Genomic DNA, 53,423 nt, shown 5'->3' with positions numbered 1-53,423 from the left:
GGACTAGGGTCAATAATAACCTTAAGGTCTTTGACAGCCGTACACGCTGAAACAGAAACACCATCCAGAGATGCTACGTAATCGGAAAGTTTGCTTCTAGCTGTATGTGGTCCTAGTAAAAGTACTTCCGTCTTATCTGAGTTGAGCAGAAGAAAGTTATCAAGCATCCACAGTCTAATGTCCTTTACACACTTCTCAACATTGTTAAGCTGATCTCTCTCATCTGGCTGTGTATCATCAGCATAGCAATGGAAGCGAATCCCATGTTTATGAATAATTTCACCAAGAGGCAGCATATATAAAGAGAAAAGCAGAGGGCCTAAGACAGATCCTTGGGGAACACCAAACCTTACCTCAGAGAGTGTGGAGAACTCACCATTTACATCAACAAACTGATAGCGATCAGTCAAATAAGACCTGAGCCAAGAGAGAGCTGTTCCCTTTATTCCAACAACGTTCCCAAGTCTAGCAAGTAGTATAGTGTGATCAATGGTGTCAAAAGCTGCACTAAGGTCGAGCAAAACAAGTAAGGAGACAAAACCCTGATCAGAGGCCAATAACAGGTAATTTACCACCTTAACTAGCGCCATCTCTGTGCTATGATGAGGCCGAAATCCTGACTGATACATTTCAAAAATGTTATTCATAAGTAGGTGTGAGCATAACTGCTGTGCTACAACCTTTTCTAAAATTTTGGATATAAAGGGGAGATTTGATATTGTTCTGTAGTTGGACAGCTAACATGGGTCAAGGTCAGGTTTCTTAATTAGGGGGTGGATAATCTGGTGCAAGCCAGATGAGGATGGGTTCCCTCTTGAGTCTGGTTCCTCTCAAGGTTTCTTCCTTATGCCATCTCGTGGAGTTTTTCCTTGCCACAGTTGCTCATCAGGGACAAACATACTTACAAAGAACATATTTACGTTTAATCACCACATTATCTGTGTAAAGCTGCTTTAAGACAAGGTTCATTGTTAAAAGCACTATACAAATAAAAATTAATTGAATTGAATTGAATACCTGCCAGTTTGAAGGATTTTGGTACATAACCAGTGCTAATGAAAGAGTTTATTATTTTTAAAACAGGTTCAATTACCTCTGGAGTTATCTGTTTAAAGAAACTTGTAGGCAAGGGATCGAGAATGCAGGTTGATGATTTTGATGAGGAAATTAATGAAATTAAGTCATTCTCATGAATAGGAGTGAAGCTTTGTAGTTGATTGTCTGCTATAATTACACTGCTGTCTACAGGGTAACTTGTAAAATAATTTGGATTTATATTAATAGTCTGGATTTCTTGCCTGATGTTCTCAATTTTATTATTAAAAAAGTTCATGAAATCATTACTACCTAATGATGGTGTGCATGTTAGTGCAGTGCTTTTATTTCCTGTTAATTTTGCTACCGTGCTAAATCAAAATCTAGGATTATGCTTGTTATTTTTCTATGAGGGTGGAGAAATATGCCGATCTAGCAGCATTAAGAGATTTTCTATAATTTAGGAGGTTCTCCTTCCATGCTATTTGAAATACTGTTAATTTTGTTTGACGCCATTTACGTTCTAATTTTCAAATGGTCTGTTTTAAGGTGTGCGTATGATCATTATACCACTGTGCTAATTTTTTATTCCTGATCATTTTGGTCTTAAGGGGAGCTACATCATCTAGAGTATAACGTAACGTTGATTCTAGGTATTCAGTGGCCCAGTCGAGCTCTGTGGGGTCAGACGGAGATCGATAGATCGTATATATCGTAATTTCTGGAAGATTATTGATAAAACGCGCTGCTGTAGCTGACGTGAAAGTACGCTTAACACAGTAACGTGGTGAGGCAGTAATGCAATGACTGAGGCAGATTTTAAAAGAGATGAGATAATGGTCTGAAATTGCTTCAGACTGTGGAATTATGACTAAGTTTTTTATTTTTAATCCAAATGTTAACAACAAATCGAGAGTGTGTCCACCACTATGAGTGGGTCCTATAACATGCTGATTAATTCCAACTGAATCTAGAATGGACACAACTGCTGCTCTTCAGGAGTCTTCCTGATTATCAAAATTAATATTGAAGTCACCAATAATTAATGCTTTGTCTAAAGAAGTAGCTATATTTTTGATGAAATCTGCAAATTTTATGAGAAAATCAGAGTAGGGCCCTGGGGGTCTATAAATAATAATTAGTGGAATTGACTGACTGGACCTGCTTTCGGACACTGAATATTTTATGCTGGTGTTAAGAACTTCAAATGTTTTACATTTGTGTTTAGTCTTTTGTGTGATGCTTAGAATATTCATATAAATAGCTGCGACTCCACCTCCTCTGCCATTCAGACGGGGTTGGTGTATGTAACTATACCCAGGAGGACTTGCTTCATTTAATGCTACATATTCATTCGGTTTAATCCCCGTTTCTGTCAAACATATTATATTAAACTCCTGGTCGGTAATAATTTTGTTTATAGTCAGCGCTTTTGACATGAGAGATCTAATATTCAGCAATCCTATCTTTAGATCAGAGGTGCTGGCTGTGTGTTCAGTCCTATTTAATTTAATGTTAATCAGGTTACTAACACAGACTTTCTGAGAATTCCTATATTTTGGTTTCGCTCAGGGGACAGACACAGTCTCAATTTGGTGGATCCTGAGTGACGACTTTGTGCAGCTAGCAGACGGTCAGTTTAACCTGTCTGTCTGCTGCCTGGCCTTGGCTCTGGACAGTCACTTGTTAACTAGTGCTGTTCTGAGACTATGACCTATACTACAAGAAATGAGAGCAGCACCTTCCCGAGTGGGATGGATACCGTCCCGCCCTAACAGGCCAGCCTTGCCCTCAAAAATGCTCCAATTATTAATGAAGCCCACATTGTTTTTGGAGCACCACTCGGACATCCAGCAGTTTAGCGACCATAACCCGCTGTAGGCTACATCGCCACGTCGCATTGGGATGGGGCCAGAGCATGTTACTGCATCAGACATTGCCTTTGCTAATTTACACACCTCTATAATATTACTCTTAGTAACCTCTGACTGTCGAAGGCATATATCATTAGCTCATGTGTGAAAAACTATCTTAGAGAACCTGTGCTTTCCTAAGAATCTAAGCTGACCTGCTATGTCCGGCGCCCTGGCTCCCGGTATACACATAACCTGTGCTGCTGGTGCCCCTAAAGGTCTAGCTAATTTCACGTGCCTCAGAATGGAGTCTCCTAAAACCAGAGCTCTTTCAGGTTTCTCAGCGGGTGCTTCACTGAGGTGAGCAAACCTGTTGGACACATGAAGCGAAAAGGAATGGTGCTCCTGTGGGCAAGCCTTAGCGTTAGCTTTGGCTTTGCGAGTATGCCGCCGAGCCGTCACCCATTCGCCCCGCTGCGAGGGCTCTAATGCCGGAGTCGGGGAATATTAACTTCACCTAGGGCATCCAGACTTTCCCCTGCAGAACCTGGACTGCTTTCGCACTCACTACTTCTCTCTAGACTCTGGATGCGCTCCTCTAATGCTAAGATCTTCTCCGTCAAAGAGCAAACTAGCTTACACTTCTCACAGATAAAATTATCGCTAACAACGGAGAAAGACCGTCTAAACATGTCACACTTTACACACTGAATGAACTGGATGTTTGCCATAGCAGTAAAATTACGTACCTTAATGTGATTACTGTAGTGTGTGTTTGTAGTTCTGGTGGGAATGTCCTCCGCTCACTGCTTTCAAACCATCAAACAGGGAAAAAACGCTCTTCAAAGCAAAAATAGACGAGACGGAGGCAACGGAAAGTAAAGGATGCAGGAAATCAAAACGATATGAGTAGACCGTAAGCATTTTCTAAAAATAGCTGTTTCCTACCTTGTTAAATCATTGTTGATAATTATTGTGAGAAATCATTTCCATTATCAGTGTCTTCACATAGATCAGGGGTGTCAAACTCAAATCCGGCCTGACGTACATTTATATACGTACATTGGCTCTCTCTTGGCTCAGGTCTTATTTGACTGATCGCTATCAGTTTGTTGATGTTAATGGTGAGTTCTCCACACTCTCTGAGGTAAAGTTTGGTGTTCCTCAAGGATCTGTCTTAGGCCCTCTGCTTTTCTCTTTATATATGCTGCCTCTTGGAGAAATTATTCATAAACATGGTATTAGATTCCATTGCTATGCTGATGATACACAGCTATATATTTCAGCAAAGCCAGATGAGAGAGATCAGCTTAACAATGTTAAAAAATGTGTAAAGGACATTAGACAGTGGATGCTCGATAACTTTCTTCTGCTAAACTCAGATAAGACGGAAGTACTTTTACTAGGACCACATGCAGCTAGAAGCAAACTTTCCGATTACCTAACATCTCTGGATGGTGTTTCTGTTTCCGCGTGTACGGCTGTCAAAGACCTTGGTGTGATTATTGACTCGAGTCTTTCCTTTGAGGCTCACGTGAATAATATTACCAGGATCGCCTTCTTTCACCTTAGAAATATTGCTAAAATTAGAAATATGATGTCGTTACAGGATGCAGAAAAACTAGTTCATGCTTTTGTTACTTCTAGATTAGGCTACTGTAACGCTTTACTGTCTGGGTGTGCGAGTAGGTGCATAAATAAGCTTCAGTTAGTTCAGAATGCAGCAGCAAGAGTCCTCACTAGATCTAGGAAATATGACCACATCACCCCTGTATTAATCAGTCTACACTGGCTCCCAATCAAATCTCGCATTGATTATAAAATTTTACTACTGACATATAAAGCACTTAATGGTCTCGCACCACCGTATCTGAGTGAACTTCTGTACCAGTATGATCCTCCACGCCTACTTAGATCAAAAGGTGCAGGCTATCTGTTGGTTCCTCCAATAATGAAGATTACAGCAGGGGGCAGATCTTTCTCTTATAAAGCCCCGCAGTTATGGAACAGCCTTCCTATCAGTGTTCGGGACTCAGTCACAGTCTCAGTGTTCAAGTCGAGGTTGAAAACATATTTATTCAGTCAAGCCTTTAATCAGTAGATTTTTTTCTCAGGTAAAGGCTCAGATCTGGAGGGAACATTGATATAGAGTGTTTGGTGAACTGGGATATTTGTACGCTGTCGTCCCCTCACATTCACGTGTTCACTCAGGTTTGTTGATGGTGGTGTGGTGGGCCGTCTCTTATCCCAGAGATCCCTCATGTCTGTGTTGCCTTCTGGTTCTCCCTTTTAGTTATGCTGCTATAGCGAGTCTTGCCGGAGTCCAAACTGCACAGTGACTTTAACTCTCATGCAACAATAGGTACACTTAATAATCCATATCCTTCTCTTCCTGTCACCCTCTTCTCTCTCTCTCTCTCTCTCTCTCTCTCTCTCTCTCTCTCTCTCTCTCTCTCTCGGTCGAGTTAAACATGCTCCTGAGGCTCCAGTGACCACTGTTCCTGCCCCTCTCCCCCCCGTGGATCTTCCCACTTCATCCAGGCCTGCCTGGATTGGATGTCAACAGTCTCCTACACTGATGTCAACAGTCTCCTACACTGACTCAGAAATACACTTCGCTTTTGATCATCATCACTGCACCCCGCAACATTGTATACCCGCCACAAATGGACATTCGGTGTAACCCAGATGAGGATGGGTTCCCTCTTGAGTCTGGTTCCTCTCAAGGTTTCTTCCTTATGCCATCTCGGGGAGTTTTTCCTTGCCACAGTCGCCAGTCGCCACCGGCTTGCTCATCAGGGACAAACTTACTCATAAAGAACATATTCATTTTTAATCACCGCATTATCTGTGTAAAGCTGCTTTGAGACAATGTTCATTGTTAAAAGCGCTATACAAATAAAAATGAATTGAAATTGAATTGAATTGAAATATCAGGCCTGCGAGATGATTTTATATAGATCTATTATTATTGTTATTAATGTCCCGGCGATATGAAGCACTGATAACACAAACTACAGATCCCATAATGCAGCGCTTTAGCTGCCTTACTGAACGCTAGACTACCTGGGAACATTCCAGCGTCAATCAAGTGCAGCTTCTGTTCTGATCTAAGACGGAACTATGAGACAAAACATCAGGATAAGATGAAAAACCTGAATGCAGAGCAAAAGATACAGAAAGTAGAAGAGTTAGAGAAGAATCTGACATTTCAGCAGACGTTTTTTAACCAGAGCAAAATCACAAAGTGAAAGCAGAGGATAAATCAGAGGCACATCAGCCGGTAATTTATTGAGGGAGAGTTTTTGAAGAGCTGCATGATGAAGCTGTGAGACGTCTGGTGTTTCACAGGAGATATTTTCATGGAGAGCAAAATATTTTAAGTTATTTAAAGCTTAAGATAATTTTTTATAAAATGGCATAAGAGCAAAGAAATCTGTTTTGATTTGTTGTTATTTTAACGTTTACTTAAAAGCACAATTTTTATTTAGTTGTTCAGGGTTTTTTCGCAGCATGTTCATATTTCTAACTTGTATAATTTTGACAGGATATATTTTTATAGAGAGCTATTTATTTCAAGTTTAAGTTTATTTACTCTGAAGTAATATTACTTTCTATTTTTATTCATATTTATGTTCAAAAAACATTGTTTTAGTGTGTTCAATAAATGTTTATCCTGTTCGGCCTGCGACCTAAAGTGTGCTTTGAGTTTTGGCCCCCTGTGCAATTGAGTTTGACACCCTGACATAGATGAATATCATTAATTATTAATAATAATATATAATTAAAGGTAAATTGAGCATATTTGTTATTTCAGAAGTGTGTATCAATCTGGTATCCCTTCACATTAGTCGGTACCCAAGAAGTAGCTGTCTGTGTCATAAAGGTTGGTGACCCCTGTTATCACTTATACATACATATACATATATATATATATATATATATATATATATATATATATATATATATATATATATATATATATATATATATATATATATACATACAGTGTTGGGCAGTAACGCGTTACCGGTAACACGTTACTTTTGACAGTAATGAATACTGTAACACGTTACTTTTAAAAATAAAGAAACTTTGTTACCGTTACCGTATGGTGCGTTACCCGTTACTTTTTTAAATGAATTAATTTTGGCTGAAGTGAAGACGCATTGTAGGATTGGTGGATAAACCACTGTAAACACGAAGAAGACGCATTGTAGGATTGGTGGATGAACCACTGTAAACAGGAAGAAGACGCATTGTAGGATTGGTGGATGAACCACTGTAAACACGAAGAAGACGCACTGTGGGCGTGTCTCCGTTTATTCAGGTCTGTGCTGCAGTAATGGCGAGTCGAGAGCAAGACGAGTTTCTCAAAGTGGAAATATGCTCATTATTTCACTTTAGTTGAGTATAAAGACAAAAACTTTTTAGTCAAATGTAAGCTGTGTCTTCCTGGTTCGAAGCTCGTATCTACTGCGATAAACAGCAACTCCAATCTGCCGAAGCTCCTCCAGGACCTCCATGCCTGAGGAGCTAGTAGCTAGAAGCTAACCCGGAATTCTGTTCTACATTGTGGATAGTTTTCATACTTCAGCTGTGAAAGGAACATTTTTTAAGAGCTCAACACAACAGCAGAAGCCACTTTAGTTTTTGATTGTGAATATATTATTCAGCTTGTTTTGTTATTTATTTCAGAAATCCTTGTAATATATTCAGCTTGTGCTGGTCTGACTTCAATAAAATAGTGTTAAAAAATTACTTTGTTTTTAAGTCAGTTTTGTGTTTGTATAGACCATAACGCATAAAAGGGCAATAATGGGAACATTAAAGAAGGTTCTTTAAAAAAGTAACTAAAAAGTTACTTTTAACAGTAACGCATTACTTTTTGGTGTAAGTAATCAACAAAGTAACGGAGTTACTTTTTGAATGAAGTAACGAGTAACTGTAACTAGTTACTATTTTTTAGTAATGAACACAACACTGTATATATATATATATATATATATATATATATATATATATATATATATGTGATATACAGCTATTAACCTATTTCATATATATATGCTGTGTTGCACGCTATGCTTTCACGCACAGACCAACAATATTTTTTTTAGCCTGCATAATATTATAATTTATAGTATGTAGTGCAGGACATGTATGAGGACAGTGTGACAGCAGTGAAGTGTGCAGTAGGAATGGCAGACTGCTTCAAGGTGGAGGTTGGACTGCATCAAGGATTGGTTTTGAGCCCTTTCCTGTTTGCAGTGGTGATGGACAGGTTGACGGATAAGGTCAGACAGGACTCTACCTGGACTATGATGTATGCGGATGATATTGTGATTTGTGGTAAAAGTAGAGAGCAGGTTGAGAAGAACCTGGAGAGGTGGAGGTATGCGCTGGAGAGAAGGGGAATAAAAGTCAGTAGGAGTAAGACCAAGTACAAGTGTGTAAATGAGAGGAAGGGCAGTGGAGTGGTGCAGTTGCAGGGAGAAGAGGTGGAGAAGGTGGATAAGTTTACCTGGGGACAACAGAGCAAAGTAATGAAGAGTGTTAGAGAAGTGAAGAAAAGAGTGCAGGCAAGGTGGAGTGGGTGGAGAAAAGTGGCAGGAGTGATTTGAGATAGAAGAGTGTCTGCAAGAGTGAAAGGGAAAGTTTATAGGACTTGGTGAGACCTGCTATGTTGTATGGACAGTGGCATTGAGTAAAAGACAGGAGGTAAAGCTGCAGGTAGCAGAGCTGAAGATGTTAAGGTTTTTGTTGGGAGTGACGAGGATAGACAGGATTGGAAATGAGTTTATTGCACTCTAAGGAGTTGTTTGGTTCTTGGTTCTGAGAGTTTGGTCAATTGTGCACAAATGACATTTGCATTTAATTGTGCAATAATTGCATTTAAGGTGATTTTTATACATGAAAGAGTGCTCTGGCAGACAGTAGCTTGAAAGCTAAAACTAATCAAAGGGGGAAATGTTGGGTCATGGTATGGTTCACCCATTGCCGGTTGGTGGTATCTATTTAGCATGCAGTTCAGTGACTCTAATTAGGCGGAATAACGGTCCAACAAACAATTGTGAGCTGCTAAGGACATATGTGACAGGTGTAGAATTTTACATAAACAAATGGCTGCACACAGCCTTGCAAGGGGATACATCCAACTAATGAGAGATGGTTTGATTACAGTGAACATTTGTCTGCATAAACAAACGCAATTTGCTTTTTAATTCTTGCAGCATTTGTTGTTTTTCTTGAAGCCTCACTTTGGCATACTTAGCTCCGTGTTTGGTGTCAAAATGCAGAAGTAGATTGTACTCTTTGACAACAGCCACTGCCTTATAACACAAAAGACATACTGTTTTTTTCTTCTGGAAGCACAAACATATATTCGCCTTCCCATCTTTTTTGAAACAGCCTTCTGCCTGCATCATTTTTTCTCTTCCTGGATATTTTGGGATCATTGGGATCAGTGTTTCTTAATTCGAAAAATGGCACTGATGTGGAAACACTGCAGTCTAGTGGTGGGATGCTGTCATTTCATGGGTATCGGCATGCATTAAGGGAAATGTAGTTTATGGTCAATGCACCCTTATTTATTATAAGATAATCAGACCTTTTCAGCTCTCGCAGGCTACATAAAATGACGTGGCAGGCCACATTTAGCCCGGGCCTTGAGGTTGACACATATGCTTTACAAGAAAAATAAATAAGTCACAAGTAAGATAGGGCAGTACAAAGTTTGGGTTTTTCTTCATTTTCAGTTTTTAATCTCTTCATGAAATGCTTACTTTTTTCTAATTAAGCATTGCTTTAACTTTAAAACAATTATTATTAGTAATTCCTAAATATTAAAATAGGACTTATCTAGCAAAATCTGCAAATTGGTTGCAGTTGGTACAGGTTTTTAACTTAATTAACTAAAGATGCTTAATTTAAAAAATGCTTAATACAAAACAAAAATTATATAGACGTATACTGGTCATGTGGAAAATAAAGTTGTTAAATGTTTAATAAAAATTGCATGCTCTTAGAACATTGCTGTTATTACAGCTCCTTAAAGACTTTTAATCTCCATGCTGGCCGTAAAAACTTAAAAAAAAAAAAAAAAATACTGAAATCGTCTTAACTGGACAAACAGACACACTGTAACCTACAATTGTTACAATGGAGAGCTATTTCTACCCGTTACTACCCTTAGTTGGTGTAACCCAGGGGTCCCCAAATTACATCTATTTTTATTTTGTAATAAAAATGAGAATAATTTGTAACACAAAAAAAACAAGAAACACTATTGGTTGACCGACCAATTGTTTGAAATATTAAATATATGTTTCATGTTTACAATTTAAATTCCTGTCAACTTACCTTTCAAAGCCTTGACAACATCATCAAGCACTATATGAGTTTTCTCCTCTGCAGCAGCCTGTTCTCAAATTCCATTCTTCCATATTTATCTTCTTGTTCGCTGTCACTATTCAGCACAGCCTGTGTGTGTTACATTGGATAAAAGGTTAGAATACAAACTTTAACACCGCCGATTACAGTGCATCTGGAAAGTATTCACAGTAAGGCTGTAACGATTCCTCAAGTAATTTGATTACAAAGATTCATTTGCCTTGATGATTCGTTGTTGTCCATTTAACTAAACAGAGAGCACTGTGTTTCCCACAAACCATTACTGACCCACCACCCGCTAAACAGGTAACAGCAGATGCTACGAAATTAAAAAATTCAAGATCGGAAACAGCGAGGGGCAAGGAGAAGATTATGGCCAAAGAAAACGCAAAAAAGTTTCCAAAGTTTGGGATCATTTAAAACTAAAACATAAAGAAAACACAGAATTTTATATTTTTATTTATCAGTGGTTCAACAGTTAACAAAACTCATGGTTTGGATCACATTATTACATTATCTAGTCATGGACCAGAAAATTTTTTGGCTCAGCCAGAAATTGAAAGAGACAAATCAAATTTACTTGCAATTAATATCAAGAAAAGTTACAGCAAGACAATGCTCCCTCCCATCCCTCCATCCCTCCCTCCCTACCTACCTACCTACCTACCTACCTACCTACCTACCTACGACTCTCAGAACATGATAAACAAAGATTGAACTCTTTAAGAGTTAAATTTTACATTAGACCCGAGGGTATTTGGTCCCACTCAGAATTAGTGATAAAATGACTCTTGACAGTGTTAAATATTTAGAGTAAAATTAACTCTGTGTGGAGTAAAAATTTAACACTGCTCAACACTTAAGAGTTACGATTTAACACTAAAGTAAATTAACTCTTAATCGTGTCACCACAGTTTAACACTGAGGGACATTAACTCTGATTTGTGTTACCAACATTTAACACTAAAGGTAAATTAACACCAATTAGTGTTAATATTTCACTTATGTAGAGTTTATTTAAATTTTTATTAGTGAAAAAATCCCACTCGGTGAGTACAATATTAAAACCCATTTGGTGATCAAATAACTCCGATAAGACACTTATTATTAATATTGTACTCACTGAGTGGGATTTTTTCACTAATAAATATTTCACTCTGTAGTTTGACAAATTTTCTCTGTTATTATGCAAAGTCAACTCAGTGGGGTTTTTTTGTGTGTGTTTACATTGAATACATGGTATAGAACAAAACAGAAAACAACTATAACGTACCATTTAAAACATTTATTAAAACAATGTCAGGCTTACATGCACAAAAAACATCACATCTGCATAAAATGGCAATAGGGCACTATATGCAGTGCAGAATTGGTTGTACCATATTTCATTTGAACATCAAATAGTTTGAAATAACACAGCTCGTTAACATTCACTACCTTTAAAACTCGGCCTGGATGCAGTCTGACTATAAATGCATGGTAATGGTCGTCAAAACAGAGTGTTTCCATATAACAGTAGATCTTTCACAGCAATAGTCTTAATCTTACAAAACACTGGCATCTCACATGCTACCTCTGCACAGATGATAAAGTCTGGGCGATACTCTGTACCATGATGTTTGATCAACTTTACAGAATAGACAAGTTCTAATATTTCCATATTTTCCTAGTTTGGAAGCCATGTCAATGCCACCTTTAAATCCACTGAGTTCCACCATCTTCCCTGAACTAAGAGTCAATCTGTACTGGCTAAAAGACTCCCAGGGCATTGCCATACAACTCTGTTGCTTTTTGGCTAGCGTTATGTTGATGTTTTTAAAGCTTTTTAATTGTGTTTTAAAGAATTTGTGTTTAGCTTTGTAACGCATACACCACATATGCAGGACTGGTCCAATTTTTCTTATACACTGTGGGTAATGTATCATTATGTGATGCTTTGGCAACAGATTTTTTTCTGGAAAATGTTTTTTAAATAGCTGGTGATGTGCAATTATTAAATGTTTAAGATAAATGGTCATTCCTTAAGTTAGGGCTGGTGAAAATCGGACATTAACAATTTACAGAAGTAAAAGCAAAAGATACCAGTGTTTATCATCTCTCTGCACTAAATCACCAAATAACAGAGGCATGTTGCGTAACAAGCACATGACCGGACGGCAGTTAAACCCAAATCGTTGCTTTTACCAAACAATTTGACCATTGGAGGACGGTTCCTCTGCTGATTGTATCCATAATCAAAAGCATGTATTTTACCAGCAAGATCATCAGCACTCAAAAAATTATGCTGAATGTACGGCAGAACAACTTTTACCTCTAGCTGAGCGACACCTAAAATGTCGTGCATAATAATATCCACAGCAAAATTGTCTGCCATGTTGAAATACCGGAGTGTATTTAACAAACACACCCATTTGACGCCATAAAAATGAGGTAGTGTAGAGTCATCTTGTAACCTTTTACAGTGCAGAGCATGCATCTCAGTTGTTCTTAGTACAACCTCAGTGTTATCTTCGGAAAACACAAACTGAAAGCGATCTTTCTCAAGAACAAAGAAAACAACAGCAATATTGAGCCCCAAATGACTCCACAAACCCTAATAAGCTGTGTAAGCCAAGGTTATCCCCTGTGACTTGAACAATTGTACCCCTAACACAACTTCCAGATACTAGATTCTTAACCCCCTCAATCTCAAGCACTTTTAGATAATTAACTAGAGGTTCGATTATAGAATTAAAACCATACCGTTTAATATCCTGTGCATGAAAGAGGGCACATAAATAAATAATAAAATATTATTTTTAAATAAGTTAAAAATGGGGTAAATTTCTTAATGTAAAATATATAGCACCCAATTTGTGTATACCTTTTTTGGAACCCAAAGGATTAGCGGTCTCACAATCGTCATAAAATAACAAATTTTTGTAGGCCTCTTTTTCTGTGTAAAATAACGGATTACTTTTAAAATGTGCCGCACACTTAAGTCAACATAAACGCCTTCCTTTGGAGCATGTCTGGGTTAAACAAATCAATAAGATGCAGATTTTGTAAAATTGACTTTAGTGTTTCTAAAATGGGAACACAAGAAAACTTATTTGTTACAACAACTTGATCAAATGTTCCAGTGGTTTTATTTCTCCTGCTATCAAATCTGGTGCCGAGCACTATTTCAGTTGGTTCAACAGTTCCCCATTTCTCTGAAAAAAAATCTCTCTCGTTTTTTTTTAAATGTTCAATTGAACTTTCTATTTTCCTTTTAATAGCAATGTAATTTGAAGACAGACAAAGCAAAGCTGCATCCTTGGCCTGACCCTGAATCTCAAAAACAACTTCCTCCATAGATGAAACAAAACCACTTATAGCAGACTGACTTAACCCAGCAACTTTTAGTTGTGCAACAGCAGACGCACACATATCCAAAGTGCTCTTATTTGACTTTAACAATACAGATGTTGTGGCCACCTCTCCAACACTGCCAATCTGATCAAATGCTTGAGCACTAATTTGTCCTTCTGCCTCAGCAGTCTCACAGTGGTGTCAACATTCTGGTCACTTTGCTCAGCATGTTTTGTATTCAAATGTTTTCTAAAACCTGAAAAAGTACCAAACACAGAACTACACCCTGCCTCTACACATTTAAGGCAAATATTCTTTTCAGGAACAAAACCATGAACTAAACTGAAGTGCCTAATAAGCAATTTAAAACCAAGTAACTCAGCCTGACAAACAAAACACTTCTAAGCAGCCTCGCTCTAACCTCAGCAACACGAGGACTCTCTTTCACTTTGCCAACATCTATGTTGTACACAGTGGTCTGAATAAAAGTGTACATGTTGTGTAGCATAATGTTGTAAGAGGTGCCAAAAACAAAGTGTGCCTTAAACAACTCGTCAAAGGCACCAAGAAAAGAGGTTGACTTGCATGGAATGGCATGCTGATCAAGAACGATGAAGTACTGGTGAACGGAATTCTTCTGAGGTCCCACGGCCAGGTGGTAGGGCTGAGCAATAGTTTGTTTCACTCTGAGAAAACCAAGCAAATTGAAGAAAACCATCACCGTTATGTTAAATGTAAAACAGAAAAAAAAAAAAAAAACAGAAACAACCAAACAAACCTTTCCTGGTCTTTTCTGGCCTTGGGCAGAAGGTGGGATCAAATGCAACAGAAGTATTATAGAAGAGAGGTCACTATCCCAAACTGTAAAAACACATAGAACGGCTTATGATTCTGGAAAAGGATTTAAAAAGATCACCAAAGAATTTAGAATCAGGAAAATAGTCTACAAGTGGTGGACATTCAAACAGCTGCCAACATGCCCGTTTAAGCAAGTTCACCCCGAGATCAGACTGCAAGATTCTAAAAGAGAACGTAGACAGAAGATTAGGAGTTCTGGAAAGATGTTCTTGGGACAAATAATTCAAAATTTTAATTATTTGGACTCAGGAACAGAGGACATGTTTGGTGTAAACTAAATACAGCATTCCAGTAAAATATCCTCATACCAACTCTGAAACATTTTTTTTTGGCAATAAATCCATCTGGCCTCACAACTGCAGACCACGTGTAACCACATTAGACCAGGACCTCCACATGCAGCATCTTCACCTCCAAGATTTTCTGAGACCAGCCACCCAGACAGCTGCTGCAACAAACTGTTTGCATAACTAAGGGAATTCTGCTCAAACTGTCACAATGAACAACCTGATCAACTCTATTCGAAGGAGATGTGTTGCACTGAATTTTTTCAGTATATTTTTTACTTATCAGTTTAGAGCACCTGCTGTCGTTTTTATTCATCCCAGTTCTTATTTTGTATGCATAGTTGAGTCACTTAGCTTTGATTTCATGTTGGAAATATGGCTTTTTGGCCACAATTGAATGGAGTCATGAAGTCCATTTCTGGCCAGACACTTAATGGGTATACCTGGGTCCCATTGGTTTCTGTCAGGTTTTGCTGATGGCACTACCGAACATCTTCCAATGTCAAAGAAAAGTAAGCAGGATTTGTCTTTCATCTCCTACATTAAGTTTTCCTGGCCAAACACTGTGTCTGTGGGCGTTAACACTGCCTGTTTCTTTGTGCTTTTTCAAAATAGCCATCTACACTAGATGCTACACCCATCTACACCCTATCTTGAAACCCCAATCTGCTTTAAAATCTTTGCCTGAGAGACCTTGATGATGCAGTGCAACCTATATAATATTGTCTTCCTGCTATGGTGTATTACACCCTGACATGAAATTGTCTTCCACAAATTTACCTTAGTAGAATGAAATTAATACTAAATTAATGCTCAGTAGCACATGCTTGGTATAATTGGTTAAAAAAATCAAAATTATTTTAAAAGTAACCCTGTAGACAGCAGTGTAATTATAGCAGACAATCAACTACAAAGCTTCACTCCTATTCATGAGAATGACTTAATTTCATTAATCTCCTCATCAAAATCATCAACCTGCATTCTCGATCCCTTGCCTACAAGTTTCTTTAAACAGATAACTCCAGAGGTAATTGAACCTGTTTTAAAAATAATTAACACTTCCATTAGCACTGGTTATGTACCTAAATCCTTCAAACTGGCAGTTATCCACCCCCTAATTAAGAAACCTGACCTTGACCCATGTCAGTTGTCCAACTACAGACCAATATCAAATCTCCCCTTTATATCCAAAATTTTAGAAAAGGTTGTAGCACAGCAGTTATGCTCACACCTACTTACGAATAACATTTTTGAAATGTATCAGTCAGGATTTCGGCCTCATCATAGCACAGAGACGGTGCTAGTTAAGGTGGTAAATGACCTGTTATTGGCCTCTGATCAGGGTTTTGTCTCCTTACTTGTTTTGCTCGACCTTAGTGCAGCTTTTGACACCATTGATCACACTATACTGCTTGCTAGACTTGAGAACATTGTTGGAATAAAGGGAACAGCTCTCTCTTGGCTTAGGTCTTATTTGACTGATCGCTATCAGTTTGTTGATGTAAATGGTGAGTTCTCCAAACTCTATGAGGTAAAGTTTGGTGTTCCTCAAGGATCTGTCTTAGGCCCACTGCTTTTCTCTTTATATATGCTGCCTCTTGGTGAAATCATTAATAAACATGGGATTCGCTTCCATTGCTATGCTGATGACACACAGCTATATATTTCAGCAAAACCAGATGAGCAAGATCAGCTTAACAATGTTGAGAAGTGTGTAAAGGACATTAGACAGTGGATGCTTAATAACTTTCTTTTGCTCAACTCAGATAAGATGGAAGTACTTTTACTAGGACCACATGCAGCTAGAAGTAAACTTTCCGATTACATAGCATCTCTGGATGGTGTTTTTGTTTCAGCGTGTACGGCTGTCAAAGACCTTGGTGTGATTATTGACCCAAGTCTTTCCTTTGAGACTCACATGAATAATATTACCAGGATCGCCTTCTTTCACCTTAGAAATATTGCTAAAATTAGAAATATGATGTAGTTACAGGATGCAGAAAAACTAGTTCATGCTTTTGTTACTTCTAGATTAGACTACTGTAACGCTTTACTGTCTGGGTGTGCGAGTAAGTGCATAAATAAGCTTCAGTTAGTTCAGAATGCAGCAGCAAGAGTCCTCACTAGATCTAGGAAATATGACCACATCACCCCTGTTTTAATCAGTCTACACTGGCTCCCAATTAAATCTCGCATTGATTATAAAATACTACTACTGACGTATAAAGCACTTAACGGTCTCGTACCGCAGTGTCTGAGTGAACTTCTGTACCAGTATGATCCTCCACGCCTACTTAGATCAAAAGGTGCTGGCTATCTGTTGGTTCCTCAAATAATGAAGACTACAGCAGGGGGCAGATCTTTCTCTTATAAAGAGATGGAACAGTCTTTCAACCAGTGTTCGGGACTCAGACACAGTCTCAGTGTTCAAGTCGAGGTTGAAAACGTATTTATTTAGTCAAGCCTTTTATCAGTAGATTTTTCTTAGGTAAAGGAGCAGATCTGGAGGGAACATGGATATAGAGTGTTTGGTGAACTGCTATATTTGTATGCTGTCGTCCCCTCACATTCACACGTTCACTCGGGTTTGTTGACGGTGGTGTGGTGGGTCGTCTCTTATCCCAGAGATCCCTCATGTCTGTGTTACCTTCTGGTTCTCCCTTTTAGTTATGCTGCCATAGCGAGTCTTGCCGGAGTCCAAACTGCACAGTGACATTAACTTTCATACACCAATAGGGACACTTAATAATCCATATCCTTCTCTTCCTGTCACTTTTTCTCTCTCTCTCTCTCTCTCTCTCTCTCTCTCTCTCTCTCTCTCTCTCTCTCTTTCTCTCTCTCTCTCTCTCTCTCTTTCTCTCTCTCTCTCTCTCTCTCTCTAAACATGCTTCTGAGGCTCCAGTGACCACTGTTCCTGCCCCTCTCCCCTCCGTAGATCTTCACACTTCTGTGCAGCTTGGGACGGTCTCTCATCAACACCTTGGGTGGTTCCATGTAATTCCGGAGTAGAACGGGTGCTTTGAGGATGGATTGGACTGTAGTTGGTGTCGGCGGTCTGCTGCACTGACTCTGGAGTGCAGTTTGCTTCTGATCGTCATCACTGTACCCCGCAGCATTGTATATCTGCTTCAAATGGACATTTGGGGCAACCCAGATGAGGATGGGTTCCCTCTTGAGTCTGGTTTCTCTCAAGGTTTCTTCCTTATGCCATCTCGGGGAGTTTTTCCTTGCCACAGTTGCTCATCAGGGACAAACATACTTACAAAGAACATATTTACGTTTAATCACCACATTATCTGTGTAAAGCTGCTTTGAGACAATGTTCATTGTTAAAAGCACTACACAAATAAAAATGAATTGAATTGAATTGAATTGAATTAAACACCTGACTCTTGCAAAATTCCTGATTATGCAATTATGGTTTTTTTTTTTGTTTTGTTTTTTGTTTTTTAAGCATTCTCACTTTACATATTTTTTTCATACCTGTCTAAAACTTTTGCACAGTCCCTGGAGGGAAGAAGGGCACTCCCCGGCACATCACAGGGACTTTACTCCCAGCCATGGTTGACATCCAGAAGAAACACTGTCTGCATCAAGCTCGCAGCATTCTTAAGGACTCGTCTCATCCCGCCCATAGACTGTTTACTCTTCTGCCCTCTGGCAGGTGTTTCAGGTGCCTCCGGACCCGGACCAGCAGACTAAAGAACAGCTTTTTTCCTATAGCTGTCTCTTTACTGAACTCTGCCCCTCGCTGACACACGACCACATTTCCCCCCACACTTCGTTATTTCGCTAATGAACTGTCTGCACAAAAACTCATGCTCACTTGGACACTTGCTCATTTCTCACCTCACACTTTGTTATTGCACTAATGGACTGTTACAAAAACATTGCTCATTTGCACACTACTCTCTTAGTATTGCTGCTCACCACTAACTTATTACCACTTTATATATACCCGTTCTTCTGTTTATAATAATAAATTATGTTCACCGTTCACATCCTTTTGTAAATCTCTGTTTATAGTAATCTGTAAATCGTCAATAGTACATATATATATTTATTTATTTATTACTGCTCATAGTACATATATACTCACCTGTACATAATTGTTCATAGTACATATCTATCCACCTGTATATTATATTCATAATACACATATATTCATCAGTATATTATATTTATCTGTATATTATATTCATAGTATATATATATATATATATATATATATATATATATATATATATATATATATATATATATATATATATATATATATATATTCATCTGTATATTCATAGTACATATACATCTGTAAATTACTTTTTATAATCCTATATTCAATTCTATTTAATTTATGTAAATCATGTAACACTGTATATCCTGCACTTGCTGTTATTGCACTCTGGTTAGACCCAAACTGCACTTCGTTGCCTTGTACTTGTACATGTGTAATGACAATAAAGTTGAATCGAATCGAATCGAATCTATTTAGCAGTGGTAAGTAGAGGATAAAACAAGAGTGACACAGATGCAAGAGGGGGAAAAAAAGCTGTTTATTAGAGTAAGACCTCAAAACACTCCAATCAAAAGATAAAAAGTCTTTATAGTGTTACAAATGTGCTGCCCATTTTCTTGTGCTCACTCAAACCCAAGAAAGTGTCACGGGTGGTTTAAGTTAAATGAATGTAATCTTTATTTACCCACCAAGTGCTAGAAACTCAGCATTAGCATTTGATCTCTGGGAATCTCAATGGCAGTTGAAGAAATATTTTTAAAATATTTCAACTTAAACATTAGCGATTACAATATGTCTAGAACTTGATTAATAAGACATTAGTGATCTGAAGTGCATCTACAGCCATCCATTTGAGGAGAAGTCTGCTTGAAGATTTTCTAACTCCATCTTTGACAAAGGTTGCAGAGGGGAGCGGCATACACCACCTTGGTATCCAAACCACTCCATTGCTTGTTTTAGGGCAGGAACACCAAATTTTCTTGTGACCTAACAAAAATAAAAAATATAATAAAAGGAAATATCAATAAACCCCATTCCAGTAATATATAATATCAAATACACTGTCCAATTAAAATAAATATTATCTTGTTAAATGAGATAAAACAATTATTAAAACAAAACTAGACTGTCGTAAATTTACAGAATGCACAATAACGGAAATGTATGCAAGTGCAGCATAAAAGTGTTTATAAAAAAAAAACAAAAAAAACAAATATACTGATCTGCAAGTAGAATCAAAAATTAATTCAGGCTAAGGTCAGGTGATAGGCAAGCAGCATTAACAGGCAAAACAAGAAAGTGATACCAAACCTAGATGAAGATATAAAAAAATGCATATGGCTAAACAAACACACAAGTGTGTATTAACATTGGAAGCTGGCTTGAATGGAGTCAGGCTTGCAAGGTACTCTACAGGTTGCCGAAAGAGATCATGGAAGGAGGTCTCACTGCCAACTCCTGTTGTAAGCAATTTATGCACACAACTAAAATATAAAATAAATAATATCTTAAATAAATTAAGATATGACCTTGAGCTCATTAACTAGAAATATATCTTAGCAAACAATTTAATTCTGCAAAAGTCTCCTGTAAAGAATATAACCATTATGTCAAATAAAATATTTGTGTGGAGACTAATTGTGTTTGTAAGCCGAACAGGACATGACGTTTATGAAAGACGATGATGATTTAATTCCGAGGATCCGAGGTGTTTAGTAAATTTAGTAAATGAACACTGTGCTACATCCGAACTGACCACACTGCATTTTTTTGTATAATCAATTTCTATTCTGTTCTTAAGTGTCCTAATTTATTTTAAATAAAATTATAACCTTTTTTTAATTCCTTGTTTTGCTTTGTCATTGAACCTGAGAACTTTGAAAATAACCATAATGATGCAGTCTCCATGCTACAATAATAATGATTGTAGCTGTGGGGACACTGTGTCTTTATAAGTACAATTTGACTGGATTATTTGTGTCCCCTTCTAAAGGTTCCCTGGTGGTCTAGTGGTTAGGATGCGGCACTCTCACCGCTGCGGCCCGGGTTCGATCCCCGGTCAGGGAACCAACCCCAGCCATTAGGGTTGCACAAGCCTTAGTGCCGGTCCCAAGCCCGGATAAATGGGGAGGGATGCGTTAGGAAGGGAATCCAGCGTAAAAACGTGCCAAATCAAACATGCGGATGGAGTGTGTGGCGACTGTGGCGACCTCTAACGGGAGAAGTCGAAAGAAAGTTTATTTGTGTCCCCTTCAAAAATTGCTAATGAGAAATTTTATATTTATTGTCCCCCCCTACTGTTAAGTTTGTTACTGTTTCTATGTAGTGTATACAGTATGTATATGTATATATAAAATAAAACCTTACTGCAGTGTTTGGTTCAATTAAGCGGTACTGGAGTTCTTTGGCTTTGTCCCATTGTCCAGATGTACAAAGCTGTGCTAGCTCACAGATCTGTTTACCCAAAACATTTGCTAAAGCACACACACCCCCAGCAGCACCTTCAAAAGAAAGAAAAAATAAAATAAGTTAAGATCAGGGCATATCACTTATTGAAAAAATTGTTTCCAAATATATGCTTTTAACATTTGATAGAAAAAGTACTATACTCATATCTTTACTATACTCAGAACTGCTAAATATTAAGTGGGAATCTATCCAGATATACTGTGAAAGAAAAATAATTGATATGTAAGTTGGAACTCTCAAAATATTCACTGTGGTTGAAACATCTGAGAGTACCAATAAAAATGCTTTTACAATGCCCAAAAATATCTTCTTCTTCTTTCGGCTGCTCCCACTAGGGTTCGCCCAGCGGATCATCCATCTCCATACTACCCTGTCCTCTACATCTGCCTCTTTCAAAACAACTACCTGCATGTCTTCCATCACCACATCCATAAACCTCCTCCTTGGCCTTCCTCTTTTCCTCCTTCCAGGTGGCTCCATCTTCAGAATTCTCCTACTGATATACACCATGTCCCTCCTCTGCACATGTCCAAACCATCTCAATCGTGCCTCCCTCACCTTTTCTTTAAAACGTCCTACATGCGCTGTCCTTCTAATAAAGTAATTTCTAATCCTCTCCATTCTCGTCACTCCCACAAAAAACCTTAACATCTTCAGCTCTGCTACCTCCAGCTCCACCTCGTGTCTTTTACTCAATGCCACTGTCTCTAAACCATACAATATCGTAGGTCTCACCACAGTCCTATAAACTTTCCCTTTCACTCTTGCAGATACCCTACTATCACAAATTACTCCTGCCACTCTTCTCCACCCATTCCACCCTGCCTGCATTCTTTTCTTCACTTATCTAGCACACTCTCCATTTCTTTGCACTGTTGACCCCAGGTACCTAAACTTATCCACCTTCATCACATCTCCCTGCAACCGCACCACTCCACTGCCCTCCCTCTCATTCACACACATGTACTCTGTCTTACTCCTACTGACTTTCATTCCTCTTCTTTCCAGCGCATATCTCCACCTCTCCAGGCTCTTCTCAACCTGCTCCCTACTCTCACCACAAATCACAATATCATCCACAAACATCAAAGAGAAATTGTGTATGGGGTGATTTTGAAAGAAGAGTACAGTAAGAGTGTAGTGGAGATGAAGAGAGTTTCTGATAGGGTAATGAATGTGAAGCTGGAAGTTGATGGGGTGATGATAAATGTCATCAGTGCCTATGCTCCATAAGTAGGTTGTGAGATAGAGGAGAAGGAAACATTCTGGACAGAGTTAGATGAAGTGGTAGAAGGTGTACCTAGGAAAGAACGATTGGTGATCAGGGCAGACTTTAATAGGCATGTAGGTTAAAGGAACAGAGGTTGGCGAGGAGGTGATGGGTAGGTCTTATGGAGAGGAATGGCAGGATGGTGGTTGATTTTGCTAAAACGATTGAAATGGCTGTAGTAAATACGTATTTTAAGAAGGAAGAGGAGCATAGGGTGACGTATAAGAGTGGAGGAAGGTGCACACAGGTGGATTATGTTCTATGTAGGAGATGCAAGGGACAGTGTAGCTTTCTTTTACAGAAAATATTAGGCATATGGAAAATGACATTTTATATAGGGACCTGCTTACATTTATATAGGGACATAGAAATTAAGTGCATTCTTAAATAATCAGATTATTGAATATTTACTTCCTTGTTCTATATATTGCTGGAATCTAGAAAAAAAACAAATCTATATTCTCATTCTAAAATCTAGATTTTTAGTGTGATTTACTTCAAATAAAAAATAAATATATATAAAGAATATGAATACTAATGCCTCACCTACTGAATAGGCAGCCATAAGGAATCCAGCAGATCCTGCCAACACCTGGAAATCCTGTGATCTTGTTTTATATACAATCAGACCTATTCTTGTAATCTATCAGTTAATCCCAATGTGAAAAGAATAACAGTTAGGGGCAAGAAATAATGCTACATAAAATTTCTTGTTGTTTTTTTATTAATATTAACATTTGTGAACTTTTTTTTATTTTATTTTTTTTATTTTAAATACAATGCCTGCTTGGTTATAATATATGGTTTATAATAATTTGTATTTACGTGTACCATTACTACCCTTATGTGATTTTATATATATATATATATATATATATATATATATATATATATATATATATATATATATATATATATATATATATATATATATATATATAAATGTATATGGGAACAAGACTGGGTGACTCAACAATGCACAAATGGCAGCAGGTGCACTAAACTGATGAGCTAAAACCTGAAATGCTTTGCTGTAGCAAAAAACAAGTTGTTTGCCAAACGACTGGGGAGCGGTATAATAATTAGTGTCTGCAGGCAGCAAAGCATGGTGGCGGTTTCCTGCAAGTTGTGGTGCTGCATTTCTGCAAATGTAGATTGGGGGTTTCAATTTACCGGTAATGTATTATGTGTTACTGGCCGGAGCCCCTTTAGGAAGGTAGCGGATGGAGGTAAGACATGAGACCGAGTCGAGGCATCTTGACATGCATCAAGCGAGAGTGATAGACAGATATGGCGGTGAGAATCTAGTAATTCTTCAAAATAAAACAACGTTCAAAATCAGATAATAAATAAAATGGAAATAATGTAGGTTATGTATTCTTTCTGTGCGGCACGGTACCAATTCACCCACAGACCGTGCCAGTACACAGCCCGGCGGTCGGAACTAAGCTACCACTCTCCAAAAGCCACCATGTCCTAGGCTGGGCTACAATTGACTGCCATGTGAATTTGATGAGAGAATGCCTTGAGTGTTAAATTGTGATAAAATTAAATTTTTTGTTTACTACATGTGTTACTTCATAGCTCATATGTCTTTATCATTATTGTAACATGATAGATAGATACACTGGCTAGGTATACACCATACAAACACACATGCCTACACCAGCTTTCACCCACTGCCATATAAAATATAATCAATCAATCTATCAATCTATCAATCTATCTATCTATCTATCTATCTATCTATCTATCTATCTATCTATCTATCTATCTAACGAAAGTGAGTACACCCCTCACTTCTCAAAAGGGGCAATACTATAGAAATGAAACTTGGACATATTTTAGCGTATCTAATGTGCAGTTTGTACAGCAGTATTGATATGCTGTCCTCTGATAAAATAACTACAGTACAGCCATTTTTGTCAAAATAGCATGCAACAAAAGCAAATACATCCTAAGTGACATACTTCGTACAATCATGAAAAGCCACATGTTCTATTCATTATATGTATGTTTTGTCTGCTTGACAGGACCACACAAATTTGTGTATCTTCTATCAAAGCTTTGGTGTTTCGAATACAATTGCTATGCTGATGATACTCAGCTGTATATTTTAGCAAAGCCAGATGAGAGAGATCAGCTTAACAATGTTGAGAAGTGTGTAAAGGATATTAGACAGTGGATGCTTGATTTCTTCTGCTCAACTCAGATAAGACGGAAGTACTTTTACTAGGACCACATGCAGCTAGAAGCAAACTTTCCGATTACGTAGCATCTCTGGATGGTGTTTCTGTTTCAGCGTGTACAGCAATCAAAGACCTTGGTGTTATTATTGACCCTAGTCTTTCCTTTGAGGCTCATGTGATAATATTACCAGGATCGCCTTCTTTCAATTTACAAATATTGCTAAAATTAGAAATATGATGTCGTTACAGGATGCAGAAAAACTAGTTCATGCTTTTGTAACATCTAGATTAGACTACCGTAACACTTTACTGTCTGGGTGTTCGAGTAAGTGCATTAATAAGCTTCAGTTAGTTCAGAATGCAGCAGCAAGAGTCCTCACGAGATCTAGGAAATATGACCACATCACTCCTGTTTTAATCAGTCTACACTGCTCCTCATCAAATCTCGCATTGATTATAAAATACTACTACTGATGTATAAAGCACTTAATGGTCACGCACCGCAGTATCTGAGTGAACTTCTGTACCAGTATGATCCTCCACGCCTACTTAGATCAAAAGGTGCTGGCTATCTGTTGGTTCCTCAAATAATGAAGACTACAGCAGGGGGCAGATCTTTCTCTTATAAAGCCCCACAGTTATGGAACAGCCTTCTAATCAGTGTTTGGGACTCAGACACAGTCTCAGTGTTCATGTCGAGGTTGAAATGTATTTATTTAGTCAAGTCTTTTATCAGCAGATTTTTCTTAGGTAAAGGAGCAGATCTGGAGGGATAATGGATATTGAGTGTTTGGTGAACTGGGATATTTGTATGCTGTCATCCCCTCACTCTCACACGTTCACTCGGGTTTGTTGACGGTGGTGTGGTGGGTCGTCTCTTATCCCAGAGATCCCTCATGTTGTTGTTACCTTCTGGTTCTCCCTTTTAGTTATGCTGCCATAGCAAGTCTTGCCGGAGTCCCCAACTGCACAGTGACATTAACTTTCATACAACAATAAGGACACATAATAATCCATATCTCTCTCTCTCTCTCTCTCTCTCTCTCTCTCTCTCTCTCTCTCTCTCTCTCTCTCTCTCTCTCTCTCTCGTTACACATGCTCCTGAGGTTCCAGTGACAACTGTTCCCTCTTCCCTCCGTGGATCTTCCTACTTCGTCCAGGCCTGCCTCTGGATAGTGTTCTCTTCGACTGGAGGCCACTCTGTGATGGTGGTTTCATGAAATTCCGGAGTAAGAACGAGCGCTTTAAGGATGGATTTGGACTGTAGTTAATGTCAACAGTCTGCTACATTGACTCAGGAATACAGTTCGCTTCTGATCATCATCACTGCACCCCGCAACATCGTATATCTGCAATAAATGGACATTCGGTGCAACCCAGATGAGGATGCCATCTCTGAGTTTTTCCTTGCCACAGTCGCCACCGGTTTGCTCATCAAGGACAAACTTACTTACATATACATTTTTTATCACCACATTATCTGTGTAAAGCTGCTTTGAGACAATGTTCATTGTTAAAAGCGCAATGCAAATAAAAATTAATTGAATTAAGGCAGTGCAAAATAATGTTGCTCACACAAAATATTGACACTTTGGACACAATTTTGACATGTTCGCTTAGGGTGTACTCACATTTGTTGCCAGTTATTTGGATGAAAATCGCTGTATGTTGAGTTATTTTTAGAGATAAGTAAATCTGCAATGCTATACAAACTTTACATTGACTACTCTAAAGTATATAAAATTCTATAGTCCCTTGAGAACATTTAATAAAATGGTTGCTGCAATGTGAGGGGTGTACTATACAGTATATATATATATATATATATATATATATATATATATATATATATATATATATATATATATATATATATATATATATATATGTATGTATGTATGTATGTATGTATGTATGTATGTATGTTTGTATAGATCAATAGATCGATCGATAGATAGAAAGCTTAAACTTTCAGGAGATGAAATGCATGGTGATTGGCCTTGCTAGCCTAAAACCTTCACATTTTCCTGAAGAAGTCAGGATAAAAAAATAAATACATTATATACTGGGAACGGTCATTGACATTAAATGCATTTTTCTGTAAAGTGGCACACAGGTGAATGTAAATTCATTTTTAGCCATTAGGAAAAAAATGGTAGGTTCAAAAAAGTTTAAATATCTGAAAATTAAAGCTAAAATTTTATTTGTTGTCACAGATTTTATATTTGATTACCAAATCTAGAAGTCATCTAGTTATAGCAAATTAGTAGTAAGTTAGTAGTAATAGTTAGTAATGTAAAATCAGTCGTGTCCTTAATTTCATTGGGGCCCTATTTTTTCAAAGGGGACCTATTCATTATTATAATCATAATTCATAATCAAAATTCAGTCATCTTCAGTAACTTTGTTCCTTGGTTGGAATCATGTGGATCCAGAGCTTATCCAAGAAACACTGGAGATGCAACAAGATGGAAATATGCCCTCTAGAAGATACTACTTCATTGCAGGAAACCATGAAGACACACATTCACCCACCTTTTCACATTAGTTCAATTTTGCCAGTTTACCCATCAGCATATTTTTACAAGTTAAAGAATTTGGCAGGCATACATAAAAAATGCAATAAACAAAATAAATAAAAAGTAGCTCTTACATCTCCACCACTATCTTTGATGCCGATTATATTTGGATGCTGGGATAACTGTACCACTGCCTCAAGAGGAAGATCCAGAAAGGTGTTGGCTGGCACGCTATACAGAATGATGGGTATTGGACTGGAATCTGCTACCTGAATGGTGGAGTAAAGGGTAATATTAAAACATCAGTACAAGTCAGTCTGTATGCTTTAAAAAATCCCTCATGGTATAGCCTTTTATGGCATGCACCCTTAACCAGAGCAACCTACATTTATCTTATTTATAGACTGAGCAGTAGAGGGCCTTGAGCAGTAACAGCTTAGTTGTGCTGGGATTCGAACTTTCTTATTAAAAGTCTTAAACACTTAACCACTGAGCTACCACTTCACCAACATGCAAAATCTTTTTTACATGCATCATTTAAACATATTAGACTATGTTCACACAGGCCTTATGACTGTAATTATGATAACATACTCAGCAATTTAAATGACTGGATGGTCATATTTATAAACTTAAACAACCTCCTAATGCCCATTTTCAGAACCACAAATTTCCATGCACATACGCACACACCTTTCCCTCTTCTATTTACAATTTATCCCAGATTTTAAATCAATCTGTACATCCCAGACACACTGAGATCTTTGTTGGTTTTAATGGAAATTATTTGATTAGTGACCAATGCCGTTTAGTTGTTTCTTTGTTTTGTTTTTAACTAATTTAATCAATGACACTCTTACAAAAAAAAAAAAAAAAGAAATTAAATTTGACAGAACTAAAATGAAATGGTCAGAGAACACTGGGAACCCAAGAGCACCTGATATAATGTATATTACAACTGATTGTCTAATACAATGAAAATAACTGGCTAATAAAACTATCTAGAATAGCAAGGGTCATGGATGAAATAGTTTCTTTAAGTTTTTGACATGAATTTGGAATCTGTCTGTTGACAGAGTATGGACAAGTAGGCCTGACTTAAATCTTAAATTGATCTTAAATGCCTTTGTGCACAAATCTATTTGGATTTGAGATTAAAAAATAATAATAAAATAGATCTATAAATATCTAAATGTGTTAACTTGGCACTTTCAATAGCCAGACCTCTAGCATTAACATTATTCGTCACTGTAATCAAGAGCCCCATCCCAAACCCTAAAAAATATAAAATATGTCCACATTACCCTGTCTTATCCACTCTACATTTGCTCCCACTGAATCTGAAATGTATTATAAAATACTAATACAGGTGTATAAAGCACTAGATGGTTGATTACAATGTTCCTTGACTTTGGTCAAAAGGTACAGGCTATTTGTTGGTACCTTAAATATTAAAGACTGCAGCAGGGGGCAAAGCTTTCTCTTACAAAGCTCCAGAGTTATGGAAAAAGTCTTCCAGTTATGACTCTCACAGTCTAAGTTGAAAACATTTAAAAAAAGGTTTTTTTTTTTATTAAAGGGGCAGATCTGGAGTGCTCATGGTTATAGATTTTTATTTGGGTTGTGAGGACGCTGTTGTCCCCCAACTCTCACATATTCAATCAAGTTTGTTGATGGTGATTGTTCTGGCTCTCCCTTTTAGTTATGCTGTCATAACTAGTTTTGCCAGAGTCCCTACTTACTATGTAATCATACAGCACAGTGTCAGGTACTAACAAATTATTTATATGCTAGTTTTAAGGGTTAACATTTTGCCGTTGATCAAGACACTCTCTTCCCCCTGGCCCGCCCCCAAATACTTTACATTACATTATATAACTCACCTGTGTATAGTGGTGAATGAGAGCACTGCTATTCATTCTTCCATGATAAAAACATGGTGTCACTACCAACACACAATCAGCACCTGCACTGGCCATACTCTCACTCATTTTGATTGTGCCTCTTGTGGCTAGAGAGAGAACACAAAAAAATATTTGATTCATAATTTTACTGCATAAAGGGATCTGGATTGTTAAAATGGAGCAGTCAAACTCAAATCAGCATTTTATTATGACTTTTTACAGTCCACTCTGAAATTATTGGAATGGCAAAGCCTTTTTGCTATGAACTTAAAACATTTGGTTTTCATGTAAAATAGTATAACTCGATAAACATCTGTATGTGAAGTTGTACACTAAGCAAGGAGAAAAGGATTTATACTGATTGGCTAAGCAGAGGGACCAAGCTGGGAAGGATGTGCTGCAAGTTAGAGAAATAAAGGATAGAGATGGAAATGTGTTGAATAGTGAGGAGAGTGTGTTGAGAAGATGGAGGGAGTATTTTGAGCAGCTGATAAATGAGGAAAATAAGACAGAGAGAGAGGGTTTAATGAGGTGGAGATGGTGAAGCAGGAAGTTGATAGGATTAGTAAGGAGGAAGTGAGAGCAGGGATTAAGAGGATGAAGAGAGGCAAGTCGGTTGGACCAGATGACATACTGGTAGAAGCATAAAGATGTTTAGGAGAGACAGTAGACAGTGGAGTTTTTAACAAGATTTTTTAACAAGATTTTGGAAGGTGAGAGGATGCCTAAGGAATGAAGGAGGACTATTCTGTACCAGTCTTTAAGAATAAGGGGAATGTGCAGACCTGCAGTAACTACAGGGGAATAAAGTTGATCAGTCACACCATGAATAGTAGTGGAAGCCAGGCTGAAAGACGAAGTGACCATCTGTTAGCAACAGTAAAGCAATGCAATGTAATGGAGAGTGTTTTAGAGAAGTGAAGGAAAGAGTGCAGGCAGAGTGGAGTGGGTGGAGAAGAGTGGCAGGAGTTATTTGTGAAAGAAGGGTAACTGCAAGAGTGAAAGGGAAAGTTTATAGGACTTTGATGAGACCTGCTATGTTGTATGGTTTACATTTACATTTGCGACATTTAGCAGACGCCCTTGTGCTTTAAGTCTCTAGCAATAAATACATCTACACTGGTATGCTAGATAACAAACTTAATATTAATCAAAAGATAACTCTTGATTTTCACAAAACAAACTTAAAGAGTGCTAATTTAAGTGTAGGTCTTCAACCCTCGCATAAAGATAACCAGGGACTCCGCTGTACATACATCTAGAGGAAGTTCATTTCACTACCTCAGTGCCAGAACAAAGAAGAGACTTCAATATACTTACATCTCATTCTGAGAGAAGATGGTACCAGTCGAGCAGTGCTGTAGAATTTCAGACAGCGTGGTGCAGTGCGAGAAGTAATGAGGTCTTTGAGGTAAGAAGGTGCTGGTCTATTTTAGGCCTTGTAGGCAAGCATCAGTGTTTTGAATCTGATTTGGGCACCTACTGGAAGCCAGTGAGGGAGCGCAGCAGTGGGGTGGTGTGAGAAAACTTAGGCAGATTGAACACAAGTCATGCAGCTGTGTTTTGGATCATTTTCAGTGGACGAATAGTGTTCAGAGAGAGTTGCAGTAGTCAAGTCTCAAAATGACAAGAGACTGAACAAACACCTGGGAAGCATGTGTGGACAGAAATGATTGAATCCTTCGGATGAAATGGACAAGAACAAGCCACATTAGCAACATGTGAGGAGATTGTCCATAGTTACCCCAAGGTTGCGAGCAGTGGCTGAGGGGGAGGAGCAGAGAGTCATGAAGAGTTATTTAGAGATCTTTACCTAGAGATGAATCACCTGGGATGACCAGAAGTTCTGTTTTAGTGGGGGAGAATATGTAAGTCAAGTCAAGTCAAGTTTATTTGTATAGCGCTTTTCACAACAGACATTGTCTCAAAGCAGCTTTACACAAATCAACAGTTAAGGTGAATGGTGTGAATTTGTCCCTGATGAGCAAGCTGTGGCGACTGTGGCAAGGAAAAACTCCCTTAGATGTTATGAGGAAGAAACCTTGAGAGGAACCCAGGGGAACCCATCCTCATTTGGGTGACATCAAAAGTTTGATCATAAATCTTTCAACAATACAGAACACTGGAGAGTGGGAACTAACATGAGTACTGGAGTATAAGATTATAAGTGATGTTCTTTCTGCAGTCTTATACAGTCTATATGGTTAGTAGCTCCTAGTTTTATAAGCTCAGCATTTGTGATCATCACAGATCCAGCATCAGCTTCTCCATGCCAGAGCCTTTAAACACTCCAGGAGGTCCAATGTCAAAACTCCACACATGTAGCGGGATCCAAATGGCACTGGTACGTCTCTAGATGGTTCGGGATGTTTGCGAGTTCGGCATCTACTTCTTCAAAGGTCCGTAATCATCATGAGGTAGGAGGTGACTGGAGCTGGCCAAACCTCAGGGTGTCTCAGGATGGGGAGAGAAAGAGAAGCAGTGGAGAGGAATTAGCGTAGCTGCTGTTCATGATATTAACAGCACAAGTTGATAATGTGCATGTGATCAGATGTTCTGGAGCACAAGGTTATGATAATGTGATGTGTGTTGTGTGTAGGCTTTGCTAAAAAGATATGTTTTTAATCTACACTTAAACTGGGTGAGTGTGTCTGAGCCCCGAACAGGTAGAATAGGAAGAGTGATTTAAAAGAAAACCAGGTGATGATCAGAAATTTGAAGTGGAGTGGCAGTCATGTCTGTAGCTGGGGTAGGGCGGGTAAAAACCAGGTCCAGGACATTTCCTCCCTTGTGTGTTGTAGGGCAGCTGTTAAAAGTCAAGAAGAAGGTATTCAGAAAAGTCAGGAGGCAAGATGACTGAAGTTTGTCAGATGGGAGGTTGAAGTCACCAAGAACTGTTAGAGGGGTGCTATCAAAAGGGAAAGTACTGAGGAGTGTGTCCATCTCTTCTAGGATGTCTCCAAGGGGACCAGGAGGGCAGTAGATGACAATGATTAAGAGGTTGGTTAGAGAGGTAACTGAAACTGCATGAAATTCAAATGAAAAGACATGGTTAGATGAGACAAAGGGAGAGGTGTGAAACACCATCTCTGTGACAACAGTAAACCCGTACCACCTCGTCTACCAGCAGCTGGTGTAGCAGTGTTGGTGCTGTGGGGATTTCCAGGTCCCAGTAAGTGCCAGAAAGTCAAAGGCGTAGTGGGAAGCCAAGGCTGTGATAAAGTCAGCTTTCCTTAGAGCAGACTAGCAATTCCAGAGCCCACCTACCACCACTGTTTAAGATTGAGACAACAGAGGATGATAGATGAGGTTACTGGCAATGTGACCTCTGTTCTGTGGATAAGACCGTCTGTGTCTGTAAGAGGTGACTCTTACAGACAGACAGACAGACAGACAGACAGACAGACAGACAGACAGACAGACAGACAGACAGACAGGTTTAGAGACAGTGGCAGTGACAGGACAGGAGGTGGAGCTGGAGGTAGCAGAGCTGAAGATGTTGAGATATTTGTTGGGAGTGACGAGGATAGACAGGATTAGAAATTAGTTTATTAGAGGGACAGCACATGTAGGACGTTTTGGAGACAAGGTGAGGGAGGCACAATTTAGATGGTTAGGACATGTGCAGAGAAGGGACATGGGGTATATTGGAAGAAGAATGCTGAGGATGGAGCATAAAATTTCACCTCTTTTATATTTTTTTAAAATGTTATATTTTTATAAAAATGAAAATTATTTATTTATATCAAATGGTCAAACAGAAATTTAAATAAATTTGCGTTAACATGTAAACAACACATTATTAATTTTGACAGCCATAATTAATATATTAATACAAAACTAATTAAAAATGTTGGTACCTAAGGAATGTATCCATGCTGAACAACCACCATATAGAAGACAAATAAGAAAACGGATGATAATCAGGTGATTAGGATTGTCTCTCTTCTCAGTCATGTTTGCATCACTGACACCTTCTGTCTCATACATGGTAGACCCATAATACTTGTTGCGTTCTGCCTTGCTCATTATTAGCTTGGAAAACTAGCCTAGATCTGTGGTGTGTGAGAGCTAGGAAATGATACAACAGCGGAAGATTGAAAAAGCCATGCAATTACAGGAAACAGCACGCAGTAAGATAAAAAAAAAAAAAACTGTGTAAAAATGTAATGTGAAAGTAGAAAGTAGAAAACAAAACAGTGAAGTAAAGTAAAGTACTGATACTAGAAAAATCTACTTATGTACAGTAACAAAGTATTTGTACTTCGTTACATCCCAACTCTGCTGGGCCAGGGCGATGAACGGCAAAGCAGATGCCTTTTCCCGAAGACACGGCCTCTGGGCTTGGATTCTGGCAACAGTAGGTTCGGAGCTGAGGGGGGGGTACTGTGGTGACGGAACAACAATCCACACAAAAAGGCAGGCACTCCGAACGACTGTCAAACGTGTTATGGAAAACCCAAAAGCACATGGCAGTGGGGTTGAGCGACAGAGCAGAGCATATAAAAGGAGCTTAGGAAGACAGCAGAGAGAACGTCACCATACCAACAGTGAAGTTTGTAGGTTTCAACATCATGGTGTGGGGCATACAATGCTGGCAAACTTCATATAATTAAAAGAAGTATGAATGGAAAAATGTACAACATTTTTGATAAAAATGTGCTGCCATCTACCAGGATGATGAAGATGAAACAAGGGTGGAAATTTCATTCAAAACACAGCCAAGGAAACTGTCAATTGGTCCCAGAGAAAGAAAATAAAGCTGCTAGAATGGTCCAGCCAATCCCCTTTAAGATTAAACAACTGTTTGTGTAGAAGAATAGTCTAAAAATCACACTTGAGCAATGAGTGCAGCTAGTTTTTCCATACAGGAGGCATCTTGATGCTGTCATTACCAACAAAGGCTTTTGTACGAAGTATTAAATACATCATGTTCAATACTTTTTCCCTGTGACATTTCACATTATTACACATAACTTAATGTATGGACTTGTATGGTTTGATTTCTTCATATGTGTGGATTGCATGAGTTATTAACAACATCTGGTAAAATGTAAATTTAATAGGGTTACATATGTTCACATATATATTTTTATATATATATATATATATATATATATATAATGTTCATATATTATATTTATGTATGGGTTTGATTTCTCAACTGTATATAAATGGGTGAAAAGTATTAGATAGAAAATTCATCAATAAATGGTTGGTAAATCAACATCTAAATGCATCTTACATTCACAGCCAGATCCAGCCATCACTATCTTTGATGTAGGCAAAATTTCTCTAACTCTTCTTACAATATCTATACGCTCTTCGCTTGTTAGGTATGGATATTCTCCATTAGATCCCTGGACCACAAGACCTGTTAATAAAGTAAAAAATTGGGTAAAAGTATTTTTTATTGTCCAGCATTCGGAAATAGTATTTTAAGAATTGACTAGATAGCAAAACAAATGCATATTCTGTTAACAAAAATAAACCACATTTTCCAAAATTAAACTAGTTATGTATATGTTCTGCTAAATAAGAAAATGTAATTGTAAATAAATTGTTATGCTTACCTCTGAAAGGTATACTGCCATATTTTTGTAGATTTTTATCAAGGCTTTGATAATCCACCTTTCCATCCTGTGTAAATGGAGTGGCAATGGGAGGATAAATCCCAGCAATGTCAAGCCTTTGACTAGCATGTGTACTTACACTTCTCCATACAGAAACAATTTCTCTTCTGTACACAAGATTAAGAATCTTGGCCAACATCATTTCTTTGCTTTTTCTTGTGAAAACAGATTGGACAGAGCAAGTCAGCCTAATGTTTGTTTGGCAGTAACTGTTTGTAACGCGTAGAGTCAGAGTCAAGGGATAGCTCACTAAGTCCAGTTATCATATAAGCACAGACAGGTTTCCCAAAATGCCGCTCTGCTCTTAAAGGAGCCAAAACATATTTCATGTATTTTCATGTAGGAACATGTAACGGGTGAAATATGTTGTGGCTCCTTTAAGAGCAGAGCGGCAGAGCGACATACAGGAGTCAGGCGACATGCACTTTGATCTTTAAATATTGACAGATATGGAAGGAAGTGGGAAAAATAGTTAAACAAATGTAGAAGTGTAAAAAGCACATTTTAAAAAGTTTTAAATGATTTTGTTTACCCTACATTTTTTTTTTAATCACGAACGAGTCTAAATATTCCCCATATATTTCAATTAAATAAAAAGAATGAATTTCTCTGGAATTTGTATGACCTGAAAGCATTTACTGACATATAGTAAGCATTTTGTGTGCAGTGCAACTCTTCAATAATTAAACAGAAAGTTTGGACATTGGATTGTTCTTTTTCTTGTGTGTGATTATTTTTTTTTTTTCCAGGGAAGGAAGTATGTGACTGGCCAACATACTGTAATGAATGTTAGAAAAGGCTAAATATTTACAAACCCATCCTAGCTTCATAAAATTCTGATTATTGTTCAAATAAAATTTTAAAGTAGAACACATATTGCCAGTAAGTTTCTTGCTTTTCTAGTGCTTATTTTTATTCCCACCATTGTTGTCGAATCAATTAAATTTATGATTGATATTAAAACCAAAATAATAAAAAACAATCAAACAGTAATACTTTTCTATTATGATATTTTACAGTTTGTTGTTTGCAGTACTGAACACACCAACATAAAACATTTTAGAGACCCCAGCCAACATGTCCATTTGGGCCCCACATGGGTTTTATCTGGGTTATATGGGCATCACGTGGGCATGGGGTCAGAGTGGGCACATTGATGGGCTGAATGTGGGCCCCAGTTAGGTTGGCCATTTTGTTTATTCGATGGCCCTGTATGGGCCACATTTCAAGTCAAGTCAAGTCAAGAAGCTTTTATTGTCATTTCAACCATATATAGCTGATGCAGTACACAGTGAAATGAAACAACGTTCCTCCTGAACCCAGGTGCTACATAGAACAACATAAAACAAACAGTACAGAACAGAAAGACACGGGGCCGAGAACTAAGATCCTCGCCACATAAAGTGCATGTGTGCAGCTGGTGCAAACAGTGCAAAAGACAACACAAGACAGTGCAAGACAACACAGGACAGTGCAGGACAATACACAATACATAAAATATAAAATTAAAAATGGAAATAGAAATAGCTCCGCCAGTAAAACCTGTCATAACAGAATAAGGTGCAGTGTAAACAGAAAGATGTAAACAGAATTTGTGCAATTGAGCAGTAGCAGCAATCAAGAATAAAGTTAACAGTAATCAAAGGATTTGGACAGAATATTGTGCAAAATAACAAGTCCCGGAATCAGCAACAGACGGCATGTAAACATTTTGCGATAGTGAAAAGTGTGATTGGTATTGAAACCTGGGTGAGCGAAGTGTATGATGGGTGTTGAGTCCGGTTTGTGCGGATCAGTCACACAGTTGTGTGTAAGTGTGTGTGTGTGTGTGTGTGTGTGTGTGTGTGTGTGTGTGTGTGTGTGTGTGTGTGTGTGTGTGTGAGAGAGAGAGAGTTCAGTTCAGTTCTTTGTTGAGGAGCCTAATGGCTTGCGGGAAAAAACTGTTGCACAGTCTGGATGTGGCGGCCCAAATGCTTCGGAATTTGGGCTATATTTAGCAAAAGAATATTTGTCAAAAGAAATCTATCATTCAATTATTTAATTGATGATAAATTTAATTGATATGTTTTTTGCGTGTTTTATAAGATCAATAGATTAACAAAAATGTTATATATTAACAAATAACATAGTATGACCTTTAGTTAAAAAAAAATTAAGAATCGGTAGTGCAGCTCACAGAGTCTCCTATTGGCTCCTGTGTTCCCGCCTTCTGATTCTGAAGAAACGGTCATTACTCATTACCACTGGAGCACCTGACCTACCTGGATAACCTGACATCTCTGTAAGAAATTAGGTTTTGTTTTAAATTAATCACATTTTACTGTTGTTTTTATTTAATGTATACTTCTGAAATATTTGTGGTAAATAAAGTTACAGGCACGATATAACGAAGGTAAGTGTGGAGATTAAACTGGTTTACCTCAGAGATAAACAAACTGAACATAAAAAATGTGGATATAACGACTTTTTAAACCATTTTCACCCGTGTTTTCTCCATATAGTGTCCTCATGATAACAGGAGGGTGAAACAGTAAAAGCACTGTGGAGTCTCTTTCTCTTTACTAGCTTTTATAACATGTAACATTTTATAACATATACAATACACAGAGAAAAGCTCTGAGGAAACTTTGACAATACTTAACATTATTTAATGTGATTTAGGTGAAATGGGTAGAGGTGATAAAAAAACGTTCATATTTATATCATTTCTAAACATTAATAAAAATATGATACGTTATGATTACGTTAAAGATAATAAACGTAATTTTGCGCCATTCAGAAAGTCAGTCAGACTCCTGCTGCACCCCCCACCCCCAGCTCTCGGCGCCTAGGCTTCAAGCATGCGCATAGACACCACAAACTGAGATGAGTTTGACTTGAAGCTGTGCAGTGCAGACCAACAAATTCGAGAGCAGACAACTCCGTGTTCTTCCGAATCGCTTTCACGGTATGTTTATGTCAAGCACGCTTCGGTTTGTGCAGTCAAGTCAAACACTTGCTGTGTTAGCTCCACTCAGGCTTTTTAAAGACAAAACATCGTTATAAGTAAGTAACTTAAACTAATGTTACAGTGGTCAGTTCAAATTCACGGTCTAAAGCAGGGGTCACCAACAGGAAAAATAGCTGTTTCCTACTTTGTTAAATTATTGTTGATAATTATTATGAGAAATCATTAACATGATCAGTGTCTTTACATAGATGAATATCATTAATTATGAATAATAACATAATTAAAGGTAAATTGAGCAAATGTGTTATTTCAGATCAAACTAAAAACAGTGTGCATCAAACTGGTATCCCTTCACATTAATCGGTACCCAAGAAGTAGCTCTCAGTTTCAAAAAGGTTGGTGACCCCTAGTCTAAAGTGTACCAGTATACCAGGTGTACCAGTACAAATTTAATAATCGATCTGTGTTCAAGGCCCCACTAATTATTCTAGACATTAATTAATGAATCATAATTTTTAGTTCTGATAGTCTTATGCTTATGTAACTTGCATGCTTTATACATACAAATAATGGGTTGTGCCCTGGTTGATACTCTCAAGGTTTCTTCCTCATATCATCTAAGGGAGTTTTTCCTTGCCACTGTCGCCACGGCTTGCTCATCAGGGACAAACGCACACCATTCACCTTCACTGTTGTTTTCTGTAAAGCTGCTTTGAGACAATGTCTGTTGTGAAAAGCGCTATACAAATAAACTTGACTTGACTTGACTTGACTTGATACAGTAGCATGCTCTACTTTATATAATTTTTTTTGCTTTACAGGTAGCCTGAAGCAGAACCTTTGCTGAAAACTGTAAGTAAGAAAGAGCTGGAGAAAGTGCTTGGTAAATGGTACACAAAATGCAAGAGACAGAGAAGGCAACCGTGCTTTGGCAGTACAGCCGGAAGTGTAAGTCATATAACCTATAGCTAGGGCTGCACAATTAATAATATATTATCCCAATCACTGTTTTTGCCTCTGTTTAATTAAGGAGAATACTCCACCCTAAAATGAAAAAATATCTTATAAATTACTTATCCTCAAGGCATCCTATACGGTGGCTCAACATGCTGCAATTTAAGAAAACACCAGCAAATAATAAAAAAAAAAAACTTTATCAGTTTGACAACACGTGCTGCAAACCCCCACAATGCAACCAAACACAGAAACATGCTGCAAATCCTCACAACACAACCAAATAGCACAGATCACAAAATAAATGTTTCAAGGGCACCACAACAAGTGACAAACCCATCTGGGACTGCTTATTGTTTGTCAGTGGTGTTGATGTGTGTCGAAGACCTGAAAGGTGAGTTGTTTGTTTATTTTATCATTGTTTATTTATGATTCCTTAACCTTTTGGATATTATTATCCTAAATAATCTGATGAAATACACAATTAACTGTAAAACGTTATTATGTTAACTGGCAAAGCCATTACCAGGATGTTAATATAAACAAAAAACTCACCTTTCAGATCATCGACAACACCACTGATGAATAGACACTGAACAAGCAGTCCCGGGTTTATCACTTGTTGGGGTCCCCATAAAACATTTATTTTGTGGTCTGTGCTATTTGCAGTGCAAATAAATTGGTTGTGTTGTGAGGATTTGCAGAACGTTTCTGTATTTAGTTGCGTTGTGAGGATTTGCAGCACGTGTTGTTTAACTAATGAAGATGTTTTCTTAATTTGCTGGCATTTTTTCTATTTGCATATGTTTTTTTCAGTCACAGTGCGTTGAACTTTCTGGGCCACCCTGATCCAAGGTGTGACATCTTTCAGCTGATCAGAATCATTGTTCTAATCACTGGCTTTTGGCAATGGCCAAATATTCGTTTAAGAGTCAAGTTCAGACGCAAGGTTGATATTTTAATTGTTACATTCATAAGTTTTTGATTCCATGACTGGTCCCCCGGCATAAGTTATTACTTTGTGAGGCAGAGGTGGGAACAATTCACTGATGAGATTCTAGGATATGTCTTAATTATATTGATGCATGTTTTTTTCAACATGTATTTTCAAATGTACTAAATTGCCTTTTTTGTCTTTTCTTTCTTTACTGTTTTGTAGGTGTGCAGCTGAGGAATCTGCATAGACCCACCAGTGAACTATTTTACTCAATAATTCTGTTATTCCTGTTTCTTGTTTATTTAAATTAATGTGATTTACACATTAAACGAGTTAAAGTCGTTTATTTTTTACAGTTCAAATACTCAACCATGTAATTTTAAACATAGAGCAGCACATAAAATCAACTAATATGAGTTCTATGTTTGATCAGGCACAGTTTTACATTGTAACTGAGGTTTAAAATGGTTTGACAGTGGATTTTCCATATTAGGTTCACCCACAGAAATCAATGATAAAATTAACAAATGGGACCCGAATCTCACCCACTGTGGTCCCACAACAACCCCATAAAGGGGCCATTTGTGGGTTGACCCATGATTAATTCATGTGGGCCCCATAAGGGTCCTTTTTGTAGCCTACTTTGGCCCCATTTTTAACACCTATTTGGGACCCAAATGGGCCCATATAAAGAACACTTATACGGGTCCCATTTGGAGCCCACCATGGACCCATCAGTGGCCCCTCTGGGCAAACACACATGGGGCCCATGTGGAGCCGATGGACAAAGTTTTCTGCGCCCCATTTGGGTTGCCCATGCAGGGCCCAAGTGACAGCCTATCAAAAACACGCATGGGGCCCACATGAAAATGTTGGCTGGGGTAAAACATCCAGACATTCGCTGTGATAGTGAAATTTGGCCACAATGGCTCGTGGTCATTTACTGGGCTTTGGTATAGGCTGTAGAGTGCGATGTGACCTGTCCAGAGCCGGCTCCTACTCCAGACTCAGTGCCTCCTTCAACAGCGCGGCAACACTCGCGACAGTGGAGCTATTGGGACCCTCAGGAACACCAATTATCCGGACATAATTGCGCTGTGATCTAGCTTCCAGATCATCGCATTTGGTCTCCATCTTATTGAACTCAGCAGTAAGACGGTGTATGTCACGTTGCATTACAGCGATATCATCAGTGCAAACAGAAAGTGAGCGCTCTATCTCAACCACGGTGCCCTTTCGTTCCCGCACCGCAGCCTCATTCGCAGCTCTATCGCTGGACAGCTGCGCCTTCACCGCCTGCAGCTCCGACTTTATTGTCAGTAAATCGTTTCCCAAAGTACATTCCAATGCACGTAGCTCGGCCTTAAATACCTCGATGATTTCGGACTTTAGAGAGGACAGCAGCTCCGACTTTAATGAGTCAATATCAGCCTTAGAAGCTGCCTGTGAAAAAATGGGCCCTTCACATGGAGGTGAATCACGAGAAGGCGAGGCCGCAGCTGTTGCACCAGGCCGCAGCTGTGACTGAGTTGTGCTACGGGTCTTAAAAGTTTTACCAGACATCATAACTACCTCTAGATTCAAATATACAAACAACGAGGGTAAACCGAGGGATTGTGAGCAAAAATAAAAGTGAAAAGTTCGAAATAATAACAATTATAACAATAATCCACCAGAGCCCTCTAACACCACGTCCTACTCCATGACAAGATCGATTACGCCCCCCAAAAATGGTTATAATGTAAGTTTTTTGCTTTCAAATTGCACTTTTTTTTACTGTTTTCCATTAAATGATGCTTATGAATATGACAATTCATATTTTGTCATACTATCACATTTTTTATGAAAATGTCATCTTTTTGTCAAAAAACATGATTTGCATGACACTTTTTTGTTTTTGATTCAGTTAATGCTCTTTTTTAAAGGTTTTCCATGATCATATGATTTATATTTTCACAATTACTTATATTTTTATGGTAAAGGTTAACGTTTTTATGAAATTATGGTTTTGAATATGAAATTTAATATTTTAATAATAATAATATTTTTATAAAAACATTTATAAAAGAAAGTCAGATTTGTTTCAATCCATTGTTTCATCTACATGATCAACAACATCATAACAGTTGTTGTGATGAACATTTGTTAGATTTTTATCATGCCCAAACATTTACATTTGCGGCATTTGGCAGACACTGAGCAGGGGAGGGTTTTAGGGCTTTGTTTAAGGGCCCAGCAGTGGCAGCGGGATTTGAACCTGTGATCTTCTGATCCAAAGCCCAATGCCTTAACCACTGAGCTACCACCTATCACCAAACAAAACGTAATTATTATCTAAAGCTGTTTCCTGTTTGGTAAATAAATTCCTAATCTTCTCAAAAAACTTTGTCAGCAGTTATTTCATGTTCTCCAAGACATCCTGAGACAATTGTTTCTCAGTGCTTTTTCAATATGTCTATAAGCAGTATTATCAGGTGTACATAGCAGTTTCTTCTCTCTGAATGATGTGATTAAATTGAATAAGGAAAATTTTAAATGTAATTACAACTATGCGCATATTGGTATAGAATTATAGAAGCTATGGTTATAATTGTTATAGAAGCTAAACATAACAGTCTAGTGAGTCAGATCTCTCGACTGGTGGCCCCCTTTCTACTTTAAAAAAAGGATCTATTTATGGGCTCTCAACTATTTCAGTCCTGAATACTCAATTAGGTAAGCTTCTTAGGCCAACAGACCAATTAGTGCACAGATTAAGGGGGTGCTGTTTTAAAGAGGGATTTCAGGATCCTGGTGGAGACGGTACGCAGCACATCGCCCACAACGAGGATCATTGTGTCAGGACCTCTTCCCACTTACCAGCGAGGGGCTGAGAAGTTTAGTAGACTTTTAAAACCAGGTGATTATATGGGTCTAAACGAGTCGACACCGTCAGGATATGTTTATAAGCATGTGCCCCGTCAGACTGGTCGTGTGTGTGTGTGGGGGGGGGGGGAGGGGGGGTTTGTAGGAACTATTTATAGTGCCTCTCTTAATGTTAGTCAGAGATTAGGATTCAGCTTTAAATCATTTGAAGTGCTCGTCCTTAAAATTGTACTTTCAGACATGCATAGAAAACTCGCTCTGGTCACCGTGTACAGACCCCTTGATTTTCTTCAAGAGTTTGCTTGTTTTCTTTCAGACCGCTTGATCGATTTTGATAAAGTGCTGCTTGTAGGAGATTTTAATATTCATGTAGATGATGTAAACGATGCTCTAGGATTATCATTTGTCGACTTATTAAACTCTTTTGGGGTTAAACAAAACGTCACCAGACCAACTCATCGCTTTAACCACACATTAGACTTAATAATATCCCACGGCGCAGACGTCACTGATATAGATATTTTACCTCAGAGTGATGATATCACAGACCATTATCTTATACTGTACACACTACCGGTAGAGCAGATTAGCTGTGTTGCACCACGCTATCGACCTGGTAACACCTGCACCTTGGTATAGTCATACGCATGCCCTCAAGAAAACAGTCCGTAATCTGGAGAAAAAATAGAGGAAAACTAAATTGGAGTTATTTAGAATTGCGTATAAAGACAGTATGCTCAGCTACAGACAGGCGCTTAAAGCTGCTAGAGCTGAACATCTGAGCGAACCCATAGAAAACAACAAAAACAATCCCAGGTTCCTTTTTTCTACAGTAGCTAAACTAACTACAAATCAGGGATCTGAAAATTGTGTTCCATCACAGTTTAGTAGTGAGGACTTTCTTCACTGAAAAAATAGATAACATTAGAAAAACAATTGTGGCAGTTCAACCTCTGAGACCATCTCCTGAGACAGTGTTACCTTCAACACCACAACTCCATTATTTGACATGTAGGACAGGAAGAGCTGTATAATGTTCTTCTTCTTCTTCTTCTTCTTTCGGCTGCTCCCATTAGGGGTCGCCACAGCGGATCATCCGTCTCCATACCACCCTGTCCTCTACATCTGCCTCTTTCACACCAACTACCTGCATGTTTTCCCTCACCACATCCATGAACCTCCTCCTTGGCCTTCCTCTTTTCCTCCTACCTGGTGGCTCCATCTTCAGCATTTTTCTACCAATATAATTCATGTCCCTTCTCTGCACATGTCCAAACCATCTCAATCGTGCCTCCCTCACCTTGTCACCAAAACATCCTACATGTGCTGTCCCTCTAATAAACTCATTTCTAATCTTGTCCATCCTCGTCACTCCCAACGAAAACCTTAACCCTACTATCACAAATCACTCCTGTCACTCTTCTCCACCCACTCCACCCTGCCTGCACTCTTTTCTTTACTTCTCTAACACACTCTCCATTACTTTGCACTGTTGACCCCAGGTACCTGAACTCCTCCACCTTCTCCACCTCTTCTCCCTGCAACCGCATCACTCCACTGCCCTCCCTCTCATTCACACACATGTACTCTGTCTTACTCCTACTGACTTTCATTCCCCTTCTCTCAAGCGCATATCTCCACCTCTCCAGGCTCTTCTCAACCTGCTCTCTACTCTCACCACAAATCACAATATCATCTGCAAACATCATAGTCCAGGGAGACTCCTGTCTGACCTCGTCCGTCAACCTGTCCATCACCACTGCAAACAGGAAAGGGCTCGGGGCCGATCCTTGATGCAGTCCAACCTTCACCCTGAACCAGTCTGTCGTACCTACTGCACACTTCACTGCCGTCACACTGTCCTCATACATGTCCTGCACCACCCTCACATACTTCTCTGACACACCTGACTTCCTCATACAATACCACAATTCCTCTCTCGGCACCCTGTCGTACGCTTTCTCTAAATCCACAAATACACAATGCAGCTCCTTCTGTCCTTCTCTATACTTCTCCATCAACATCCTCAAAGCAAATAAGGCATCTGTGGTGCTTTTCCTCGCCATGAAACCATACTGTTGCTCACAGATGGTCACCTCTTCTCTCAGCCTGGCTTCCACTACTCTTTCTGATAACTTCATGGTGTGACTGATCAACTTAATTCCCCTGTAGTTACTGCAGGTCTGCACATCTCCCTTATGCTTAAAGATCGGTACCAGCACACTCCTTCTCCATTCCTCAGGCATCCTCTCCCCTTCCAGAATCCTGTTAAACAATCTGGTTAAAAACTCCACTGCCATCTCTCCTAAACATCTCCACGCTTCTACCGGTATGTCATCTGGTCCAACCGACTTTCCATTTTTCATCCTCTTAATCGCTGCTCTCACTTCCTCCTTACTAATCCTATCTACGTCCTGCTTCACCAACTCCACATCCTCCAACCTTCTCTCTCTCTGATTTTCCTCATTCATCAGCTGCTCAAAATACTCCCTCCATCTTCTCAACACACTCTCCTCATTAGTCAACACATTTCCCTCTCCATCCTTTATTGCTCTAACTTGCAGTACATCCTTCCCAGCTCAGTCCCTCTGCCTGGCCAATCAGTATAAATCCTTTTCTCCTTCCTTAGTGTCCAACCTCTTATACAGCTCCTCATATGCCTTTTCCTTGGCTTTCGCCACATCCCTTTTTACCTGCCTCCGCATCTCCTTGTACTCCTGCCTACTTTTCTCATCACTCTGTCGATCCCACTTCTGTTTTGCCAACCTCTTTCCCCTAATGCTCTCCTGCACTTCCTCATTCCACTACCTCTCTCCCTTTACCCGTCATAGTACCAACATTTAAAGTACCAACCCGAACCTCTACTCTCCTACACTGCTCCTTTTCCTGCCGTCACTGTAGACGTCCTCCTCCTCTCCTTCTCCTCCTTCGGCCAACAGTAGCCCAATTTCCACTGGTACCCTGTCGGCTAACGATACCTGTGGCGGTCGTTGTTAACCTGGGCCTCGACCGATCCGGTATGAAATTCTCATTTGTGATCCGCATATTTGATTTGGCACATGTTTTACGCTGGATGCCCTTCCTAACGCAACCCTCCCCATTTACCCGGGCTTGGGACCGGCACTAAGAGTGCACTGGCTTGTGCCCCCCTAATGGCTGGGTTATATGAAAATTCATAATTTACTAATTAATTGGTGAAGAAGGCCCGGCACTGGTGAAGATGGCCCGGCAGCGTCTATACCATCTGAGAAGCTTAAGGGACTTTAAACTACCCTCTCAAGTGCTAAAGACTTTCTACACCTGCACCAATGAGAGCGATCTGATAGGTAGCATCACTTCCTGGTTCGGGAACAGCACCATGCAGGACAGGCAAGCCCTCCAGAGGGTGGTGCGTTCAGCTGAATGTACCATCCACACCGAGCTCCCTAACCTGCAGGACAGCTACAGCACGTGGTGCAGGACCAGAGCCAGGAAGATTGTGAAGGACCTCAGCCATCCCAACAATGGACTCTTTTTCTTGTTGCGTTCAGGCAAACGCTTCTGCTCCCTGAAAGCAAACACCGAGAACTCTGGACTCGCACAGCACAGTGCACTTTATACCACACCATACCGCACACGGACACTTTATGGACAATTACATAAACCACCTCAAATTGTTTACTGTTTTACAGCTTACTGCTATAAGTATCTTTTGTATATACATCTTTTTTCTCATATATATGTCACATATATCTTTAGATATTCTTAAATTTTATATAGATTTTATACTTTATTTATCTGTCTTCATTTTCTTTGTTTTATTTTAGTGAGACATCAGCACTAATAGAATTAAATTTTTTAACTAGGGCAGAAACGTAGTCATCCACAATCACTTCCAGGTTACCCAAGAAAGAAATGCCATTGCGTCCCCTGACTCATGGGGTCGGGAAAGGCCGGCCCATTATAATTTCAAAAGGTGACAGTATAGTAGTTGAAGATGGGGTCATTTTTATTTCTGTGATTACTGCCAGGAGAACAACAGTCTAATTCCGGCCTGTTTCAATGCAGGCTTTAGCAAAAAATTCCTTCTTTCTTTCTACCAATCCAGCTGACTGTGGAATATTAAAATGCCAATCAATTGCTAAGCTTTTAGCCAAAAGTTGTGTTACTTAAGAAGCAAAAGGTGTGCTGTTATCACTTTCAATCACACTAGGAATCATTAATATTCATCAATATTCATATTCATTAATATTTTTACAACTGCTTTAGCGTTCTCTGTCGCGCATGCAAATGATTCTGGCCACTTACTAGAATCTGTCAACTATACAATTTATAGATATTTCAAATTTCCTAGAGGTGCCATATAGGGTGAATTACCTTCAGACATCTGACATGCACTTGTAAGTGCCACCAACTCTGCAGCTTGTGCAGATGTGTATGGTAATGATTTAGCTTCAACTATTTCATCAGGTAATTTTACAACTGCATATCCACATAAATACACATCAGAGGGTTTTGAACATGATCTATCTACATATTGGAAATCCCCCTCTTCCAGGGCCGTATCTAAAAGATCAGGCCTACAAGTGGTCTCTTGTTCAATGTGTTTAATGCAATCGTATGCGTCATCAAAACCAAAAACCAAAAGTCAATAAAGTCTAGCAGATCATGCTACTCACGCAGCGCTACTACAGCTTAAGTTCTGTGCACTACAGCGGAGAATACGGTTAGCGGGTCAACAAAACCCTGAGGAAGACAGGTCCAGGTGAATTGACCTCCCCTATAGGTAAACGCAAAAAGCGGCTGCATTTCTGAGGCCAAAGGGCCACTGAAAAAGGCAAAACAAAGTTCAATAACAGTAAAAAATCTGTGAGTTGCTTGTATAGAGTTAACAATGGTAGCTACATCGGGCACCGATGGAGCTAACGGAATAACTATTTTAGTAATTTCTCGTAAATCTTGAGTTAGCCTCCAGCATTTTTTATCCACATTCAAATCAAATCAAATTAATCGGTGTGTTATAAGGTGAATGTGTCTCAATCAAAACACTTTGTGACAATAAATTGTCAATAACTGGAGCAATGCCAACATTCTTCTCTTATGACAATGGATATTGTTTAACAAAAACTGGATGGTGCGTTTTCATGAGTGCATTATACATACGGCTTTACCTGGATTAAACCTGCCCCATCTTTGTAAGAGGCCCATAATTTAGGGTTAACTTTACCTAAATTTGGCTCATCAGGCAGGGTGTCTGTACTACCACAGAAGAAATATTTCGGATGTGGCTGTGGCTCAGTTGAGAGCATGAGGACAGAAGGAAAAGAAAGTAAAACATTGGATTAAAATAAAACAGAAACACCATTCCCATTTTATGCATCATATCTCTTCCTAAAAGGTTCAAAGATGAGTTTGGAATGATTGTGAAGCTATGATAAATTTTTTTATTTTTTATTATTGTATAATTTATTTATTCATCTATTTTTTTTGGGCATATACAAATTATCGTGGATTCTTTTAGATACTTCAGACAAAATCACCTATATAAGCCAGACCATAAAGAAACGTCTTCTTATCTTGCATCTTAATGTCTAAGGTGAGGAAAACATTGTCGTGATGGATTCATCCCACCATAGGAAATTGTTATCATTAATTAAACAATTAATGCATAACCAAGACACGAACACACATGCAGCCCTATTGGCTGGCAAATGGGACAATCCCCGCAAGCAAGGAAGTATCCTAAAACTTACCTTGATGCATGATTTACCTTCGGATATTGCTGGAAAGTATCTCGCTTTTTTCACAACAAATTTTGTATAAAAAAAAAACATTTTTTCAAACCATTGTTTGTCATCATGTTTTGCGTTGATTTTTTGCACTTTTAACGGATTTTAGTTAAATTGTGCTTATGAATATAAAAATTCATATTTTCACTATAATTCATATTTTTATGAATAAGTTAACAATTTCTTTAATGAAATTATGGTTATGAATATGAAATGTAATATTTTAATTACAAAAATGTATTAAAAAAAGTCATTATTTTTAAACCATTGTGTCATCAAGTTTTGTCTTGAATTTTTGCACTTTCAACGGTTTTTAGTTAAACGCTGCTTATGAATATGAAATGTTTTTCATTGAATTTTTGCATTTTCTTTTACAGTTTTTCATGAAATAATGCCTTTCAATATGAAAACTTATATTTTACCAATTAATTTCATATTTATATGAGAAAAGTCATATTCATGGCAAAACATGGTTTATCATGATATCTTTTTCGTTCACTTATTGCACATTTATTGATTTTTAGCGAAATAATGCTTATGAATATGACCATTTCTATTTTCACAATAACTTGTAAAAACTTCATTTGTTATTTCATGTTTTTCATTGAAATTTTGCACTAATAAATATACTTGCTCACCTCTTCTCTCAGCCTGGCTTCCACTACTCTTTCCCATCCAGCACACTCCTTCTCCATTCCTCAGGCATCCTCTCACCTATCAGAATCTTGTTAAAAAATCTGGTTGAAAACGTCACTGCCATCTCTCCTAAACATCTCCATGCTTCTACCGGTATGTCATCTGGTCCAACCGACTTTCATCCTCTTAAAGGCTGCTCTCAATTCCTCTCTACTAATCCTGTCCACTTCCTGCTTCACTAACTCCACATCATCCAACCTTCTCTCTCTCTCTCTCTCTCTCTCTCTCTCTCTCTCTCTCTCTCTCTCTCTCTCTCTCTCTCTCTCTCATTTTCCTCGTTCATCAGCTGCTCACAATACTCCCTCCACCTTCTCGACACACTTTCCTTACTAGTCAACACATTTCCATCTCCATCCTTTATTGCTCTAACTTGCAACACATCCTTCCCAGCTCGGTCCCTCTGCCTGGCCAATCAACAAATCCTTTTCTCCTTCGTTATTGTTCAACCTCTCATACAACTCCTCATATGCTTTTTCCTTGGCTTTCGCCACATCCCTCTTCACCTGCTGCTGCATTTCCTTGTACTCCTGCCTACTTTTCTCATCACCCTGTTGATCCCACTTCTGTTTTGTTAACCTCATTTCCCTTATGCTCTCCTGCACTCCCTTATTCCACCACCACGTCTCTTTGTCTTCCTTTCTATTTCTAGATGTCACACCAAGTGTTTCTAGCTGCCTCCCTAATCACTCCTGCAGTAGTTTCCCAATTATCCAGCACCTCTTCACCACCACTGAGCCTCTGTCTGACCTCTTTCCTGAACCTCACACTAAACTCTTCCTCCTTCAGTTTTCACCATCTTATTCTTCTGTCAGTCCTTACTCTTCTCCTCTTCTTCTTCGCCTCCAAAACCATCCTACAGACCACCATCTGATGCTGTCTAGCTACACTGTACCCCGCCAACACCTTACAGTCTCCAATCTCCTTCAGGTTGCATCTCCTACATAGAACATAATCCACCTGTGTGCACCTTCCTCCACTCTTATAGGTCACCCTATGATCCTCCTTCTTCTTAAAATACATATTCACTACTGCCATTTCCATCCGTTTATCAAAATCTACCACCATCTGCCCTTCCACATTCCTCTCCTTAAGGCCATACCTAACCATAACCTCCTCATCACCTCTGTTCCCTTCACCTACATGTCCATTAAAGTCTGCCCGATCACGAATCGTTCATTTCTAGGTACATCATCTACCACTTCATCTAATTCACTCCAGAATCTTTCCTTCTCCTCCATCTCACAGCCTACTTGTGGAGCATAGGCACTGATGACATTTATCATCATCCCTTCAACTTCCATCTTCCCATTCATCACCCTATCAGAAACTTTCTTCACCTCCACTACACTTACATTACTGTACTCTTCCTTCAGAATCACCCCTACACCATTTCTCTTTCCATCCACGCCATAAAAGAACAGTTTAAACCCACCTTCAATGTTCCTGGCCTTACTCCCTTTCCACTTGGTCTCCTGAACACACAACATATCTACCCTTCTCCTCGCCATCATATCAGCTACCTCTCTACCTTTACCAGTCATAGTACCAACATTTAAAGCACCAACCCGAATCTCCACTCTCCTACACTTCTCCTTTTCATGCCATCTCTGTAGACATCTTCCTCCTTTGCTTCTCCTTCTTTGACCAACAGTAGCCCAATTTCCACTGGTACCCTGTTGGCTAACGATGCCTGTGGCGGTCGTTGTTAACCCGGGCCTCGACCGACCCGTATGAAATTCTTAATCGTGACCCGCATATTCGATTTGGCACATGTTTTACTCTGGATGTGCTTGTGCCTCCCTAATGGCTGTAAAATACTTTTTGGTGAAATCATGCTTATGAATATGACCATTTATATTTTCACAATTACTTGTAAAAACTTGATTTGTCATTTCATGTTTTTCATTGAAATTTTGCACTAATGAATAACATTTTTAAATATTTTTACAATAACTATTTTTATGAAAAATTTTATATTTCTGTCCAAATTTATTTTGTCATGTCACCTTTTCATGCACTTATTGCACTTTTAAAAAATAGTTTTTAATGAAATGATGCTAATGTAAATGAAAATTCATATTTTCACAATAACATATTTTAATGATACTTTAATATTCATTCATTCATTCATTCATTTATTTTCTCCCGCTTATCCGTAATTTGGGTCGCGGGGGCAGCAGTCTAAGCAGGCCCCCGCTTTCGACTGCTGTCCAATCCTCACAGCACCGTCCCTACCGGTCCCTCCTGCAGGTGGTGAGCCCACGGGAAGATACTTTAATATATTTTCATGAAATTATGATTATGAAGATAAAATGTAATATTTTAATAAAAACAATCACATTTTAATTAAAAAAAATATTTTTTTCAAACCATTCTTTGTCATCACATTTTGCATTGAATTTTTGCACTTTTAAAGTTTTTTGGGTGACGCGAACAGTGAGTGATGCGAAAGGTCTTATATCTGGGCTATGTGATCTCAGAAGGCCAACATAAGATATCGCAGGACCGAGTACAGGACCGAGTACACTGAATACCTGTGACTAGGTATTCAAGACCTCAGACTGTGAAATAGATGGAGAGCTTCTTGGGACGGATAAACTACTGCCGAGCATGGATCCCTGACTGCGCACAGCATGATAAAGTTTTGCGTAGTGCTATTGATCACAAAGCTCCTCCATTACATCTCATTCTGTGGACTCATGAAATGACAGACAGTTTTACTGCCCTCAAAAAGGCTATACAGTCTGCACCAGCTCTAGGTCTTTTGCATTACGCTAAGCCTTTTCACCTTTATGTGTACGAACGTGGTGTTACGGCTGCGGGGATTTCTAGCCCAGGAACATGGTGACAGCTATCGCCCTGTTGTGTATCTTTTCAAGTCTTTAGAGAACATAGCACAAGGGTTGACCTCATGCTTGCAGTGCAGTGGCTGCTCTGATGGACCTGACTGGGATGCTGAGAAAATGGTGCTGTCACATCCTTTGATACTGTACACCTCACATCAGGTAACAGCTATTTTACATAACCTCAACACACAAGATATGACAGCACGACGTAGATCTGGTTATGAAATCACGCTCTTGGCGAAAGAAAACTTAACCAATAAGCCTTCTTCTCAGCCGCATTCAGCTGTAGTAGCGTTGCGTGATCTGCTAGACTTTATTGACTAAGATGGTTTTGACGACGCACACGGTTGCCTTAAACACATTGAACAAGAGACCTCTTGTAGGCCTGATCTTTTAGATACGGCCCTGGAAGAGGGGTATTTCCTATATGTAGATAGACCATGTTCAAAACCTTCTGATGTGTATTTATGTGGATATGCGGTTGTAAGATTACCTGATGAAATAGTTTAAGCTAAATCATTACCATACACATCTGCACAAGCTGCAGAGTTGGTGGCATTTACAAGTGCATGTCAGATGTCTGAAGGTAAAGTAGTGACTATATACACTGATTCTAAGTATGCTTATGGTGTTGTGCATGATTTTGCCTAAACATGGAAGCAAAAACACTTTAAAACAGCTGATGGAAAGCCCATAGCACATTTTAATCTCATAGGCGACCTCTTAAATGCTGTTCAACTCCCTGCCAAAGTGGCCATAGTTAAGGTTAAAGGACATGCCGCAGGTGATTCGGAGGAAATTTGTTAGCGGATAAAGTAGCCAAGGAAGCAGCAAAACAACCAGTAAATTTGGACACAGTACATACAAATCCTGAGATCCCAATAATGACACATATCTCTAATATACCAGATATTGACCTAAAAAATACTTCAGAGTCAGCCTACTGAAAAGGACATAAAGTAATGGCCTTCTAAACAATGTAAATCAGATTCTGCTGATATCATTAGAGATGTAGATGTAAAAACTGCTCTGTCTAAACTTGCTTTAATAGTGTTGGTATAGCCTGCATTGAAACAGGCTGAAATTGGACTGTTGTCCTCCTGGCAGTACTCACAGAAATGAGAATGACCCCATCTTCAACTACTAAACTGTCACCTTTTGAAATTCTAATGGGCCAGCCTTTCCCGACCCCATGGGTCAGGGGACGCACTGGCATTTCTGTCTTAGGTAACCTGGAAGTGATTGTGGAAGACTACGTTTCTGCCCTGGTTAAAAATTTGAATTATATTAGTGCTGATGTCTTACTAGCTCTTCCTCTGCCCACAGAAACTGTTCTAGCTGTAATTATCTGACTGATTATCACCCACAGTGGATACACGCAAGCAGGATCAAAAGTCAAGTCAAGTCAAGTCAAGTTTATTTGTATAGCGCTTTTCACAACAGACATTGTCTCAAAGCAGCTTTACAGAAATCAACAGTCAAGGTGAATGGTGTGCATTTATCCCTGATGAGCAAGCCATGGCAACTGTGGCAAGGAAAAACTCCCTTAGACGTAATGAGGAAGAAACCTTGAGAGGAACCAGACTCAAAAGGGGAACCCATCCTCATTTGGGTGACATCAAGAGTTTGATCATAAATCTTTCAACA

At 38.7% G+C, this 53,423-nt stretch overlaps 1 protein-coding gene across 3 annotated transcripts; it reads right to left on the bottom strand.

Annotated features, from left to right (window-relative positions):
- Positions 1-19,302: 19,302 nt before the first annotated feature.
- Positions 19,303-35,060, bottom strand: hoga1 (4-hydroxy-2-oxoglutarate aldolase 1). 3 transcript variants are annotated; one of them, XM_083550720.1, is made up of 7 exons: positions 34,701-35,058; positions 34,373-34,501; positions 29,107-29,234; positions 27,358-27,492; positions 23,062-23,158; positions 21,144-21,277; positions 19,303-19,763 (listed from the first exon to the last, which is right to left on the bottom strand). In XM_083550720.1, the coding sequence occupies exons 1-7, from the start codon at positions 34,900-34,902 to the stop codon at positions 19,614-19,616; spliced, it is 975 nt and encodes a 324-aa protein (XP_083406846.1). In that variant the 5' UTR covers positions 34,903-35,058; the 3' UTR covers positions 19,303-19,613. The 3 variants fall into 3 exon arrangements, with proteins under 3 accessions (XP_083406846.1, XP_083406847.1, XP_083406848.1); XM_083550721.1 differs by lacking the exon at positions 34,373-34,501 and having other exon boundaries at positions 34,701-35,060; XM_083550722.1 differs by lacking the exons at positions 21,144-21,277; positions 23,062-23,158 and having other exon boundaries at positions 34,701-35,060.
- Between the last annotated feature and the right edge of the window lie 18,363 nt (positions 35,061-53,423).

Source organism: Silurus aristotelis (assembly GCF_946808225.1).
Source record: "Silurus aristotelis genome assembly, chromosome: 9".
Lineage (NCBI taxonomy): Eukaryota > Metazoa > Chordata > Actinopteri > Siluriformes > Siluridae > Silurus > Silurus aristotelis.
This window is presented reverse-complemented; position numbering and strand designations above follow the sequence as displayed.

Coding starts and splice junctions, on each gene's coding strand:
- hoga1 (XM_083550720.1), bottom strand. CDS start 34,902: ATGATGTTGGCCAAGATTCTTAATCTTGTGTACAGAAGAGAAATTGTT. Junction 23,159..27,357: donor TCAAAGATAGTGGTGGAGAT/GTAAGAGCTACT, acceptor ATTAACTGATAG/ATTACAAGAATAGGTCTGAT. Junction 19,764..21,143: donor TAATTGAACCAAACACTGCA/GTAAGGTTTTAT, acceptor TATTTTTGTTAG/GTCACAAGAAAATTTGGTGT.